Here is a 72,089-nt window from a genome sequence, read left to right as displayed (position 1 = left end):
CTTTGCCGAATAAATATTCTTTAAAGGAATTCCTTCACTGAGTTGTCAGCCCCCACGTGCCTGACACGCAGTTTACACAGAATACCAGCAAGTAGAACTTACGTAGCACGCGTCCAGCAAGTAAGACGCATGCAAAACTCGCCCAAATCCTTGCCCACCATCAGAGATTGTCCGGTATGCTGGAAAATCCCCACACGCAACAAGCCCGCGTAGCTTGCCTGGAAAGGTGTGACAGGGCCTGAACATGGCTGCGGGTAAAAATGATTTGCGTGCACGCCTCCGGGCGACTACGGGCGAGATACGTGCTAGGTACTGTCATGTGCAGGCTATCTGCGGGGATATACGAGCAGCAAAAATTGCTCTCCGCAAATCACACGCATGGCTTGCCCGGAAGGTGTGACAGGGCCTTCATGTGACGTTCGATGCTCTAGATACCTTTAGGGAATCAGAGCTGTGGGTTGCACTTTTTTTTTCTCCCACACGGTAGACATATCGTTATGTTGATGTAATAAAGTTCATTCGGGTGAACTGCAACATAGCTCCACTTCATGACGCCATATTCTTTTGTGTGATTGTATGATACTGCACGACATCGAAACAAGAAATCACTCATGATTTCCTTCCGTGCCTGTCAGACGACATCACGAGGTTTGTACACATTTAAGCCCATGAACCTAACAGGAAATCTGATACCAGTTAATTCCAGTTTGAACTTGGCTTCTATTGGCTTCTAAATCGATCATGAATGTTCATAAGGGGCGGGTATATGAATGCAAATATTATCTACAATATTTTTGTAGCGCATATTTTAATTAGGAATTAGACACAATGATAGTCCCAAAGTTTATTTTGTAATATTTTGTAATAATTATGTTTGAACTGTCACACATTTAACAAATAATAACAACATGTTCAATTTGTAATGAAGTATAAATGATGTAATCGAAATAAAAACATTTTTTTTTGAAATAAAATAAGAGAGAATCTACAATGTTGAAACTAGTACATATAGATTAAAGAAATCAAAATAATTAAAAAACTAAAATCAAAGTAATTGATTCAATTTCATATTTCAATATGACATTGTGTCTGTAGATTATAAAGACGTCAAAACGGCGCAAAGTGGGCCAGAAAGATAACAAAGTGCGCTAAAGGTCTGGTTGGGCAATTTGGATTTTTAAAAATGGCATGCCCTATCGAAAGACAATACTTTGAAGAATATTTCACTAATATATTTAACCAAGGTTTGTACTTTAAAGGGTATATTTCATACCTCAAGTTGGAAAATACAACATAACATTATTAAGAGATTCAGAACAAATTGTGACCACTGTAATAAATAGGTTATTTCAACATGTAGTTTTTAAGGTATCGATCTATTACTCCCATATATTCCTCAGTGTTTATTTACTGTATGAATGCTGGAAAATGCAAAGAAACACAATATTTGTGAATATTACATGTTAAATATCCTGGAAAATAAGCAAATGTTTGTATTTTAATATATCCAAATGAAACGTTTAGATTTCCGCAATTCCAAACTTATTACTGCCACCTTCCTTGATGTCTCAGCTTTAAGCTGATACCAGATTTGGCTGCCACCTTTTATCACTTTTTGTGACAGAGCCGATTTGTTTGTTTTTCTTTGCAACGCAATACATTTATTTTGGACCACGCAGCCGTTTCTGTGTCATTATACGGCGCCGCATGGGGGCGCGCATGACTTTCTTTTAAACACTAAAGACCCATAAACACGATTAACACTGAATAAAAAGTAAACAAGATTATAAATTATGGGGCTAGTTTTGGCTGCTGATAGACCCCTCTTCCAAAGATGAAAGTGTATCGTACAAAGCCAAGGAGGTATTTGTTTTGACATGTATACCTCCTAAACAACAAGATAACTTAACTAGAATTGTTACCTCTGCGATACATTGTATGGACAACTAATACCCCCATTTATCGATCCAGGCTCCTGGTAAGAAATGAAATTTGAGCAATTTCAAACTTTTAGCTGTCCTTGATTTGATTGATTTTCTTCTTTCCGTGGCCCTGACCCGCGAAACAAATGAATGTTATTTCCGTTCGTGATTGGGGGTTGGCGAAAAGCCAAGCTAATGGAGAAAGTGGAAAAAAATTGGAGTCGCAGAGTTTTTAAAATGATATTAAGAGGTTCAAAGTGCGACTGCTATCACAACGTTTACGAAAAGTTACTCGCATGTTTTGTACATGTGGTCGGAAATCGAGTCATTGTTTACTGGTGCGCTGTTTTTTTCACTTAAGGGCTTTTTACACTTGTAAATTTTTGCTTAGCCCCGGACCAACGGTGGGGCTAAGGGGGGGGGGGGGGGGGGGCCTTAGCCCCACCGTTGGTACGGGACTATCCTTAGCCCACTTTCTGTTTACACTCGTTTTTGCCAAAGTGGGCTAGCCCCACCGATAGTACGGTACTATCTGGCCCTGCAAAATAGCAGGGGTTAGCACCGCAATTGCGGTGCCAAGCAAGTGAGTGTAAACAGAACGAAAAAATAATCCTGGGCTAAGCGACGGAGACGAAGTCCGACCCTCACTGACCAATCAGAAACGAGGTAACCAAGTGCTGCCGGTGCGTGCGTGTACGTGTACAGTACACAGCGTAATTATGAATATTCATGTGGTTTGGAAAGTCCGGGGCTAAGAAATACGAGTGTAAAAAGGTCAGTTTTCTCCTTAGCCCCGGACAAGAGATAGTACGGGACTAATTGGCGAGTGTAAAAAGCTGAAAAAATTGGTACGGGACTAACGATAGTCCTGGGTCAGAGAAAGTCCGGGGTTAAGAAACACAAGTGTAAAAAGCCCTTTAGCACTCAATTCAAGTTTGTTTCACGTATCTGTTAGTGTATTACATGCTCATATTTTAAATATGTTTTCCACATGCACCTGCATTACTTTTCACTACATTTTGTATTGAATTTGATGTGAGTATAGTTCCTTGCCAAACATATTGACAATGATGTGCCTTGTTACATGGTAGCCTACATGCACCGTGATAGGTGTTGGGTGTCGTATACTTACTGTAATATAAAATGCATGTACAGACTTGATTTTACTTTTTATTTTGTTTTCAATTTCCAATAACATCACTGAATTGTATATGTAAGAGTGTTCAGGTTTTGTTGATGAGAAGTGAAATTTGGGTGAAATGCTGATGGACTGAAATTGATTGGACAGGAGTGACAGATTCATTAAAGAAAAATAAGATTTAGAATCGGATCCACCATTAGATGTTCAAATTGGAGGTACCAGGTACGCAAGATATGGAGGAGAAGAATGTAATTTTGGTTTTGCATTGTCCTGGTGTTATTTTGTTTTTTTATTTTGTCTTTTTGTGCGCTTAGAAACACCAGTATAAAGCGTCTCATAAATGCAATTATTATTATTTTTATTATTGTTATCATCATTGTTATTGTTATCATCATTATTATTACTATTATCGTTGTTATTGTTATTATTATTATTATCATCATTTTCGTTGTGGTGCTTTTTTTCTAATTTCTGGTCCCAACTGTGCTTTTGATATGCATATCAATGTTCATGTTGAGATCGATGTGATTTCGTGACATACAGTCAAGATAGAAAGAACAGAGAGGGACAGAGAAACTTTGTCATTAGGTAAATGAAATTTACGGTTTAACAGCAATACGTATATTTCACAGCTCAAAAATGAATATGGGGGACTTGTTGCACTTACGGATTTTAGAATGGGTATTTTGATGATTATGCTTAAAAACAAATGCCATGGAGCCAAGATCTTTTTTCTTTTTAATGAAAAGGGCAAGTACAAATTAGGTTGCCAGTTAAACAACCTATAATTGACACTCACATTGTAATTGTCGATGTACATTGTACTAACATTATTTCTTTATTCATGTCGGGTTTTTTTTTTTTTTTGAGGGAAGGAAGTATATTTGAGTCAGGTCGAATACACCAGCCAGTCACAGCGTGCTCCCATCAATCCAAAATCAATATCAAAATCCAGCTGGTGGAAGATACAGTAAGTGAACTCCAGGATGAAGAGTCAAGGAAGCTTTTTTTTTTTTTCCTCGGACATGCTGGGACCCCTAGGGTTGACGTCACGATGTCTACAAGGCAATTTCGCCGGAAACTGCACAAATAAAAGATCCCGGAACGACGAGCCGTGATGCCATCCGTGATGCCATCCGTCAGAGTAAAAAGGCGTCTTAACCCTTTGTGTGCTTTGAGATCAGCCTGACATAGAAAATCCCCATAGCGTTCTACACAGTGCCTAAAGTCCCTGGGACAGAAAAGGGTTAGGGAGAGCAGGATGTCCCTCTGCATTCTGTAATACCTCAATGGGTATGGTGACTTTGAACAGCAGTGCGATATCCATATTGCTTTAATAAAATTGCACGGCTCAATAGATCGTGCAATGGTTTGTTTTTACTGCATGTCACCTGACGATCAAAGAACCAATGGGATTACCTATTCCGTTTTGCAGCTCATGCCCATAAAATGACAATTTGCGAATTCCAGCCAAACAAACGCACCCAAAAGAAAGAAGAGCACAGTGCGAGAAGCAGGACAGGTCTCTGCAATCGAAGAAAATCCTTGTGCAGTTAAGGCTGAATATAGGGGGACCGATCAACATTGGGAAGAGAGGATGTCGGACGTAAACCCAGATAGTGCTAGTAAGTATCTTTTCAGGAATTTTTGTCTGTGTAACTAAATTTCACTTCGGGCAATTCGCGAAATATCGCGATCAGTCACTTACAGTGTAATCAGTAACTAGTCGTAAGTGTATGCAACCAACAACACCCATAACAACACAGCACGCAGTTCAGTAGGACAGGTATGAGAGCGGTCAGTTGAAATAATATCTTTTGGGAATTGCAGCAAGTTTATATCTAGTGTGTCGAGGCTTTAGAGTCCCAAACAACAACGAAATGTCTACAATTAGTCGATTTCCATACAATGCCGGAGGTGCAACACTATGCTAATATCAATAATATTTTCGTTACCCCAGTAGAATTATATAACAGCATATTATTATTTTATCTTACGAGACATTGAGCTCCTAGTCTTATAAAACTGCTCTGCCGAACCTGTTGTGTGCTCACTTCACTTCAAACCCTGCTGGAGTGTTTGCAAGAGGGATATTATGTAGAGTTGACACGTGTCGTACGTACATTGGTGTTAATTTGTTAAGTTCGTTCGCTTGTATCTACTCTGCTTCTCGAATCAAATCAAAATAAGTTATATTGGTTTGGCAACTTTAAACCAAACATAACCCCCAAAATACAAAGTCTTTGGCTTGGAAAACCATAGGAGAAGAAAAATTTATGGATGTTTTTTATGTTCTTGATGCTGGAAATTCTCATTGTCATGATAATTTGTCAATAAGATTGATAAAGGACGCAGCACCATGATATTGTTTCCCCATTGCCTTATAACTTCAATTTGACATTAGAATTTGGCCAATTCCCAGATGCACTAGATAACAGTAAAAGTGACGCCTTTGTATCAGAAAGGGTAAAAGAAAGAAACCTGTTTACTGGTTCAGACTTGTCTTTTTCTTTTATACATGTGCCTTCCATGACAGAAATCAAGGAAGTACAATGTACGTGCTATTTGCTGAGCAAATATATGGTCAAACATGAAAAAACAACAACAACACCGGCTTAATTTGTTTAAAAAGGATTCTATCCTGTCGCACAAGTATGAAATAGAAAGGTTTGTGCAGATTTCGGACGGGGTAGATAAGATTCAGTCGCTTTTTAGATACCATGAAAACATTGTACGGAGGGAGAGATAAAATGTAGTACGTATATGCTGCACTTTACTTGTCATTAGTTTTGGTTAAAGAAGTACAAAACAAACAAAAAGAAAGGCCAAATTAGAGACAGGTGCAGAACCTCGCGGTGTATAGTCTTGTAATCTGGAGTAAAATGAAGCAAACCAAAATAAAATGAATAAAGCTAAGAATTTTTTGATTCGGGCCTCCTACATGTCCTATCTCTGCTCTGCAGACACTCCCTTGGACTTCGTGATTGAGTTCTTGGAACAACTGAAATGTGAAGCTGACGCCTTGGAGTCTCTGCCCGAATCTATGCGGACACTTCTCGATAGGTCTTGTAAGCTTGCCAGCGAACTCCGACGGTACCCTGTTGAAATGAGCACCAGTATCAGCAAAGCTGCACAGGTTCATGTCGAAGAATAAATTCTGGTTTTCTTAGTAGATTTATTCATTCATTTGTTTAGTTTTCTTTACCCAGGGTAGCCCTATCAGTGGTTCATACACTGTTATCTAAAGGGGCCCTGCAACAGAATGACAAAATACAACAGTAGTTCAACATACACAAAAAACAAATCAAGGACATCCTGTTTACATTGTAACATCAACGCAATATCAATACTATACATATTAATGCAAAATTAATCTTTGGTGATACATGTAATAATACACAAGTTCACATTATTTGAAAAAAATAATACCTTCACATTGCACAAGAATATGAAAATAACCGAATTCTACCCCAAGTGAGATATGTACACTATGTTCTTACGAACCTTTGAAGGGAGGTGGCGCTAGGGACTTCAGCATGGAGCTGATTTCAAAGACATGATGCATAGGATGAAAACGATTGTTTTCCTGCTTGAGTTTTAACTTAGTGAATTATCAGACCATTATTACTTGCGTTTCGTGTAGTATATTGGTGTCAGTGCATTACCTTCATTTCATTTATTGTGGATACTGGCACAGTATAGATTGCGAGTGATTGTCTGGTAGCGTAGAAGGAAGTCATGATTCTGAGCAGTTCGATTTTTTCCTTGTTCTTTCTAGTTCTTTTACACTGTCAATTTATCTATATTCATCATATTCCTTGGTGTCAGCATTCCAGCAAGATATTCTGCACAAAAGCGTATAATATGCTGGATAATGGTATAGTTAAGTAGACTTAAAAATTGATATTCTGTGCCTTTAATATATCCATTACCTTCAAGCGAAGTAGAAAACATACCAAGTGTATATGAAATACCATTGTATCTACCAAGTTGATCTTCACTCTGAGTCTGCTTACATCCTTTCATGTGCACTTTCAGCTTTTAACAGAGAAAACCAGTACGATGAACTATGAAGCACTTTTCAGAGAAGGAAGGACTGGCGACGTCAAGTTTTTCAAAGGACTGGCTTCGGACATATTGGAAGGTAAGGAAGACCTAGCAAAGTTTACGCACGAAATTTCGTAAATTGGAGATTAAGTTTGTTACGTCATTTATGTGTCCGTCAGATGCTTGATTTACGTCGTTTTCTGGCGTCGCTTATTATTCCACTTTAGAAATTGCTTACTGCATCCGTCACGAAGTGTTTACGTTGAATCAGCTTGCCTTACGATTAAATAGGGAAAGTTCTGATCGCGAACATTCTGGAAATGGTCATCTTTTTTTTTTTGGCCGATCCAAAGCAAAAACAAAAACAAAAACAAAAACAAAAAAAAAACACCAACAATCCATTATTTGCTGCGTCGTTTAACGCTTTTGCTGCAATGCTTCAGATTTCAAGCAATCCCTTGTTTCACAATGCCGTTCTCTCAAACATTTAAAAGCTGAATCCCCACCTCAACCAACTCTATACCATCCCTTCAACCGACACAGTTTCTCCGAGCGCTAAATACATATGTAATATGTAAAACAGAAACACACATGCGCGCGCACCCACAAGTACACACACACACACACAGACATACATGCATATATATATTATATTCATGCATGATTTTTATGTGTCTACTTTTTATGCATGTATATACTCACCGTATTCCCTAGAAACAGTCGCTACTACCGAAACGTTTATGGGTTATTTCAGGTCGCACTCTGAAGATGTTCATTCGGATGTGCGGCGCAAAGAGAGTTCTGGATGTTGGATGCTTCACGGGCTTTTCCGCTCTCAACATGGCGGAGGCTTTACCAACAGACGGTTCTTTGGTTACCATTGAAAAAGAAGAGTTCTTCGCTCAATTCGCTCGAAACTTCTTTGACACCACCGATGTGAAGGGCAACATAGAGATTCGAAATGGTTAGTATATGAATTCCATTATCTTGGCTTTGAGTTACGATTTGTTTAAAAAAAGACAAAAGTGTACGATTTGAAACTTATAAGCCAAGCTCAAAAAAGAAAATTTTTTAGCGTTTCGTTGCCAAGAAAAAAAAAGAGAGAAATATCTTAACCATTTTCTTCAAAACTATTTTTACAACTTGATTGCAAATGCTATTATGGTGTCAAAGAGTACCTCAGTATCCACATGATATTTTTTTTTTTTTTCAGAAGCAGCACACAGTTGACTACAACATCATTGTGTCACTGAAAATCTCAGAATCCACATAAATTGTAATTTCTTTTATCTTATTTTTTTTGAGTAACACCACATATACATACACAAACACAAAAATAAGTCACATAGTTAAGATGTAGGCCTTAATAATCTAAAGTTTGTTATACAAACAAGTCTGTTATGAATCTGAATCCTTGTTTTGGGTGAAAATAACCGTGCATCGGAATAACATATGAGATTTTTTTCTCTCTCTGTTTTACTACTTCGAGTAGGAAATTTTTGTCTTGGTGAGTTGAGGTAATTTCTTTCAATTGTCTGTAAACGTTCAGTGGACATCACCTTATAAAGCGCAAAAGAAGAAGGAAAAAGTAGTTTGTCTAGACTTTGTATTCGGTTTAGTTTTAATCTGAAATGAATTGACGGCATATTTCTTCTTCCATTATCTATATATTGATTTTTAGAATCGTTGGATATATGACAGATCCGAGATGTTTAACAGATGCAGAGATTATAGAAGATTCTTAGAGAGTCAGACTTAAACGAATGATGAATTAATTTGTGTTTTACGGATTTATTCATGATTTTCTGATGCTCACTGCAATTTCGAGGTAGGAACAATATCTTTCCTTATGCCTCTGAAAGCCTCCATGACCATGTAATGGAGAACACTTGGAAATTTCTTTCCAGTTTTACTCTCCATTGGATAACTATTATAATCAATATTATAGAGGATTTATATTTTCGTATTGAGTGTTGATTTTCAAATTACGGTTAAAACTCCACCTTTTTTCCGGATTAATGCATGATGAATTTGATACATTTTAAAGTACATTGGCTTTAAGGAAACATTTTCTAAACAGTTCTATGAAAAAAAAAAAACACTACCACCACTACCATCACCACCAAAAACAAGACGGAATACAACAAATGACGCGAGACATTCTGGTCAAAATTTATCAAGATTAGTTTAGTCAGCACTACAGGAAAATGTAGTCTTTATCCTTGGTTCTTTTCGCTATCATCTGGTGAAGCATAATCAATTATTAGCACAGTTTTGCTGCATCGTTATAACATTGATGGAATGTGAATGTTAAGTTTTGGTGGACCGGAAAAAAAAAATATATATTTACATTTGCTAAAATTAGGTATCATAAGACGGGCAGGAAAGTGTGTTTTTTAGCAGTTTATCTCGAACATTTTTGGTAGAATAGTGTGATTAGGTGTGTCTTTAGAATCCTTTTTTCATTTCTGAAAAACTCTTCATTTTCAACTCTAATAACTTTTGAAAGGATAGTGCTACTACTTTGAAAGTTGGCATTAATTATGGATAGAATGTGTTAATGAGGCATGTTTAATTTCAGTTTAATCTGATTATCCCTTCATTGTTGTTACTCTGGTGGTTTACTTCCTGTTTCTTGTCCCATTCATCACACAGCCAGCACGGTTTGGTAAAGATTAAGCGCTTGAATAGACACTGTACTTCAGAGCCTCTTTACTTAGTTCACACTTTTCCTGAGTTTGTGATTTCTTTCCAATATTTAGATAGATTAGGAGAGTCCATTTGATTTCAGTTATACATCATTTTAAAGCTTAAAGTCTGCTCTTTCAGAATATGGTCTTAACAGAAATTCATGTGTGGCGACTTTTTGTTTGTTTTGAGGTGCAGTGTCACACACACACACACACACACACACACACACACATATATATATATATATATATATATATATATATATATATATGTATATATGTATATATAAAGCTTGGAAGCTTGGTAAACCTATACATGAATTTTCATCGGCCCTGGACCACCGTTGATGTTGAGTTCTGTCATAAAGAGCATAAATTTAAGCCATACCAAAATATAATCAACTCTACCTATCAAAAAATACAGGTGCTGCAATCGAGGAATTGCAAGCTGCTGGTGAAAGAAGGGAACAGTACGATTTCATTTTCGTTGATGCAGACAAGTTGGAGTACAAGGACTATTTGAAGGTATGTAGGCATGCAGAAATGAAGAGAACTGCAATGTCAATTTGAATGTCTAATGATTATAGAAAGAGAAACTATGTGCTCCCAATTTCGCATGGTCTCCATGTACTGTAAATGTGGTTATCCATCTCAGCCATTTGGCCGATCAAATGTCAAACGTTTTTATTCTTAAAACAAATAAATAAATAAACAAACAAACACAAAGTACTATTATCGCTGGATGGGTGGGGGGGGGGGGGGGGTGCCAGCCGCTTTGAATACTCGTTCACAATAACCAAATAAATACACACACCTCATAAAAGTAGCCAATTACTTTGCTTTTAGATCAGTGAAGATCGTAGCTTTAACAAAATGGTAGGCCTTTCTCTTTGTATATTAGGTTCAACTGTTTTATGAAAAAGCGCAAAACACAGACGTAATAATATATCACTCTTAAAAGATGACTGATCATCGAAAGCCGTGGAAATATAATTCAATTGAACACATCTACACAAAGAGCCCTCTTCATTTGTGATATCCTTCCCTGCTATAATAAGTCTGTGAAGACGCGTTACTAAACGAACGGAACGATATGAAAGACACTGTAATGAACGTGATGATTATTGCTGTTTCAAATTAGAAGGCACGTTTAATGTAGAGAAGACCTTTTGAGTAATCTTGTGAGACACCGCCCAATGCTCTAAGAACTAGATCCAGTTGACCACTGAGAATAAAACAAGCAAAACCCTTTTTTGGGGGTAATATTTAGCAGGCATATTGTTTCTGAACGATTCCAATTTTTTTTTTAAACTACGAATTCTTTCCACATGCAAGCTTCTCATTATTACATCCCGCTTCTTGTCCCACAGCTGTCACACGATGAGATTAGAGCATCTTCGTCCCTGTGTTCAACGAGCACGTGAGATTTGTACTGCCAAAAGAAGAGGGGAATAGGTTGCTTTGGAGTTGCGTGCAGACAACGCCCAACTGGGCCCTGTTTCATAAAGCTGTTCGTAAAGTTACGCACGACTGTACGAACGACTGGAACATGAAAGGGCTTTTTTGCTTAGTCCCGTACCAACGGTGGGGCTAAGTTTACACTTGTTTTTTGCGGTGCTAATTGCGGTGCTAACCCCGCAATTGCGGTGCCAAGCAAACGAGTGTAAACAGAACGAAAAAATAATCCGGGGTTAAGCGACGGAGACGAAGTCCGACCTCCCACTGACCAATTAGAAACGAGGTAATCAAGTGCTGCCAGTGCGCGCGTATACTTGTACAGCGCACAGCGTAGTCATGAATATTCATGTGGTTTGGAAAGTGCGGGGCTAAGAAATACGAGTGTAAAAAGGTCAGTTTTCTCTTTAGCCCAGGACAAGAGCTTGGTACGGGATTTATTGGGGAGTGTAAAAAGCTGAAGAAAAAAAATTGGTACTGGACTAACGATAGTCCTGGGTCAGAGAAAGTACGGGATTAAGAAACACAAGTGTAAAAAGGGCTATCGTGCCAGTACGTGTGCCCATTTTTCCTATTTCGTTTTAACAAAGTACGACTGTATTGGGGCAACAATACATTTTAAAAACGTATGTTAACATGTAAGAATAGTTATTATCCTCTGCAAATTTCAACCTCGCCTATTGAAATCAAGAATGATTAGGAAACCCACTTGACTTGTCATAATCAAGTCTTTTGTGAAGTCGTGCTTAACTTTACGTAGGCCCACAGCTTTACGAAGAAGGGGCCTAGGATCTTTTAAAAGGATTGCGAGTAGTAACTCAGGAGATATTTGTGTTTTTTTTTTCTCTGTAGTTCCTAATGCACTATGGTGCATCGGGGAAAAATGTACCAACGGAAAACACTCAGTTTGATGCTTTATCCTGTAAAGTAACGAAGGGAACTAAACAGAATCATAAATATCTAATATGATATTACCCGCTCGCTTATCTCTTTCTAAAAATTCAGGTCATTCTTGACTACAAACTTTTGACTTCGAAAGGAACCCTTTTGTTTGACAATACCCTTTTCAAGGGTGGGGCATTCATAGAAGATTTTCCGCACAAAATCATCCGTCAAAAAGGACCAGCCATTCACGCCTTCAACCTCATGGTGAAGAACGAGCCGAGGATTGAACAGGTGAGGCATTCATGGCAGCTCTTCAAAACGATTTACAATTCTACAAACAACATTGGCAGGAATGTTATTTCATCATTATAGGGGGAGATTTGTAGTCTTTATATTGGTCATCTTCTTTCCCTTATTCATATAACCGATGTTTCTTGGAATACTTTATCCTAGTGAGTTTTACCCACGTATATTGATAGACCTCTTTTAAAATATGAAAGAGCATATGAAATTTGGAGAAATTCACAGTTTATTTGATGAAAAATGGTTTTGCAATGGCTGAGATATCCAAAAAAAGTGATTCTAATTAAAGGTGGTCCTGATGTTTTATTACAATCGCTTTATCTTACTGTGTTGTTTGATATCTCAGCCATATCAGACCCGATTTTCATCAAGGATTTTTTAAATTCCTCTTAATAGAAATGCATGTTCTTTAAAATTTCATGAAATGATTTCTGAGTAACATCCAAAACGTGAGCTCATCCTCACCATCTCTTTAATAGGGACAATTTCTGTCTGCGACGTAGATTGTATATTCATTCAAAGTGGTGATTTCAATAATTTGTATGCGTATTAATGTTTTAATTTTCTGTTTCCTGTTCCAGGTTATTCTACCTGTAAGGGATGGTTTAACGATCATTCGATGGGCCGGTGAATAAAACTGTTGGTTAAGAGTCCGTATCAAATGTTCTTCTGATGAAATTGTGTAACTTTCAATAGATATTAGATGAAAAGAAAATCTGCACTTGTCGTTACATTTTCTCAATCTTCCAATACCGTCTGGAAATCTGGCAAACGTCATTAAATTCAAACTACGAACCAGTGAAAAGCTGGTCTGTTAAAAATGCTAACAACGAAAAAAAAAGATAATATTCAGGTTCAAGACAGGTATAATAAGACTGTATCATGAAAATGAATGTCTTAATGCGTTTGCATGAAAACAAAATAATATATTCCAAACGTTTCAGAAGGTAATCAACAATTATGAAAATGGTGAGATTTTAATACTTGTTTGAATGTATCGATATCTGCAATATATCTGATATTTAGTAGGACATGGTTCCATTAGGATATAGTGTTATTTGCCCAATAGCCCTATCCCGAAATGTCTTGGAGACTGCACTATTTCAGGAAGGAAATTCTTTAACTTTGAAAGTGTATTACATCCGGGCCGAAATGGATTGATGAGTCCACTGAGGCATGCATGTATCAGATGACATTTGAGCACAGAAGCTGATGTTTTATTAAATGCAAGGAGTTATGAAGCGATGACGTTTTGCCTTTTTTTCACACACACATAAAACAGACAAGAAAAAATCTTGAACATTCGATAAGAGTATGCAAGTGAGTGAATTGATGACGTCATGGCATTCGAACTCACAACAGAATATGTACACAAAGTTCTAAAATTTCCAGACTGCTATCATTTATCGTAAAAATTTCCCTTTCTCAAATCTTAATTTATCTTAACATTCATAAGTTTGAAATTTTCAACCAAGGGTTATATTGTATTTCATCGGTATACATTTTATATCTTTATGTGTTTACTATTATTTATCTTTGAGAGAGTGTGTGTCCCTATATTATTATCCCTTATTCATTCTGTGTTATATCTTACTGGGGAAAAGAATAACAATAGATAGTAATGATAATGATAATGATAATAATGCGTATTTTTAGAACGCTTTTTTTCACTGGATACAAAGAGCTATGAAATGTCATCCCTGGTCGCCATCGGAGAAAAAATAATATGAATGAATATGTAATGAAAATATAAATGAAATGAATTCAATTCAGTTATTACATAGTATTCTTTCATGCAGTAAACACTAACTTCCGTCATTTTCTTCTTCTTTTGCTTTTGTGCACGATAAATTTAGAGAGTTATAAAGTGGTAGTTATCAATATCTTAAGATTAATACGCGTATACCTATAGGGGGCAAAACTTTATTTTTATGATAAATGCAATGAACCTTTATATTTCACAGAATACTGCCGATATGTATGAACTGATTTCCAGAAAATGTTAATTCTTTAGAAAATATAATTTTTGAAGTATGAACTATTGTAATTTTGCAGAATTTAAATTTGGCATTAAAAATTAAATATGTTTCGGCCTAACATTTTTACGTAAACTATTACCAAACCAATCAATTGAGTTATCATCCTATATAAAAATACAATTCTTCTTATGATGATACCACACACGTGGTGACTAAGGGTAAGAACCAAAAGTTATTCGCCAAAAAAGTCAATCTTAATTAAACATGGCGGCAAGCAGCATATTGTCAAGGTAGTTCATCTATAAACTTGTTCAGGAAGGTCCTCTGAACACGTTGATACCGAATGACCTTTGCAACAGCCCATGTCTGGTAAACTTGTCTTGGCCCCTGGGTAGTTGTCATATTGTTCTGGAACTATTGCAAAAATTAGCAACTGCACAATTACATTAAGTTCCTTTATGATCTGAAAAGGACTTTGTTAGTTTGTTTGCTCTTTCATTATTGAACTTATGAAATTGTATACGCTTTCATTGCACACTTTTTAACTTTTTAAGTGTTCCGGAATTCCCAACTTGTAGGAGTTACATCTATTTTGATGAGCATGTGTATTGAACAAAAGTCATTAATAGGAGAAGACATGGCATTTGTATACAGCATGATTAGGATGAAATAGGAGCAAAGGGCTGAAACAATATCGACTGTGGTTATGTGTAGCTATGTTAAAGTGCCAAGCGCCGGTTATTTAGGCCTATAATCTACTATATACCTACTTTGCGTCATTTGTACTAATGACGCATAGAGTATGGAACGTACAAATTTCTGAGCAAAAGCGTTTAAATCTGTCAGATTGAGAGAAAATTCACCAAAGGCAGATTGTACGAGTTGGTGTTATTATGGTCTGAGTAGACTTCGTTACCGTTGCTCGCTTATTGGCATCTTTTTGGGATAAAATGTCAATCTTCACATTTTTCATGAATTTTGAGTTGAGGGGTTTGCTTGAATGACCTGTATGTAAAAATTACTCAAGAAGTGAAGACGTAAGAAATAGAAACTGGTCTAACAAAATCATAAGTAGAATAGTTCGATTTCTAATTGTTACGGCAATTTAACGTAGTTCGGAGAAAGTAGCACAATTTCATATATATAGAATGAAGAGACTCATTACACGAACTAATTTCGTTTTGAAACATTATCGTAGCCCAAACTGTCTACTTTGATCTAAATCTGTAAAAGTTTCTTTTAAACTTGTGAATCGTGCCATAATAAGGAATGAAATGAAAATACACAATTGAATGTTTTGTTTCTTTTGAACAAAATAGCTTTGTAATCAGATTGACAAAATTGGCAGGATTGTAACAAATCATTTAGAATACATTGCGTCATTGGTAGTAATGACGCAAAGATAAGAAACCGTAGGACACGCAATTACAGATCAAGAAGAAAAAAATTCATTCGTTTTATTACTTTCAAATACTGTTTTACTTGTGTCAAACTGCTAGTAAATAGACTATCAATCATCTTAAATTGATCATTTGACATTCACTTGAATTCATTACGTTCTCTTTCTTGATAACCAATTATTTAGGTACACCTTGCACGAAAATGTAACGGTTTTCCACGTTGGGAACGGGTTTAAACACGTTTTCAGTGCAAGGTACGATTCATCCAGTAACGGATTTCTTAGCGAGTAACAAATCGACAGAACAAATACAAGGAATTTTCTCTCCTTGTAGAACACCTCGATTATACTTGCCCGATGTTTCTTTACTTTGCGTCGTTACTGCCGAATACCCAATTTACTGGGAATTCATGAAACTTTCATGATGGGCTAATTTGATTTCATCACCGTTTTATTGCCGAGACTAATTGCACAGACTAATTTCGTTTGAAAACATGATCGTGAACCAAAATTGGCCACTTTGATCTTAATTTGTAAAGTCATGCTATATAATCACTATTTTCTTGTACTCACGCAGTTTCTTTAAAATTGTGAATTGCGTAGAAGATAGAAATAAGAAACGAAAAACAAAATTCACAATTTAATGATTTTTTTTTTCCTTTCAACAATGAAGAAAGAGCTTTGTACCTGATTCACAAAATTCGCGGTATGTTTTCACACATTGTTACATAGGCCTACATCTATATTGTGCTTTCATTTTCAGTTCTAGTATTCGCTAAACTATTAAACACAACCAACGCCGACAAGCACATCATTTTTCTTTTTGGACAGAGGTAATAAGAAAGTTAACCAATCTTGAAGTTTTAAATGAGTCCGTGACTGTAAATTTAGCAACCACACACTTGAATTAGAATAGGCGATTACAATTATGAGTAGCCACGTGCCAAGTGCCAACGCCGTCACTTTTGTATTGCGCTTTCGTTTTCATGTTTCGTATTTGTTTAATGTTGAACGTTATCATTTGTCATAATGATGTTGATTATCAATAGCAGTTCCTTTCCAATGATAGTTGTAAGTATGACAAAATATGTAAAACTCGTTCTCCTGGATCATAATTAGAATTCCAGTTAACTTAACTGCAATATTTGTTTCATACATGATGTCATTATAAACGAAGACAGGCCCTAAACGTACATGTGAGTAGCAAAATCATGTCTTTGATATTTGACATCAGCTAAAACTCCACAACGAACATTCCAGTATATCAAAAAGAAGAAACAGATATTTCCTGTAGGTTATGGAGGTATTTTTTTTTATTCCATGCTATTTTCAGTCCCTTCGACGTACATAACAAACGTTCCTACATACCATTTCAACAATTTTCTGGAATATGAAACACGGTACTCGAAGACTTTCGCTGAGTCCAGAAGAGTGATGAGCCATATTTCTTCCGACTATATTTCTTAAAGCTGAAATGATTTCAATACTTGTCGTCAATTCCATGATATTGACAGATTAAAATTACTATTGAATGAGAAAAGCAAATAAGCAAACGTTAGTTTTTGTAATGCGTTTAAAGCCTCCTCGCACTGATTAAAGTGTATGCCTATGGTGACAATGTATATGTCTGTTTTTTTATTTTTTTTTTTGCGTTCCTTCTTTAACTCCTCATAGATTCCGTTGTCCTATACCCCTTAATCTTTTGATTTTGTTTAATAAACAAACCATTTTCAAACAAACCAACACCGGCAAGCGCATCACCTTCTTTTGCGCAGGCAAAATTAACAATTATGAAACTTTTACAATCTTAAGTTTCAAATGATTCCACGACTGCAATTATAACTAAACACTCAAATTAGAATAGCCGATTACAATTACGGGATGACAATACCGAAATATTGTTACATGGCGTCTCCACCTATTGACCCAGAGGTCCTGTCCTTGAAAAACCCACATTTTTTAGGTACCCATTTGTACACTTGGGTCAAAATGAATATGCGAAAAAAAATCTTTGCCATCAATCACTACCCTACCTGGCGTGATTCGAATCGCATTCTGTTTCCAAATCCTTGGTCTTTATTCCAATGGGAATTGTGGCCTAGTTATCAAAAGGCAAAATCCAGTCCAAATATAAGTTGCTTGATAAGAAAGGGTAAAATGTTTTGAGTTTAACGGTATAATTTTGGTCGAAATCGAATGAAAAATAAGGAAGTTATGACATTTTGGAGTTTCGCTCTTTTGCGGGGAAACAGTTCTTGAACATTCATTATGAATAATTATGCAAATGGCAAAGTGAGCATGTCATGCCCTCACAATTTACCATTATTGTTTCTTGAAATTTCCGGTTTTTCATCCAAACGCAATATGCCAGAGGCTCAAATCCTCGTATATCTCATTGATCACTATTCTGAAGTTATTCAACCGGGAATAACATCATGTTTTAGACTTAAATGACAGAAACATTGAATTTTCGTCATTCTTTTTGTACACGATCAATGGAAATGAGGGTATGACATGGTTAGCTCACTCATTTGCATATTCATATCCACTGTACAAGAACTGTTTTGCAGAAATTAGCAAAACCTCAAGATGTCATAACTTCCTTATTTTTCATTCGATTTCAGTAAAATTTTTACTATTGAACTCGTAAGATTTTACTTTTGTCAGACTTACTTATTTTTGGACTGGATTTCCTCTTTAAAAGTTACCCTACAAAAGAAAGCAATAACATGATAATCTAAGAAACGTAGACTGCTTTACTTGTTGCTATTTTCGCCACCGGTGACCTGAACTCTATGACCCGAGGAGCTTATGAAATCAGTCCATAAAAGTGTATTATCGAACGAATATATCGAACGAACATATCGAACGAAGTTGATGAAATTTCACTTTGTCACCCTTTGAAACAACAACAACAAACAAACAAACAAACAAACTATTAAACAGACAGCCAAATACAAACCGTTTTCTAGAGGACTAATGCATGATGGGGTGGATCTACCAGTATTGCCCATTAGAGTCTGACAGGATTATGCAAAGTTTTATTGGGATATCATAGTCTGGACAGGAAGGGAAACGGGCTAAGTTATGTATCTCTGTAAGATCTCCATATGATTTGTTATTTCCTTCACATTTGCGTCCGGTGTAGAAATATTACCTTTTTAGTGTCTTTTATTGAAGGACAGTCTGTCAAAGATAATCTCAGTTAATACCACATAAGACCGTAAGGTATATATTTCTTTGATATTTTGTTACCACGAAATAATTACCATTATTATTCTCAAAATCAATGTGATATTAAACAGCATAATCGTGATCTTCTTTGATTATCGTTATAAAATTCATAGATATTACGTTTAGTGGTGTCATTCCGCATTTTGAATCCTGGCAAATTTCTTTGTATACAGCTTCATATGTTTTAGGCTGTAAAATTAGGACACAAGCAGCTAATAATTATGTGACCTCGTGATCATTGTTAGTCCCGCAGTATAATATCATAGTTTTACCATTGCTTTTATTTGTTCGCAATTCAAGTATACAAATGCAACCCAATATCTGTACTTTGAGCTCTCACGCCTCTGTAGTTATTGCCCTAGCAAACATAATCGCAAGAAATGACTCTTGTAAGAGAGTTCAATGAAATCCCCTTCACGTCTGTAGACCCTCAGGTAGATTTGTACGTACAACTGCAAAGCGCCTCTCATCACGTTTGTTTCACATCATTGGCACGTGAAGAATGGTCAGCCGTCTTCCATGTTTTGCTTTATTGAAATGTAGGCCCTAATTATCTTTATCTGGCAGAAGGATTTAAGTAGCACAGGTAGGTCACGTGGTGAGTAACATACATTCTAACTCGTTTAACACGTGAGCAACGTCGTACGCAGTGTCGCTGCATACAGCCAACTCAGTCGTGACAAAATCTTTTAGGTCAAGATGTTGTTGTACCGATAGCTTTGCAAGAACTATAAACGAATGGATTTAATCAATTGTGAATTATTCAACAAGCAACGGACAGAAATCCAATACAGGTCAGTAGAAAGTTACTTTTGCAGTTGTTGGTAGCGACAATATCAACACAGTAGCAGCAAAGTTGCAAGCATAAGGCAGTATATCACACTAGCTGTACAATGCAAAATACAACCGGGCCTCGTTGTTTGTTCACTTTTTTTTTTATCATGGGCAGAGAAAGGCAGGGAACAGAATTATAGTCAAGTATCTAATAAAGATAGAGTATATGAGAGATTAAAAGAAGAGGCATGAAGCAGTGACAGTATATGAGAGTTGAAAAGAAGTGAAGTGAATTCAAACTGAGACAGACAGACAGACTGACAGAGAAAACTAGAATTAAAAAAATTAAATGATAAAGACATGTTATGAATGTATGAAGCAGTGAGAGGGTATGAGAGGTGAAGAAAGTAAATATATAACAGAGAAAAACAGACTGACAGAAAGAACTAGAATAGAAAAGGAGAGAGTAATTTGAAATTAGAAAACATTCGAGCTCACATTATAAGAGAAATGATTGTCCAATCCTCCGATATTATTAACTGTTAAAACACAGTATGTCAAACGATATAAAAAGAAACCCTGTGTGTTTCGTGATAATTTTCAATAATGCATTACACGAAGCCATTTTGTTTCATTATCACATTGCAGAAAGCTATACGTAATTTTAGGAGGGGGATGCTGCTAGAAGTGATACTAAATGGCAGCTCATAAATACTTCATACTTCCTAAAAACCGCAAGCCTCTACACCAAAATGCGTTGAAACCATAGTAGGCCTACGTATTCGAAGCACCGATTAAAACCATTTGAGAATATATTTTTTTTTGTTCATTCATTTAACTTTTTTTTTGGTCACTTGAATATTTGTCAATGCTGAATCATAATCTTTTCTTACTAAAGGCATGGTATAGTACTGGTTGAGGTAAAAATTCAGCAACAACAACAACAACAACAACAACAACAACAACACACAATTCTAAGAGGAATTCAAAGTTAAATATTTTCAACTTAATCGGTTTCGAAATGGCATACATATGAAAAAGATACAACAAAGCGATCCTAATAAATGGTGGGTCCCACTTTTTGATATGATTGCTTTGATTTGGATATCTCAGCAATTTCAAACCCAATGTTGATCAAATAAACTTTGATTTCGTCTTAGAATTATAAGCTCTCTTATATTTCATGAGAGGTTTTGCATTATGTAAAAAAAAATCATCAAAAAGGTTGGAAATCTGGGGGCATTTCATAAAGCGTTTTGTTAGGTATTTTTTTCTGACAAACTGTTATAAGTTACTGAAATCCTTGCATCTGATTGGCTGACAGCAAATTTGTCCGACAAGTTTGTCGGACATAATGCTTCATGAAATGCCCATCTCATTCGAAACTGTGCCATCCCTTTAAACTATATTTACTAAACTGTGAAGACCAAACATGATGAATATTATCATAATGTCGCCTAGCGCCCAATTGGTAAATCATGCAATACGTCTGTCTACAACAATGAAAATGGATATATGAAATGTGACTGCAAGTAGGCCTACTTGTATGCTGCTATGCATATTCATTTCATTTATTTGGCTTCAAATCTCAAACGTTCATCGCATCAGTTATAACAGCGAGTGGATTATACAGAACTAAAAACAAATAGATATCATGTCTCGAATCTTTAACTTTATGTTTTCGTTTCTTTCAGAGTTCAAAAAGTTCAATTTCAGAGTTCAAATTTTAAGAGTGTCGTCAAGAATGTCGTCATCAACTAAACAAGGACGCTTGATTCGAGACCCAGGCACTGGCCAATGGGTTCGGAAGAGGTGGAACAAAGACTCTAGGCAAACGAGGACTGCCTTTCTCCAGGGAAACCGGAAGAGGGCGTAGTTCGAGCGATCAGTGACGCCGAATCGAGGGAATTGGTTTTGAATGGCAGAAGCGAACTGGCCAAATGGCGGAAATATGTCGATCGTATCGAAAGATCTCGACTCTCCGCGGAAAAGCATTTATTGTCCGTTCAGAAGGATATCGAATCCTCAACAGGAACGTCGACGTTTTCTGCCGAATTGGAAATCGGTCTTCATCTTGAGGAGCACGAAGAAGTTGAAGGATCGACGAACATTGGGGCAGTCAATCACAGGGCAGTGGAAAAGAGCACTGCTGATGGAGAAGCAAAGGTTGACATTATCGATGAAAAACGAAGAAACCTAATTAGACGGCTTGATGAACTCCGAAAGACATATAGAGAAAAATTTGATGAGCTTAAAAACTATGCTATCAAGAAGATGAGCAAACTAGAAGGGATTTTGATGAGAATCGGGGATCGAGAGGATGACAGCGGTTTCTTAATACCCGGTGTTCATAAATTATTATCTGTACTAAAGGATGCAGTGGGCAAGATACCTAATGAGGATGTATTGCATCGCATCTTTTCGACCGTAGAGGGCGTCAGGTTCGTTAAGGGTGTCGGTGACGAATCCTACGGCGGTCGAATTGTCTGGCCAGATGGTGAGTGGGTACTCGCTGATAAAATAGAGCTCCCTTTGGAGTGGGGTGCCCCAGATATTGTCGGCTGCGTCAGTGAAGAAGAAGTGATAGTATTGGACAGAATGTCGTACCTGGCGAATGTACGCAGTAAATCCTTCACTGCGGTTTTACAGAGCTTCGCACCTGGCGCTATCGCTTCATGCGCTGTGCTCGATGATGACGTGATAGTTTGTGGCATGCACTTGCTTCAACTTAGCGTAGGCAGCGAATTGAACGGAGCTATCATCTTGGTTGATAGACAGTGGCACCTATCAAAGGAGATTGACCTTCCTGAGACGGTTTCATACCGGTATCCGCGGGTGGATGTTTTAGTTCACGAGTACAACATCCTTGCCTCTCTGGTAAATACCCCAAACATTTTTGTAATAGATCCTTCTGATGGAAAGGTTCTCAACAAGCTCACTTTCGAAGGGAATGTGAGAATGCGCGACGTGCTTCCGTCAGGGGAGATCGTTGTCCAGCGCCACCAACCTAATAACACGCTCATGTTGATCAACCTGCAGGGCGCCACCAGGGATATCTCACATTGTGAACCTATAGCCAACGTCTCCGCAGATCCTTTGATGGGCGATCTCTACGTCTCGTGTTATAAGTACGAGAGCCTGTACTGTCGCAGATGCCTGATACACTACGTGCCGATGAATGGACGTGAAACAAAGAAAATCGTATCCATGCGTGTCATGTCTGAAGTAGCCTGTCAGAGGCAAGTCCATCAGAGTCGCGTAGTCCTTACGGTTACGGGCAAGTTCATTCTCTGTGTTGGAAACGACATACGAGTGTATCGCAAGACACTGCCCAGTTTTTAGTTTGCCAATTACCCATCAGCCCCGGCGATACGGTGCAATTAACTCACTGATTAGAGGCCAAAGCTTTTGAATTCGTAACGGTAATCGAAGCACTGTGCACCTCCTTCACCTTCTCGTATCTCCCTTATTTTACCACCAAATCCCTTGTAACTTCACACATAATTATATCTAATATGAATATATCATCCTTCATATGATTTTCGGGTGAAAATGCCGATGTATCTTTCTAGATATGTGTGCTTTTCTGTTTGAGTCGACCCTGGGAAAGGGTTACGATTTTTCCGGACATAAGTCTGCGCCTGCATGAATATGCATTTGATTAACATACTGCTGGCCTGTATACACAAGACTCACTACCTGCGAAGTTTCGTGTTTGCGCAATTAGTAGTTCGGTGAAAATAAGAGCAAAAAGACAACCCAATTTAAGAGAAAATTCTGGACATGCACAACTAGATCATCATCCTGCGCATGCGTTCTCTACTGGTCAGTGCACGCTTAGCCAATCAACGGTGTCAGGTTCGGCGCAATGAGACAGGGTTCGGTTTTCGGTTCACAGGGTGGTGAGCACAGAACTCTACACAACTCTACTCTGTGTAGAGTTCTGTGGTGGTGAGTGGGCAAGAGAGGAACCTTGCAATGTGCTTCAACTGTTTCATGCAGCACGAAAACCGATACATCGGACTGCGTACTAGTACTGCTTACGCTATGAATCTTACGTGGATCACAAGTGACAGTGATCTCGATTTTTTTCCGGACAAATCCGTGCACCAAATGATACAGAAACGATACTTAGTATTTGGAACAAAGTATGGATATGCTACCATATGTCATATACCGAAGTTTCGTTTTTGGGCAATGAAGGAAAATGTGAAAAAATAACACCTGCTTTGAGACCAAATTTTCTGTTTTAGAAGCTAAGTTTCGACGTTATTTTGACAGATTTATTCTCAATAAAACCGAAAATAACTAACATTGCGAGTTCGAGAATAGTTTCTTCTTCAATTTGCTGTGTAGATTTAATCACTTGATGGCTTCTGAGGTGAGATATTGCGATTGTCCTGCAACAAATTCCCCAGCGGTTTTGCGTACACAAGCTGTCTACTTTATGCGAATGAGGCTTCGAGGTCATATGCTTATGGCGAGTAAATTGCACCGTATCGCCGCGCCTGCCATGTTCAGCGTTTGGAATCTATCCTCGCAGAGCCACTGAGAATGTATATATATATTGGCTTGTTTTCATTTCAATCTGTACAAGACGATGCTCTTTCATCAAAGCACACGAAATTGATAAGCAATTTAACAGTAAAACTACGATGATAGGATTGCGAAAAATTAGATTTTAGATAATAAGTGTGTCAGTTGTCAACAAGTTTACTCTCAAGGGTTACCTCTGGTGTCTTTCACAGAAGATGTGATTGTCGAGGCCATGTTGAATCCACAAATGTCATTTTTGTTGAACAGTTACAATGAACCAGAACAGAAATGCGGTAAAATGCAACAAATATTTCTTCAGTCTGATGTAATATTGCCTGCAGAAGAAAGGTTGCTTCTGTACCACTCTCATGCTATCCCAGGCACATAATGATAGCAAAGTTAGAAAGGGGAAATGTGTATAATTTGTGGCCATAACATGTCATGTGAGTACATGCTAATTAGAGCTAGGTGTGGACAAAAACGTATACTACGAGGAACTCTTTGAATTCTATTACATAAAAAGCAGAACAGATGTCTTTTTTTTTCTTACGTGCAGACAGTAGACGGGGACAAGAATGATAATAGACTTACTTAGTAATATGTCAAAACCAAACTCTCTTCCTTCATAACATTATACCGCAAGATCTATGTTCCACATCTAAGATCCATGATCCATCCAGATTAACGGAGACATAATAATATCATGATTACGAAATAATTGCCTATTAAAACAAGTTGTCGCTTCTATCTCTATGATCAGTTGCTACATTATTACAATTTCCTTGTTTCACTCTAGTTTTTTAAACCGCAAACAATCACTCATTTGTCTCTATAACTAAAAAGAACACGAACACTTATTTGGTATTCTTTTGCCCTCGGTGTTGCAAAGCGCGTTACGACAACACGAAACGATATGACGAGTTCCCTCCCTCACCGTCATTCACACACACACACACACACACACACACACACACACACATATATTGTTTATATATGTATATATATATATATATATATATATATATATATATATATATATATATAATATAGATATATATGGCCGAAATCGAGTCTGAGGCAGTTTTTTGGCCTGTCATGGCCTTCATCAGGATCTACCAAAAGATCTGAATGTATCCTACACAAAATCGATTATATGCAATTATATATTGTTACATCATTGCTCAATTTTAACGCTGTATAATTTCCCCTAAGGTTATAAGTTGAAAAGACAAACGCAAAGCAAAATGAGCGATGAAAATTATTTTGATTATGGCATTATAGTAATGATAATGGTTACAAACATGTGATATTGATTGCCCAGTAAATGCCCAGAATAATATATTCAATGTGCACACGTCTCTCCCAGATTGCCCTATCGTTTTTAATACTCCAGCATTGCTAGGTGTATTCACTTCTACTCTTGGATAAAGAGCTAGAGTAAAGGCAAACTTCTCTTTCACTTTAACCAAAAAATTACGTTCTTAAAATCCTCGGCCTTTTATATATATTCACAACACCACGGTAGTCCACAAACAAACAAAAACTTAAGAAAAACAGATCTTTCGCTCTCACTCTCTTTTTCTCTCTCTGTCAAAAACAACATCCTCTCCCATTCGTTTGTACAAAATAAAAAGTAAAGCATAACAGAACACAACTATATCAAAGGAATTTAAGTCCATGATGTTTTACCTGCATCTTCTCAAGACCTTCAAAGTAATGATGCATGTAAAGTTGATTAACGACTATACAAATGTTGCTGAACTGAAATGTTGTCTTTATTTTTTTTGCTTTATTAAAGAACTTGCAGTACAATTTTCTGTTTCAGTGTGATTATATTACATATTTCCGTGATTTCACTATCCACTTTTACAGATAACCAATAATTGTTTTAATATTTCATATATTTTGAAACTTTGAGTCACTTATTTTATGTACGGTATCATTTACGTACTTTTGGTGCATGATCATCCACTGTCGCCAAAGTCAGACATTTGAGATTAGATTCGCTGCAAAAATTTAATGAATAAAGTAAATGTGTTAATTTTCATAACATCTTCAAAGATATTTCTAATTTCGTAACGAGGGCAAAATAGTGAAAAGATATATATTTCTTTTTCTGCTCGATGATGACCTTACGAAGTACAGAAAAATACACAATGGCTTTTCTCTTTCTTTTTGCTATAAAACTATTTACTGTTTATAATTCAGCTATATATATATATTAATTGTGTTTGATTACAATTTATTCATGTGGACTCCTATGGGAACCAGCTTGAATTGCCAGAACGTTCCTCTTCACCTCATGATTAGGAAATCCGGTCAACTAGATTTCTGATGAGCAAGAGATATAAAATCTTACAATTTTAAGCTCTTTCCCAGTACTGTGCCGTGCAGTGTAACGTACATAAGGAAGGATGGGGGGTTGGGGGCGCTGCGGTTCAATGAATTGGGGCGTAAAACAAAGCTACCGTTCTGGAAAAAAAGTAGGACTGAGCACACCGTATAAACGGTGCAGTCACAGGCATCCTTCGATTTGTCCATTCATGTCCATTGTGTAGCTGAGCTTTCCTTGATCTAGGAAGGGAAGATTTTTGTGTGGTTTATACCATTCCAAAAAGAGTCTAATTGAGAAGGCCGGGTGTTAATAGTAGACGAAGAAGAAAAACATCGCTACCAGCAGTGTCATCATGGTCAAAGTAGACGACATTCTTATGGAGATTGGGGAGTTTGGTCCCTTCCAATGGCGCGTATTTGCCATCGTGTGCTTCGTGGTGTTCACCAACCCCTGGGTCTCGATAATTGCCGTGTTTCTGAACGCCTCGATGGATCACTGGTGCACGGTTCGTAACAAGACAACCAAGCCATTAATAGTAGGGCGTTTGATACTTATGTATGTTAAGTACGGGTGTAATCATATACATATGATATTAAGGTATGCATATATATATATATATATATATATATACACAATATATATATATATATATATATATATATATATATATATATACATACTATACGGATTCTAAGGACTACGTATGTATTCGTCGAAAATTTGATCTGAATAAAAAGCAATGTTGGACTGTGCAAAATGCATCACTACACAACTTCGTTATGTTTTCGGTACTGGTACGAACACGCGGACTACAAGTATCTTATAGTTTATATAAATATATGAAATTAGCATAAATGCAACACATTTTTAAATTGTTAATTTCACGTCTTCTGCAAGATTTCTGACAATATTTCACAGCTTCGAAAAATTTAGGGCAATGGTTGATGATTGTTGGACGATTATGCATTGGATCTCTTCCATACATCTTTTATGTCAGGAACCAACACGTGGTCTAAGATTCTAGTCAACAGGAATATATAATCATAATAATTTGTAGGAGTAATAAACTCTGATTAAACCAAAGTAAAATATCTCCTTCGAATTGAACCCTTGTATAGTCGTACAGAAGAGCAGCAAGTATTCAGGTGAAAATGGTTGATGTTGGTAAACCATCTACTCAAAGGTTGACTTCAATAATAATCTATGTAATCCCCAATAAAGAATGTGTGAAGTACTTAAAATATACCGCATCTTCCATTCTTACTTGTGTAAGTTGAAAAAAAAAGCTTCGTTCATTCTGCTTGTATTTTTTCTTTACCTGTGTATCAAAGTTGACTTGAACCTTGTGTGAAATTGAACTCTATCAAAAATAAGCAACCGTGTTTATAGTCCTGGCATATATGCGTACATCTCTTTAGTAATGATTTTTTTACCCATGAGCTCCCGTTATAACGAAGTCATCGGAACCGGCATTTTCTCTTGTTATATCGAAATTTCGTTATAACCGGAGCAATAATAATAATAGTAACTAGAGAAGCATTCTGAGAGCGCGGACCTCCGCCAAGCATGCAGCTCATTTCCACCGCTGATCTTTTTCTTCCATAGAGATATCAGTGATTTCCACCCATACGTATAGCATTGTGTGCTGAAAGTCGCCCGATTTCCCAATGTAGAAGCCTTTGTTACGTCATAAACCCTCAACTACATGGCGCGCCTCGCCCTAGCAAAAACTAGAGCACGCACTTTAGTGCGCGCATGCAAACCTCAAATACGCGCATCCTGAACTCCCAAGTTCATTGACCCTACCTGCCAAAATATCAAAAATCCTTCATAGATTCCCCCAAAATTCTCGGATCACTACCAAAAGTTAATCATTTGTTACCTGTGTCATTCTCAACCTTTCCTGCAAGTTTCATCACAATCCGTTAACTACATTTGAGTTATTTTGCACACGGACAAACTAACGAACTAACTAACAAACAAACCAACGGTAACGAAAACATAACCTCCTCCCTTTGTGGAGGTAATAATAATAATAGTGGGGCAGATATGTGAAAAAGATGCTCACATCCGGCGGAAAGTATGAAATTTTGCATATAGGGGTATTTTGAGGCGCTGATTTCAAAAATTGCCGGATCCAAGAGGTCTGACAACGGGGTCGGCCGCCATTTTGAATTCCAATATGGCCGCCGTCAAAGATCCTTATCTTCACTTTTGAATGACATTACCCATTGGAACTTGATATATTAAAGCATGGTGATATGATGACTTCAATAACAGACTTATTTGATTTGTCTGACAAGCTGCACGGCAGCCAATTTGAATTTTTATACATATTTGCCATGTTGGAGTGTTGAAAATCTCTATCTCGGGTTTGTAAATTAGGCTACCTGATTGAGCGCGCGTTTGTAACTGATAGAGTGCGCGCTGCTGTATTTACATTGTGACGTCAGTGAAAGGTGCATTATGCTTCCTTTTTGCTGCACTTTTTGACATGCCCGTGAATGTTAGTCATGATGTTTGTCTTCGTAGTCACATTGGAATTCAAAATAGCAGGCATTGCGTTTGTCAGACACATCACATCAGTTAATATTTTAACTCAGTATGATGAAAATACTTGTTTACCCCTAATTTCAGGGTCACTCACCACTGAGAAATCGAGATAGGGATTTTGAATATTTCGTCGAGGCGGCCATATTGGAATTCAAAATGGCGGCCATTCGATGTTTGTCAGACACTCCAAATCAAACTGTCATCAAATTCAATGTGTCAAAACGCTCATGTGTACCAAATTTTGGTGTCACAAGTCATTCAGAACTGAAGATAGGGATCTTTGAATTTGTATTGTGATGGCGGCCATATTGGAATTCAAAATGGCGGCCAACCCCGTGATCAGATCTCTTGGATCCGGCAATATTTGTAATCAGCGCCCAAAAAGACCCCTATATACAAAATTTCATACTTTCCGCCGGATGTGAGCATTTCGACCAATTTTTGTTACATATCTGCCCTACTAAAATGATGATGATGATAATAATAATAATAATAATAATAATAATAATAATGAAAATGATACTATTAAAAACGCACAAACAATCGATATTATGTTGCGGCTTGATTTTTTTATTTCGTTGTAAAATTGGTTTTGTTTTTTAACCATGTTCGTTATAAAAGGACTGCACTGAATAGCAAGTAGGGAATTGCAACACTACAACAATAACAACAGCAGCGCCCAAGTGGAGAAGTGGTGTAAACATTAAAAAAAAAGGCAAAAACAAAATCACGAAACTTTGTTTGACTGCGCGTTATCCCCTGACTGATGCGTATTTCCTGACAAAACGCATCTAGGTTATAATACTATTGCTGAATGAGTGGGTATCTCTCGATGGTAATAGTATTTAAAGACAGCAGGGCTTTATGAAGACAAACTACCAACTCTCCTGATAAGGAGCTTGACTCCAGACAAACTATGTATTATGTTCATTACTCTCTTGCTATTGAAATATTACACAGAATCGAAAGGGACAGTACTCCATTAAATTGACATCAGCTGACTTATCTAGTTGAATTTAATTGAATTCATTGAAATTTAAATTTGATATTTGAAATAGCTAAAATTATGTGAAATGATTGAGATGTCACTCTGAATTCTATAGAATATGGAGTGACAATTCAGTTAACTCACTGATAAAGTGTGCCCTTACATTGTAATATATGCTGCATATTATACGGCACTTTTTCCTCTTTGCAATCCATTATTTTGATCATTATTATGTTCTTGTAAACCGGATATTCGGATATCGATAAAATTGAGTCATGAGCCTGTCACTAGATATTTCTTCACAAAAATCAAGCAATGCTATAACACTACATTTCACTTCAATGTTCACGTGATGAAAATAAAAACTCTGCTATAACTTCAATGTGTAACCTTTGTGGCGGTAGTTGCTGGAAATTCATACATAAACCACAACGCTATATTCATTACATAGACCACAGCGCTATATTCATTGCATAGACCACAACGCTATATTCTTTACGTAGACCATAACGCTATCTTGAATGAATGTACATCAAACGCCCCACATTTGCTTGATTACCTCTCTCCAAGTTTTTGCTATTCATTGCCGGAAATTGTAGATTATTCTCATCCATGTTATTATCAGAGTGCTTGGGAGTTATCTCTGACAGTAGGCCTACTGAACAAAGTTTGAACTGCAACTTTGCGTCATTTCTTCTTGTGATTCCTAAACTCTGTTTTTGGATCCATCTGACATCCTTGTGATGCTCAAACTCCATTACATGAGCAAGACCCATCTACAGCAGCATGATTCCTGAGCAGCAACACCTTATACAATATTGTCCTATTGTGATTGAGCACAGCCTCTGGAAGGACTATGTCTTCTATTCTGGTGTTGCCTGTTGTTGTCCTTGCCATCCTCTGCAACATTGGCCATGCAGGCAGACAAATAAGTGAGGCTATTAAGACCTGGGTCTACTGAGCAATTAATGTTCCAATGTCAAAGTGAAGTTCATAGGGAAGGCAGCACTCTACAATGCAGACTCCACTTTTATCATTGTACAGTGTGGCGCGATGTGCAGCAAAACCCAGGGCCTCCTCTACACAGGGGCGTCAGCTTTTTTTCACGGGGGGGGGGGGGGGGGGGGGTGCGTTTTGACACTAGATGTAACCTGCGATTTTTTAATCTTTTATTTGATTTATTGTTTCCTGTAACATCATGTACATTTATTATGATACACTGTACATATTATTCAGATATACACACATTGTAAGTGGCAGGTATTCATGAGCATTGTTTAACATAGTGGAAAATACACTGTAAAGGACTATAATTATAGCATAGGGGGGTACATTAGTGACGGTGTGAGATCCTTGGCGAGGGAGCTAAGCGACAGAGCGGGGGAGGGTGTGGGAGGGGGATACCCCCTCCCACGGGTAGGGACTTCTTGTAAAAAACACAGTACAAAGGTCGCGTTTGTAGAGTATCTAAAAGCCAATTTCTCGGAATCAAACACAGTGGAAAATTCACTGTAAAGGTGTATGATTATATGGGGGTACATCATGTGACGGTGTTAGATCCTCGGCGAGGGAGCGATTAAGCGACCGGGCGGGGGAGGATTTGGGAGGGGGGTATACCCCATCTCACGGTACGGACTTTTTCTGTAAAAGCAGAGTACAAAAGTCGCGTTTGTAGAGCATCTAAAAGCAAATTTCTTGGATTCAAACATAGTGGAAAGTTCACTGTAAAGGACTGTGACTATAACATATGGGGTTATATTATGTGACGGTGTGAGATCTTCGGCGAGGGAGCGAAGCCACCGAGCGGGGGAGGTTGTGGGAGGGGGATATCCCCTCCAACGGTAGCGACTTTTTGTAAAGGCACAATACAAAAGTCGCGTTTGTATAGTAGCATCTAAAAGCAAATATCTGGGATTTAAGGAAAGTGGAAAATTCACTGTAAAGGACTATGATTATAATATACGGGGGGGGGGCATGATGTGACGATCTGAGATTCTTGGCGAGGGAGCGAAGCGACTTTTTGTAAAAACAGAGCATAAAAGACGCGTTTATAGGGATTTAAACATCGTAAAAAAATCACTGTGAGGACTGTGAATATAACATAGGGGGGGGGGTACATTGTTGACGGTGTGAGATCTTAGGCGAGGGTGTGTGAGGGGGACACCCCCTCCCGTCCTTAGTAAAATTTATTGTTATTATTTCTTATTATTTCTTACAAGGGACAGGGGGGGGGGGGGGCAAAAACTCGTTTTTCCCCCTGATGCACACTTCTACAAAATACACCGAAACTAAATTGTCAGTCCCCAAATGTGTCGAGTCTGTGGGTAGGAACCGAGCGGGGAAAACATAAATCAAAGAGGATGAGGGAACTTTCGAATACATTTGGATTCAAGTGAAAGATATCAAACATGCTTTTTGATGAAATATTCTTAAATTTGTCAATCCCCTAAGTTTGCTAAGTGTATGGTTGGAGACCTAGCGGGGGAGAGTGTGGGAAGGGTGCGTTCGCACCCAACGTACCCCTCACCCCCTTGTGACGCCCATGCTCTACAGCATGATGGTACTTCCCCCCTGATAGCAGAGACTGGTAAAAATCATGTCAAATTTACGTGTTTTTTTGTAACAACACATGTCATAATAATGTTATATATTAACGTCTTATAGTCGACAGTTTGTACCGGCACAAGAAGTAAAATAAGACGTCATATTCTGACGTCCTTCTGACGTCTTATTGGTTTGAAAATGACGCCATTATGACATCTTTACGACCAGAATTTTTGCGTTCACACCTGTAAAAATCACGTCATATTCACGCTTTTTTTTTGGTCGAGTTGCCGTCATATTCACGTCATATATTTACGTCTTCTTGACGACACACGTCGCAAAACTGATGTGAAATTCACGTCATAAATACATCGCTAATATGACGTGATGAACACTTCACAAAACTGACGTAAAATTGATGTCATCATTACGTCACTAAAATGACGTGATAAATACGTCACAAAACTGACGTAAAATTGATGTCATCATTACGTCACTAAAATGACGTGATAAATACGTCACAAAGCTGACGTAAATTTAACGTCAATTAATGGCGTCAGTATGACGTGCGACCAGTTTTACCAGTTGCGACCAAACGTCTAATTGACGTCAGTCTGCTATCAGGGCAATTCTAACCATGATGCCACTGCAGTTTCATTCCGAACTACCCAGAATACAGCAAGGAAGAGAATTTAGTATAATAGGTCTGAACTCTTTGCCATCAATCATCTTCACCGACGTGTCAGTCCTTCAAGTTCAAGTTTATTTTATTTTATTTCATTTTTCCACTTTCTCAGTGATGGGATTACAAAATGATTGACAGTAAAAAAGAGTACACAATATCTACAACCATATCTTATGTTTGGAAAAGAAAGAAAGAAAAAGGCAAACATATCAAACACAAAGGTATATGTGACCCTGCACCTCAAAACAAACAAAAAGTCGCCTTACATGCATTTTTAGTTAAGACCATATTCTGAAAGAGCAGACTTTAAGCTTTAAAATGATGTATAACTCAAATCAAATGGACTCTCGTAACCTATTTAAGTACTGGAAAGAAAGCACAAACTCAGGAAAAGTGTGAACTGAGAAAAGAGGCTCTGAAGTACAGTGTGTATTCAAGCGCTTAACCTTTACCAAACCGTGCTGGCTGTGCCATGAATGGGACAAAAAAACAGGAAGTAAACCACCAGAGTAACAACAATGAAGGGATTATTAGATTAAATGGAAATTAAGCATGCCTCATTAACACATTCTATCCATAATTAATGCCAACTTTCAAAGCAGTAGCACTATCCTTTCAAAAGTTATTAGAGCTGAAAGTGAAGAGTGTGGACAAAGTTTGTCAGAAATGAAAACGGGATTCTAAAGACACACCTAATCACACAATTCTACCAAAAATGTTCGAGATAAACTGCTAAAAAACACACTTTCCTGCCCGTTTTATGATACCAAATTTTAGCATAATGTAAAAGAAGACCCGCTCTTCCAAAAAATATGAAAAAGTCAAGTTCGGCTAGGTTGACCCGTTTCACTTATTTTCAGTCCTCACGCAAAATCAGTGTGTGCGACTTTATGTTCGTTTTGAGGTGCACGGTCACATATGGTCATTATCATCTGAGGATATCACAAATCAATGTCAGAAATATGATGGGGCCTAAATAAAAGCAATGGTGCTTGTAAAAACTGTAGATTCCAGAATTCATAGGAGTGAAATTATACGGAGAACGGACATGTTAATCTTGACCAACATAAATTGTACCAGCGCAAAATCAATATTAAGAAGGAACTATTGAACCACATGAATATCGCTTAAACGAGGCTGTACATATTTCGCCATGTTTACAAAAGAGTGCTACAACGGTACCGTTAAATAACTTGGAGCTGCGGACAAAGACAAAAGACTGGGAGTATTTTAAAAAAAAAGTTGCTAAAAGCCGGATAGTGTGTATCCACTAAGTAATAGCCGTTTTAATTTGCGTTTGAAGGTGAATAGGGATAAGGAAGAAGTAATATCTTGCGGGAGGTCATTCCAGTATCTGGGTCCAGTAAACATAATTGTTTTCTTTGCAAAAATAGTGCGAGTACGGGGAAGGTGATAGGCGTCACTCTGACGAGTGGGGTAACAATGAATAGAGCGATTTCTTTTGATCATGTGGATAAAAAACAGATGGTAGTTCATTAGTTGTTAGTTTATACATGAAAATTTCGAGATTATAATAAAATAGGTTGGAAATTTTCAGATTTCTGTTTTGATGAAAACAGCAACAACAACAGTTGGTATGAGCAAAATATCCGGCGTGGTTTATGATTCTTATTGCACGCTTTTGAATACGAAGAAGGGCATCTAATGATAAATTAATTGCATTTCCCCACGCCAAAATTCCATAGTTAAAGGGATGGTACAGTATTGGTGGAGATGAGAATTGGGATTTTAACTTTTTGCGAGATACCAAGAAAACACTAAATGATATAGTAGAGAGCATACCATTTTAAGAGGAATTCAAAGTTTAATTGATGAAAATCGGGTTTGGAATGACTGAAACATCCAAAAACAAAGTAAAACAAAGCGATCGCAATAAAGGGTGGGTCCCACACTTTATTAGAATCGCTCTTTTTTGGATATCTCAGCCATTTCAAAATCAATTTTCATCAAATAAACGTTGAATTCCTCATAGAATTACATGCTCTTTCATATTTCATAAGAGATTTCTCATTATTTCACCAAAAAATCTTAGAAACCTGAAATTAGGTCTCAACCAAAACTGTACGATCCCTTTAAAGTGTGGAGATATTAAAGAAGAATACATACTCTGCAAAATATATACAGGGAACAAATGTTTAAGCTTATTTAAAAGTCTAATATTTCTCGACAAAATTTTACTTCAGTGTGGTCGACTATCAGTGAACTGAAGATATCTTCCAAACCGCCGACAAAGAGGGGAAGAACTTCCATTGTACCTGGAAAACAGCCCAAAACCTTATTGTGATATTCGATCAGAATATGGTTATGGATGAATTTTTTCTGAGAAATGTCAATCGACATCCTTCGCTTTATATAAATTTGGAATAGTTCGTCAGTCTTTGGATGCAAAGACCACTAAAAAGCTTGTTCAGGCTTTTGTTATATGTCATCTAGACTACCATAACAGTTTGTTGTATAAAATCTCAGACTCACAGCTAACACTCTTAAACTCTCACTGTTAAAAGTGACGGATGACTGGTTACACGCCATTGATAGAGGCAAGTTCACTGGGGCGGTTTTCATTGACATGAAAAAGGCGTTTGACACCGTGGAGCATTGCACAATGATAAAGAAGCTGCACTCTATTGGAGTTTCCGATGAAAGCCTTCGCTGGTTTGATAATTACTTGTCTGGTCGACAAATACGTACATATTTTTGTAATGCAATGTCGGATCCCCTAGAAGTGTGTTACGGAGTACCACAAGGTTCCATTTTGGGGCCTCTCCTCTTTACAATCTATATCGATGACATTGTCAAACAGATTGAAATATGCAGTATTCATCTTTATGCAGATGACACTATTTTATACTTTTCTCATTCTGATATTAATCAAATTGAACAGGCTATCAACATTGATTTGAATGGCATCAATAGATGGATGTGTTTAAATAAGTTGAGTTTGAATGTTGATAAAACTGAATGTTTGTTGATAGGATCACCCGCAATGTTAAAACGATGTAATATGATAAATGTATAGGTAAATGGTAAGCGTATTCAGTCTAAACAAACAGTGAAATATCTCGGAGTTATAATCGATCAAGAATTAAAATGGAATATTCATATAGAAACGTTGTGTTTAAAGATAAGTAATTTGATAAGGTTTTTGGGTCGTCTCCGTTTCAATTTAAATGAACAAAGTGTGAGGATAATTTACAACTCTATAATTAAACCGTTGTTTGATTATGCAGATGTACTTTATGATTCTGCCCATAAGAAGTATACTGATCGATTGCAGAAATTACAGAATAGAGCGGGGAGAATGATCCTGAGAGTCAGTCCGTATTATGCATGTTTCAAATCACGTTATTCATCAGACATTAAGTTGGGAGTCCTTAAAAACACGCCGTTTAAAGCATACTTTGTTAATGGTATTTAAAACTCTTAATAATTTTAGCGCTCCTTATTTATTGGATCGGTTTGATTTTGTATCTCATCAATATTCTTTACGATCTTCTGGAAGATTAACGCTGTTAAAGCCCAGAACAGAATACTGTAGACGCATGTTCGCGTACCGTGGGGCATCCATGTACAATACTGTTCCCTTGTATATATTATCTTCATCATCATGTAATTCCTTTAAGAAAGCAATGAATAACTATGTTTTACACTGGATGTTATGCTAATGACCACGGATCTCTGTATTATGCTACTTCTGAATGATTATGTTATATGGGGAGGGCTGTGGGTGGGGGAGGGTGTATTGGTAGTCGGTATGGGGGGGGGGTACCATTTTTGTTTGTAATGTTGTTTTATTTGATTTTGTACTGATGTATCAATTTCTTGTTCGTATCATATTAGTATATGTACAATGTAAGTAAGTGTATGTATGAGTAGTTCTATTGTAAGGAGTTTCGACTATTATACTTTTTCATGTGAAGTTGGACCCCTCGGAAGACCAGCACGGCCATGAAGGCCGAGCTGAGCAGGGCAATCCATCCGTTTTCTTTCTGTTATATATCCCAGTTGTATTGTATCATTGTTATTTTTATGATTTTACGGTGAATAAATAAACAAACAATCAAACAAACAACTTCTACGCAATTCATAATGCAGTTGCAAGATTGATCACCCGCACGAAGAAGAATTCTCACATAATCCCCATTTTGAAGCAGCTACATTGGCTCCCTGTCCAGTTACGTATAGTTTGCAAGATACTGTTACTGACTTATCAGTGTTTGCATTCAATGGCACCAGAAAACCTCAATAAGTTCTTGGTAAGGTACGCTCCCTCTCGTAATCTAAGATCGGCTCAGAAAAATCTACTCCAGTACCCTGTTATCACAACAAAGTTTTATGGTGAGCGATCTTTTGCTTATGCTGCTCCCACTTCGTGGAACGTTGTTCCATGTTTTTCAAAAGAAGCTGCCACAGTGCTAAAGTTTAAAACTGTTCTCAAGACATTTCTGTTTAAAAAGTATTTTGAATGAGTTTGGTTTTGCATCTATGGCACATACATTATACAGTTTATTTCCTCTTTCTATTTTCATTCCTCTCCCTTAAAGCGCATAGAGACACTACGGTATACGCTATATAGGCACTGTGCTTTTGCATAACATTTAGCAATTTACATTGTCAGTCCCTGAGAAAAATGCAGATAAATAACCGAATGAAATAACGACGAACCCTGCAAATTAATCAGGTTTTCATTGTTGATAATCGACGGTATTGTGTAATTTAGTTAGCCATCAAATACCTATTTGTGATACTGACTATGACTTACGTAATGTCTTCCGACAACACTGTCTGCTTCTTCCTTTATAGAATTATGTCTCTTTCCTCTATGGCAGGCATGTACACTGGAAGTGGAATGCAAATGGATAAATCTCTTTAAATGACAGGATTAGCAAGATTATCACAACCGAAGTATAAAGGTAGACTGTTAGTACACTGAATGTTCCTTTTTTCCGTTGTAATTGACCGCTCACATTCCTGAGACCTGTTACTATGAACTAATGCTTTGTGGAATGTGCATACATACTTTGTGACCCGCTACAACAAAATGATCCTAAAGTCGGGCGAGGTCGATTATTTGAAAATTGCATGACACAATTCCCTAATCTTTCTGCTTTAAATTGATATATAACACATCTTATAAAAATAATCGGATGCGGAGATATCGATGTTTAAAAGAGAGCATGTCAAGACGTCTGGGAAATCACAGTTTCGAGAAAAGCGCCCTAAAAGTTCTCCTTGCGACGCAATCACGATCACGGGACACGCAGTCAGTATTCACCTCCGGACAATAGAAGGTAAGCCCTAGCAACCTCCGAAATGCTCATTCAAACACAGCGTCGGCGGTCTCCTCACCGACCAATCAGTGACCAGGATGCCAGGAGAAGCGGCTGGGCCGGCTGGGCATAGCGCACCCCGCCAGCACGCACCAGTCGACTGGGCAGTGTGCGAGCTTCACGCTTCGGTTAGCAGCAAGCGGCAAGCGGCAAACTGACCAATGAGATCACGCTGGTCGTTGTTAGGGGCGGAGCCTTTGTGTGGCGCTCAATCCAAATGTTCGAATCAGTTTCTGCTTCGTTGAAACGCCAAAAAACATGGCCCAGAAAAACGCTATTTTTTGGTCTTTCCTTTCATCATTTTGCTTCAAAATTTCGACAGATGATAGAAGACATGTCAGACTCTAATGATATGTCAAATTCAGAAAATAGTAAGTTTTGACCAATTTTGATGCTCTGACTTCAAACTCGATTTTCACGGCTTCAACCGTGCGCGACTTTAGGACCATTAATTGTTGTAGCTGGTCACCTTTCATTATAACGTAGGTAGAAAGGTAGAAGGTAGAAACCTGTCAGGGTTCTCTGGAACATGAAAACAATTCCACCGTAACAAAAATGAATTTTTAGTACATCATTACCATATTTAACTTTAATCAATGACGCAAAATATCAATTTTTATCAAATTTTGAGGTTATTGACCTCTGGAGGTCATCAGAGGTCAAAGATAGAAACCTGCCAGGGTTCTATGGAACATGAAGACAATTCCACTGTAACAAAAATGAGTTTTTAGTACATCATTACCATATTATTTAACATTAATCAATGACGCAAAATATCAATTTCTATCACATTTTGAGGTCATTGACCTCTGGAGGTCATCAGAGGTCGAAGGTAGAAACCTGTCAGGGTTCTCTTGAACATGAAGACAATTCCACTGTAACCAAAATGAATTTTTAGTACATCATTACCATATTCAACATTAATCAATGACGCACAATATCAATTTTCATCAAACTTTGAGGTTATTGACCTCTGGAGGTCATCAGAGGTTAAAGATAGAAACCTGTCAGGGTTCTAAGGAACATGAAGACAATTCCACTGTAACAAAAATGAGTTTTTAGTACATCATTGCCATATCATTAAACATTAATCAATGACGCAAAATATCAACTTTTATCAAATTTTGAGGTCATTGACCTCTTGAGGTCATCAGAGGTCAAGGGTAGAAACCTGTCAGGGTTCTCTGGAACATGAAGACAATTCCACTGTAACAAAAATGAATTTTTAGTACATCATTACCATATCTAACATTAATCAATGACGCAAAATATAAATTTTTATCAAATTTTGAGGTTATTGACCTCTGGAGGTCATCAGAGGTCAAAGGTGGAAACCTGTCAGGGTTCTCTGGAACATGAAGACACTTCCACTGTAACAAAAATGAGTTTTTAGTACATCATTACCATATTTAACATTAATCAATGACGCAAAATATCAATTTTTATCAAATTTTGAGGTCATTGACCTTTGGAGGTCATCAGAGGTCAATTCAGACTTACCTCCCGATCTTAAAATGAATCTTATAACATGTACTAACACTGGTGAAAGTTTCATGCTTTAGTCAAATTTTGCACAATTTTTCGGCTTATCTGCTCTACTACTATTGGAATCGCAGTTTTGTATGTTGGTAACTTAGTTGACTTTCAATATTATAATCTGACAATTGTCCGCTGTCTAATCCTTACTCATGCAAATCAAACAAAATATTCCTCGGAGGCAGAACTTATATCTCACCCTTCGTTGCGAATCGTTTACCCCAATTGTAGCTTTCTTCCGGAGTCGCTCAGATGGCAGATAGCCGCACGAGACTTCAACAAGGCCGAAAAGACACTCTCAAAAATTGCGGAAACAAACAAAAAACATCTCAATCGCCCCGTGTTCAGTCAAGAATTCATCAAAGAGCGGGTAAGAAGGAAAGAGAAAGAGAAGGTTTGAGAGAGAAAGAGAGAGAGAGAGAGAGAGAGAGAGAAAGAAAGATGGGAACGGCAGAACATGCACGGATATAACAGAATTATTACATCACATCAAACGGTTATTTAGCGTGGGGAAGGAAGAAAATTGAGGCATAAAATGGGACAGGCGGGTAGAGGAAGAGAAAGAAGGATAGTGGGAAGAGAGGGAGAGAGAAGGAACGAGTGAAAGAAAAAACCAGCAGGAGGTACACAGAAAGCGACCGATTACCAGAATTATGGAGAGAATTGCAACAAAATAGAACTGAACTGATAAGGAGAAATCCATTTGTGATCCTCATTGAAAATGAAGTGCTAGGTGTCTATTCAAGACACATCTCAAATAAATTCACAGAATATATTACTTTCCAAAGAAACCCCCCCCCAAAAAAAAAACAAAAAAACAAAAAACAAAAACAAAAACAAAAAAACAAAAACCAAAACAAAACCAAGATTGATGAATTCAGGTTATTCAAAATGATCCATGCCAGGGCATTACATCTGTATACCTCATTATTATATTAATTTTTTTTTTTTATAGATTTGCGGATTCGATAATCGATTATGCATCAGTTCTGTTGGATCTTGGTTGTTATCTTCAAAATGCTAGTAAAATGTGAACCATGTTTCACTCATAGCTAAAAAAGTACCGTCCTGCCAATGCTATAGAAAATAGATGTTCATACCCACAGGTTTTCATTTTTGTCTGTTGATAAAGGTCGGCTCTGCTGTGAAAGTGAAACATCTGACAGTCGCATATAGTTCGGTATCAACTTGAGGCTAAAGCTCGTGACCGAAATAGATGGCAATCTGCTAAAGCACAGAATCTGATGTCATCACGTTTTCCTGAAGTATAATAATCTATCATAATTAAATACCATTATGTATTAATTCTATTATCAGTACTGATAAGTATTGTGTTAACAATTACTTGTAAGAACAGTAATGATTTTCTTTCAAAAGATACTTCAACCTGAAGTAATGACAATTATCGTGCTTTCAACAAAGCACTTGCTTTCATCTTTTTCAAAGCGCAATTAGAACGTATTTCAATGATATTCATTGTCGAATTCATTGGGGGTTTATTTTAAGCTTTGCCATCTATTATAATCGAAGAAGACGGCATTTTCTTAAACTTATTTATTTCTGAGACAGATGTCGGCGCCAAAAGAGAGACGTAGAAACGGTTTGGACATTTTCCGAACGCCAAAGATGCGACTCAGATCTATTAATCTTATATTCATCTGGTAGGTATACACTTGTACTTTGTCATAGATTATGAGATTTTTAGTAATAACTTACAGAATTATATACCTTTTTTTGGTAATTTTCGTAATCGGTTGAAATCTCTCCATGAGTGATTCATTTGACAATTTATATCATTTTGTACCTGTGATTACTAGCCCTGACTACTGATCAAAGACAATCTCTTTTCTGTTTCAGTTTCAGTTTCATTTTTGTACCATTTAATTTCAATATGCAAAAAAAAAAAAAAAATATTACAGGTAACCATGTTATGGAACGTTACAAGCCAGCGAATAAGACACTTGGGATACCTTGTAATTATTCAATAAAGCAACCACAAATAAGTACATGAGATAACGATGAAAAAAAAAAAACAACCCAAAACATAATAATTATGTACGGTGTGCACACCCATACACACCTGGAACACAAAACAACAACAGCATTTCTTCCATATTAAAAAAAAAACAAAAAAAAAGTTTTATGCTGCATAGTATCTGGAAACACTCCACCTCCATGCAAACAGCCGTTTCACATAAAACCTTCAATGTGCACCGACTATCTGAATAGCGGTCCTAAGCTGATTGATGTTTTTACCGTAAATATCAAAATGAATGAATGAAGAAATGGATGGATGAATGAATGAATGAATAAATGAATAAATATTGAAGCACAAAGAATACAAACTTTTTTTTTCGCTGCAGGATGGTCAATTCTATGGTTTATCATGGACTCTCCCTCAACTCATCCAACCTTGGTGTCAACATTTACTTAGCCTTCGCTGTCGCCGGCGCTGTGGAAATTCCGGCCTACCTCTTGGCCGTGCCGGTCATCAACACCGCGGGTAGGCGGCCCGGTCTCGCTGGCTGTATGCTGCTTGGTGGATTAGCGTGCCTTTGTACCTCCTTTATTCGTAAGTGTAACCAAAATAGGATGTAAAGTTATATAAACCGGAACCCTTTGCTATTAAATTCCGTTTTATGTTGAAAGTTCAAGAAAGCAGTACAAAATAAACCAAGAGATTAGGGAAACGTTTCCAGAAAAATAAAAAGTCACAAAATAGGTGTTCTTTTGGAAGAAAAGCTTCTGTATGGACTCATTTTATGATGTATAGATATAAACGACATTAGATAATAGTTAAGAAAGGACAATTTCAAATCTGAACAGCAAATTTATGATTATGTCTTTGCCAAACGCGGGAGATTTAGTTTATAGATGTCCAGGTCAGCAGGATAAAGTTTTGTTGTATGTTCTTTGATCACACAGCACCTGGCGTTGCCCTGTCAGTCGTCGCCATGGTCGGAAAATTTGGCATAACGGCTTCCTACGGCATTATATATCTTTACACCGCCGAGCTGTACCCAACAGAAATCAGGTATTCGTAACAAGATGATAGTCAATAGAACCCAATGAACCAAACCAAGTAAAGTCAGGGGGAACAAATCAGTTATAGAGTAATGTTTCACGTGGATAGTTAATTTTGTCGTTCTCAATCAAGACGGATACGATTAATGAAGGAGTGTCTTAAAATCTGATAACACTGTTACTGATTATTGAACATAATTAGGTTTGATATAAAAAAGATTAACTTTGGACCATATAGATACGTGTGTTTAGCCAACCATTACCGAACATCAAGAAGGAACAGGCGACTAAATAGTAGCAATGCGCGACTTAATCAATGTTCAAGCAGAACTTACAGAAGTATTATTCATTGGTGCTGATGAAAGGTAATATTCCTTAAAAGAAATCAATGGGCCTATGTATATCGATCTGCTTTTGTAGAAAAAAAAACCCGGAAAAAATAGAAGCTGAAATAGATCCAAAAAAAAATGAACAATAGAACAAACTATAGGAAAGTAGGATAAACAATGATACAGAATATGTGACCCTGCACTTCAAAACAAACAAAAAGTCGCCTGACATGAATTTTTAGTAAAGACCATATTCTGAAAGAGCAGACTTTAAGCTTTAAAATGATGTATAACTCAATTCAAATGGACTCTCCTAACCTATCTAGATATTGGAAAGAAAGCACAAACTCAGGAAAAGTGTGAACTGAGAAAAGAGGTTCTGAAGTACAGTGTCTATTCAAGCGCTTAATCTTTACCAAACCGTGCTGGCTGTGCGATGAATGGCACAAAAAACAGGAAGTAAACCACCAGAGTAGCAACAATGAAGGGATTATCAGATTAAATTGAAATTAGGCATGCCCCATTAACACAGTCTGTCCATAATTAATGCATACTTTCAAAGCAGTAGGCACTATCCTTTGAAAAGTTATTAGAGTTGAAAGTGAAGAGTGTGGACAAGGTTTTTCAGAAATGAAAAAGGGATTCTTAAGACACACCTAATCACACTATTCTACCAAAATTGTTCGAGATAAACTGCTAAAAAAAAACGACTTTATGTTCGTTTTGAGGTGCACAGTCACATATAAAGTTTATCTCGGGGGGGGGGGAAACATGGGCTTACTAATAATTTTAAAAGGGCTAATGGTCTTTGAAAAAAAAATCTTATTATCATATTCAGTATAACGACTCGTGCGCTTGATTGACATAGTAAATGGTATGTCACATGGTTTAGGTTCCTTAATGATAATCATCATTATGTAACGCAAGTAACAACAATGAATGGGATAATTGAATTGCCAATCATGATGGCTAGAGCTAATTTCTTTATTGATGCATTGAACGTTCACCACCAGTAAAAAAAAAAGAAGTGAACATGAAGAGCTTGCTTCCAAAAGGCGCTAAATCCGTCATTTTTCAATGGATATACGGCAGTTTGTTTGAAAGCTCTTTGAATAAAAATGGACATTCAATTCCCCTTTTGCGAACTTCTACATAGGAGTGTGGGAGTTGGGACCTGCTCGATGTTCGCGCGTGTCGCCGGAATTCTGGCGCCACTCATTCTCGCGCTCCGGAAGATTTGGACGCCACTGCCTCTTGTGCTCTACGGGAGCGTGTCGGTCTTAGCGGGACTCCTGTGTCTTATGCTCCCTGAAACGCGGGGACAGAAGCTTCCTGAAACCATGAGTGACGGAGAGAACTTCGGGAAGTAAGTTGTCTGAATCTCTGCCACCGACTTTCTCTGTAATGAATTCTGCTGGATGTTCCATCCAGCATTCAGCATACACACAAATGCACCGTTTCAGCAATAGGACATGGACTTGTAAGAGAGTAGATGATGAGTTTGATTAACGCTTTTGGAAAACATGCTTGGACATGCAGAATGATCTAATGTACCAAAATGTCAAGTTCGACCCAAATGTAGAAAAAAAAACTAAAAAGATAAGTAAAGAGCTAAAAATGCTGTGGTAATAATAAAGCCTGAACCGCATGAAGAAGTTTGTAAAAAAGCAAAACAAAAAACTAAACAAAAAAACAAAAACAAACTCGAGACCAGGGGCCCCGTTTCATAAAACTTGTCATCAGCGACAACTACCACATTTCTATGACAAATTTGCTCTCAGCCAATCAGATGTAAGGATTTCGGTAGCTTGTCACATCTATGACAACTTGTCACTGATAACAAGTTTAATGAAACGGGCCCCAGACGTTATCACTATCAACAACATGCACATCCGGTTGATTTGACTCACTCGAGATGGACCAGCGTAACTGTTGATGTTGTTTTTTCATTCATTTTCGTATTAAAGATTTCTGGATACAAAAAAAAAGGTGATGGAAGAGAAAATAATATACATTACAAATAAATGCATGATAGCACATCATTAGAAACGATGGTCAGTGTTTCTTCTTTGACATGAGGATATGAAAGATCAGCTATGTAATATGGAAAGTTTGCGACGCGGTGTGGTGCAGCTGGGGTATGTGTTTTGTGGGGTTTAAATTGCAACCAACTCGGAAAAACCAATATGTTCCATACAAGGGGAGCACCTTGAGGTATTCCAAATGTTTGTTTATGCATATTTCCTATGTTATTTGCAGAAAGAGATTTTATACCAAGAGAGTCCATTCACATCAACTAAACGCTCTTTTCATGTGCGCGTGTTTTCCTTCCGCTCATTACAGCTGTACGAAGTTATAGAACGTGAAAGCTTTATACAGAGTTAGAGATCAGTTGTTTGAAAGAAATTATATACTTTTTTGAGCAGGTAGTACGTCCACTTCGTTTTATCATAGTAATAAAGACCGATGTTATTAACTAACTTCCCTTGTTCGTATATCTCTAAAACAGGACATCACCGGAATACCTTATGGTACCAGTAGCAAATGATGGGTAAGAGTGATGGATGCCGCAATGATGACGTTCACAAGACATAAACCTCTGATGGATTTCGAAAGGTAATCACCCCTAACCCTTTCCATGCAAACTTAATCTCTTGCCCATAGTTTTGTGTGTGAAATTTGTGCACATTTTACTCATTGGCAGAGAAAAGGTTAAAGGGTGTGTACAGTTCAGGTTGAGGTGAGGATTTACCTTTTAACTTTTTGCAAGATATTCAGAAACCACTCTATGAGATGTCAAAGAGCATGCAATTCCATGGGGTATCAAAAGTTTATTTGATGAAAATCGGTTTTGAAAAAAATGGCTGAGATATCCAAAAACAAGGTGAAACAAAGAGATCGTAATAAAGTTGTGGCTTGTCGCCTTTTATTATTATCACTTTTTTGGGATATCTCAGCCATTTGAAAACCAATTTTCATCAAATAAACGTTGAACCCTTCTTGAAATTACATGCTCTTTTATATTTCTGAAGAGGTTTCTCATTATCTCACTTAGGAATGTGCAAAACATGAATCCCCACCTCAACCGGTACTGTACAGTCCCTTTAAAACACCATGACCACGGTCAGACATCGTCATGTCATGAGATGAAACCCTCTCTTCAGCGCCTATATAAAGCTAATAGAAAGCTAAGCTTTTCCATTAATAAACTTATATATCATGTATATATATCGGAATACTACTCAGGCAAAGTTTTAAGATAATTGTATTTCCCCCTCGCATTATAAAGGATACGTTATGAAATAAACTAGAAGGATCTATTTCAAAATGCAATGATCGTAATAACAACTCTTTGAAATAACAATTGGATGTAGGAAACATACGGAAACTGGAAGTCTCGATAATAACATGAAATAATCCTAATTTAAAACTTTTTCAATGTCAATTAGATGCAAGAATCATTTTATAGGAAGACCTCTTCTAGAGTTGTTTTGTTAATTGTGTTTCTTTTTTTTTCAGAATCTTTTGTCCAATATCAGTTGCTTACAGACTATACCTCACCGTTACCAAGATGATGCTTATCCTGTGAGCTACATGCGACGTGACAACATCAACCATTGATGGCTGCCCTTTCCCAACAGAGGTTAAAAGCTGTTTGTCATTATCATCCTTTAAGCGTAAACTCAGACAGCATGTATTGAATAGCTACAACACACAAGTGCACTAGCATTCCTTTTTATTATGCTCATGGCTGCTCTGTTATACTACTCGGTTGTTGCCATGTAAACAGACTCATGCATATAAATTTTAGTTGCATGCTCTCTCAAATTCCTGCCCATCGGTGTTTTTCCTTCCACTTCTAGTAAGACCTTGGTCGTGTCGCATAGTTTCCCCTCCCTTCTTTCTTTCCTTTCTTTTATGCGTCATTGCAGCTGGCTGGTATATCACATATAGGAATTGCAATTGATTCATGTTCTCCATTTTTCAAATCTTTCCCCGTGTCTATGGAAGCCGGAATGTTTAAACCCTAAAATGATATATAGTACTTAAGTATTTACGTCATTATCACTTCCATGTCTAAATTGCTATTAGAGCAACTGCTATAGTATGCAGTATGTGGTTACTTGTTCTCATTTTATCACACACATAAATACATGTGAGCAGAATCTTCTGTGCCTCGAGTATTAATAGCCATTCTCTTTTGTTTATCCTTACTTTTAGTCTTAATTGTACGCGTGCTCCTCATCCTGTTCCCCTCACTAGGCTTAAATTGTTGGGACCTACACTCAACAAGCTTTGCTTTTTAGTAGGTTCCATCGTATTTCTCTTCGCATCCTTTACTTTGATTGAAAATGACACATCGATCGTTATGTATTACTTTTGTATTCCTATTTCTTCATGTATATATCCAAGCTGGACATTCTGTATCATATTTTGTTTCTACCATGTATTTTCCATCGAGAAATACGAAAATAAATTGAAATGAAAATGAAAGCTTTAGCAGTTGTCAAAGAGACAATAACTATTATCGTATAATGTATAGACAATGTAGCGTAAAATCTCATTAATGTGGCAACATGATTGCCTTTCGCCCTCCCAATATTTGTTGCAAATTTGAGGAGTGGTAGCGAATATATTCTGAAAGTCATACATGCTGTACACCTCCTGATAGCCATGTTGGATATTATTTACGTTCATTACCTGTTCCAAATTTGCTGAGCGGTAGAGAAAATAAGGTCAAAATAATGCTCACCATCTGTGGTATATTTATGTATATACACACACACACACACACACACACACACACACATATATATATATATATATATATATATATATATATATATATGATATATATATATATATATATATGTATACAGTTTTTTAAATGCTTTTCTCCACCTCAAACGTCGCTTTGAACATGGCTGCAAAATACCTTTGTTATGTGCCCCTCTTTTCTGTTCAGAGCCTTGCTTTTTAGTAACCTCTAGGAGTCCTTCCTTTAAGAGTCTGAATAAACCACGAATTCGTGCAAGCCTGAATCCCCTCTCACAGGACATATTATATGTTTTGTGTGCAAACATTAGAATATTAAAGACGTTTTGTAGTATGTGAAGTTTTAACACTGTTTGGAAACACACTTGGTTGTTTGAGTGGGTGCACGTCACGAGACCGACACCCACGAGTCGTACAGCCCACAAGTCAGACAGCTCACAAGTCATACAGCCCACGAGTCATACAACTCACAAGTCATGCAGCCCATGAGTTCGACACTAAGCCAACAAGGCCCACGAGACCGACACATTACGCTCCGTGTTTATCTGTCGAACTCATGGGCTGTTTTTACGTAGTGTCGAACTCATGGGCTTTATTTGCCTAGTGTCGGACTCGTGAGCTGTATGATTCATGGATCTGTCTTCAATGTCGAACTCGTGGGCTGTATGACTCGACGTGAGTGTCGGTCTAGTGGGATGATCCCGTTTGCGTGTGTTCGTTGACATGTTATAAGCATAAGTTTGAATGTTGCGACAAGGATTGTCGCCCCCGTCTCGGGGCGACAATCCTTGACTCCAACTCCGTCAAGGATTGTCACTCCGAGACGGGGGCGCGTCAAGGATTGTAGCCCCGAGACGGGGGCGACAATCCTTGTCGCAACTCCTTGTCGCAATCCTTGACTCCAACTTCGTCAAGGTTGTCGCCCCGTCAAAGATTGTCGTCTGGCGACAATCTGTGACGCTTGTGCAGTTCACAATTCTTGACCTCGATGGCGACAATCGATGATTGCAAAAAAAAAAAAAAAATAAATATTGCGACAAAGATTGTCGCCCCGGCTCGGGGTGGCTGCTCCGGTGTTATGCTTTGGTGGGATGGGTATGACTGGTAAGATATGCGTATGTGTGTGTGTGTGTGTGTGTGTGTGTGTGTGTTTGTTGAGAGCTGCATGGTATGTGCTGTGTATATTTTCTGGTGCGTACAATAAGTGACTTGTGTATGAGTTTCCGTATAGCTGTGTGTGTTTGTGTCTGTGTGTTTGGAGTATAATAATACAATATGTAGAGACTGTGCATGTGTGGTGGTTGTATAGTGGTAGTGGTTTGTTTGTCTGTGTGTATACGTGTGCCTGTATGCGTACGTGTGTCTGTTTGTGTTTGTGTTTTGATGTTTGTGCGAACAAACGTTTTTGAGCAGCAGGCACTACTATGGCAATGGAAATGCCTTCAACGTGTATGAGCACGTATTTTTAGAGTTCACAGCAGCGTTGATTTCAAAATAGTATGGGTGTGTCAATTTCAGCGGTGAGGCGGGCTAGGAGAGAGAGACCGAGAGAAAAGGCATACGAGAGAGGTACCCTCCCTAAATGATATCTGTCTTTGTTCATTTTTTCACTGTATAGTCATATTCTTCCATCAGTCTTAACTATAACTTCCATATGACTATTCTTTGTCATATGCACACCGCCAAAACATACGTATTGTAAACAAACACCAACAAACACTCAAATCCTCATAATGCAAATAAACCACCTCAACAGTTTTTTTTCTTAATATTAATTGATTTCATTGAAATCATTCATAAATCGACACATTCTGGAAGTAACATGAACAAAAACCTTACAAATGGCAATTCGAATCACAAACAAATTCATTTGTCAATTTATGCTACAAATAATCTCACTTCAACATAGATAACTCGATTATAGACTGTCATACCATTTATAGCTATCCTTCGTCAAATCAAATCCCCAACCCACCAACGGGGGTTAACCGAAACCTAAATCATCCCACACCTACATTCACCAACCCACATACATACACACACACGGGTGCTGTTCGTTATTCCGAAGGTTCGTTATTCCGAGGGCTCGTTTTTCCAAAGGTTCATTTATCCGAAACACACAATTCCCTACTCCTAGAGGTTCGTTAATCCGAAAATGAAAAAGGGTTCGTTAATCAGAACATTTGTGGCGTTATTCCGAAGGTTCGTTGATCCGAAAATGAAATTCGGAATAACGAACCTTCGGAATAACGAACCTTCGGACTAAAGAGCCTTCAGAATAACGAACCTTCGCAATAACGAAATGTACCCCCCCCCCCCCGACACACAAACCCGAACCGATACAACCTTCCTTTCTGATGAAACGACTTCCCAATGTTGATACATAAGACATAATAGACCGTATGCAAAAAAGCAGCATCCGCCCGCACGCAAGCACCACTCCGAATTCATATACAAATCCGTCAAACAAACTCATCAAAGTCAAAGCTGCTGATAAAATCAATATAACGTTTATGCCAGCAACAGCTTACTTGGTATCCCTCCCCACGCGCAGCCAAAACACATACGCTAACATAATAAACACACTCTAACACACACATACACACACACACACACACACACACACGCACAAACGGACACTAATTATCATGTGCGCGCGCACATACACACTTCCTTGAAACCTCACCATGACTTTTTACATGGCATGTTTGCATAGATGTAGTTATGTAAAAGTGTTGGTATTTCAATGACTATGTCAAGAACGATATTACCCAGCAAAATGTGCTTCGAGGGCGGGCGACAATCCTTGCCGCCAACCCTCTTCACAGATTGTCGCCAGACGACAATCTTTGACGGGGCGACAATCCTTGACGCCAACTCCGTCAAGGATTGTCGCCCCCGAGCCGGGGGCGACAATCCTTGTCGCAACATTTGTATGGTATTATTAGCATGTACATGATCTGGCGTTATTCAACTAACACAGACAGACATAAAATCGACCGAGTTGGGCCAAATTATTATCTCCGCCAAGGGTAGAGGTTATGCTTTCGTTACCGTTGGTTTGTTAGTTAGTTAGTTAGTTAGTTTGGCCGTGTGCAAAATAACTCAAAAAGTAGTTAACGGATTTAGATGAAACCTGCAGGAAAGGTTGAGAATGACACAAGTAACAAACGATTAACTTTTGGTAGTGATCCAAGAATTTCGGTGGAATTTATAAAGGATTTTGGATATTTTGGCAGGTAGGGTCAATGAACTTGGGAGTTCAGGCTGCGTGCATTTGAGGTTTGCCTGCGCGCACTAAAGTGCGTGCTCTAGTTTCTGCTGGGGTGAGGCGCGCCGTGCAGCTGAGGGTTTATGACGTAACAAAGGCTTCTATATTGGGAAATCAGGCAACTTTCAGCACACAATGCTATAAACTACGTATGGGTGGAAATCACTGATATCTCTGTGGAAGAACAAGATCAGTGGTGAAAATGATTTGCATGCTTGGCGGAGGTCTGCGCTCTCAGAGTGCTTCTCTAGTCTTCTATGAGTATTATTTTTTGTGGAAGGGTCTTGTCTGGAGGACATGACTACTGCATCATATTGCGTATATTTATAGGGATCAAGAGCTTGGTTATGCTTTCAAACTAGGGTCTTACACTCTTACAACATCCGAGTCAGAACTGACCTGGAACTGGGTCCGTTCGGGTCATACACCGTTCCGGGTCAGAAATGACAAGGAATGGGGTCACATATTATGACCCATTCAGAGTCATGAATTGGGTCAGGGCGACCCCATTCGGGGTCTTCATAACCAAATTCCAAGTCATTTTTTTGACCCGGAACGGTGTAAGACCCCAACGGTCCAAGTCCGGGTCAGTTCTGACTCGGATGTTTTAAGAGTGTATGAAGACACGCGTAATTTCGGCAAATGCATAATCAGCATACAATCAACCCTAAAGAGAGAAAAAGAGAATCCCTGAGACCTGATTGAATATTTTACACTAGTTTTCGTCATTCACTATTCTATCGTAAATCCTCAGGTAAAGAATGTCAATTAAAAAATAAGTCGAAGCACAGAAAAAAGAAGAAAAAAAATCTTTAAAAAAGATATAACACCGACAAAAACAATAAAACCATATTGTAGTACACAGCGTGTCGGCTTTTGATGAAATTTCATACCGAACAGACAATCGATCCGGAACTTGCCTTGTTTCAAATCAATGCGTTCGTGTGTGCGTGTGTTTGTGTTCGTTTGTTTGTATGTATGTGTGCTAAGTGTCTCATATGAATTTGAATGAAACAGATGCATACTCAAAAATGATCCTTCCACTGGGTATTGTACTTCTTCGTCCCTCAACCACAGTCGACAAAAGATAAGACCTTCCCCACCCCTAAAAGTTTCTGTTTTTATTGCAGTGACGTTCTTAAGAGTTTCTTTCACTTTCACAATATCATAAAAGATGACTTATCTGTCTTTTTGATTACACATATTACCCAATTGTATATCACAGTCGCCGCTGATGTGTGTCCTGAGCATTATGCACTACGTTAGTGACCTTTCTTGAAATAATTGCGGTGTGTTTTATAATTAAAATCAAAAGTTATGAGATAAATTTTCGCTCTCCAAAATGTACATAATATAATATAATTTAAAAGTAATTTGACGGTAGTACATCGTGTATTTGAGTTCATAGTTATCCAGTTTCTTAAACATTAATTATGTCTACATTGTCGGGGATATTGCGTTGCCTGTATCGTGATGAATATGCTGACACACACGTCTACTATCATAAATACACACACACACACACACACACACACACCCACACACAAACACACACACACACACACACACATACACGTACAAGCATTTGAAAGGCATAGGACGCAAACAGACGCACAGACATTGGTTAACGCAAGCTATCGCTTCTTCTATAAATTTGAAATCTCGCATCAGTACAACATCTGGATTATGTACTCTGATTTTTGGTGCCCTTGAATCCCGCCACGGGGTTGATTTATGTTCGCTAAGCAGAGTACGGAAAATTTCGGAGAGGATAAATATCAACCATCGGACAGTCAATTTCTCACCAATTTAAAATGTATACAGTTGATGGGAAGCGTCGTTTTTCGGGAATGGTTTTAGCACTGCTGATTTTTTGTTTCCTCTTCCCTCATACCCAAGCTTCTCCGAACTGTAAGTCTTTTTTTTTTGTGTGTGTAATGGTTCAGTGTTTATTCTGGTGCCAGTGGTCGTGGTAAAGTTAATGGCGGTGTCGATAAGTCGTGGCGGCGGCGCGGCGGTGGTAAATGTGATGCTGACGGTAGTGTTTGTGTGCACAATAAGTGTTGATTGGTGGTTATGTTGGTATGATGTGTATGAAAATGTCATGATGTAATATGATATGATAGGGTGTAATGATGTTAGTGTTGTTTTTGTAGCACACTCTAAGAATCTTTGAGAACATCGTATGTTAATCAGCTCAAAGAAAAGAGATGAATATCATTCAAACGCCACATCTACTTTATTTTCTTCAATCCACGAACGTTTGTTTACATTCGTACTGTCAGAGATCTTGCGAATAACAAAATTTTATCGCATCAATAATTTGGATTATGAAAACAACACAACACAACTTTTGTTTTATTAACTCCCATATGAAAATGATACATACACAGAGTGTCTCATGGTATTCCGTGACACTTTAAAATGACTTTTAACATAAGTGATCGTAACATAACATTGTTTTTTTTAATGTATTAAGTCATTTTGGATTCACTTATAGACATTTTAATGATTTAAAATACTTAAAGCTGACTGCGTTCTTCTTCTTCTCATTCTTCTTCTTCTTCTTCTTCTTCTTGTTTTTCTTAACAGCTGTGGGTATTACAATATACTACAATGTATTACAATATACATGCTACATATTATATATATATATTAGATACATACTTACACAATCCTTATATGTGAAACTTATGTTTAAAATAATTGCGTTATTGGAAATGAGGGGCCCACGTAAAAAAAAAAGAAAACAAACAACCAAAACAAAACAAAAAAACAAAACAAAACACCAAACAAAAGAAAAAAAACTTGAAGAGATGTGAGCAACTACAATAAAATCGAACTCGTAATACAGAAAAAAAATGAAAGAACAAAAGCCCAAGAATGGGCACAAGACGCTCACGGTAAACGCAGTCGTAGGACAAACAACATGAGACAATGGGAAGGGGAGGTTAGAGGGACAACGAAGGGAAGGAAAAGGATAAAGGAGGAAAGGAGGGACTACTAATAAGAGGTAGCAGGGGTCGTCAGCGCATGCAGGGCTATTGCCAGACACTATAAATTGGCATGAGCAAAGCCATTAACGTAAAACAGTTGAGCAAATGAGATTTGTTATCTAAATGTAATTCAAAAACCAACAAAAACCGTCTGAATTTTCTTGTGACTACAGTAAGACTTGGTGCATCTTTTGAGTCACCACTTAGTTGGTCCAAAAGCTCTCTCCTGTAAATAGAAATACCCTGGCCGAGGATGGGGCGGAATAAAGGTAGAAAAAAACTCTTTCTCTTTCTTGATACATATATGAAAACTGACACTTATACAAGATACATCATCAGGTACTTTAGGGAACTCATTTTTACTAAAATTAAACATAGATTGTCCTAATTATTATGAGTATAAATTTTTTATCTTTAAAATTTTACTATTCAAAAGAACAATTCGTCAGTGTGGCTACACGGTTGTATAGAGATAGATAATTCTCAAAACTTTTACTTTGTTGCAAATATCTTTTTTTTTCAATCATAGTACTGATGGGTATTTCCCCAAGCCGGTATACCATAGTTCAGATATGGAAATATAATACTGTAATATAAATCATGTAAAGTATGGGTGGGGAAGAAATGCTTTAACTTATTGATAATACCAATATTCCGGGGTGTATAATTTTACAACAATCAATAAAATGAAATTTCTAATACATCTAACTGTGAACATAAACACCAGGAAATTTAACGGATGGAACCATTTCTGTGGAGTGCCATCAAGAGTATGAACATTGCCTAACAGCGTTTTAAGTGAATCAATACTAAAACGCATAAACTTAGTCTTCTACAAATTGAGAGATGATTTATTTGCCCGTATCTATTAGGCCTATTTAAAATGTTATGCGACTCTTCATCGACCGTTTGTAAAAGAATTTCGGGGTATCTACGGGTATAAAAAGATTTAAAATAGAATAAAAGAGAGCGCTAAAGAAGATCTATGAAAATTACTGATATAGATAATTAGTAATTTTAAAGGGGCCTAATGAACTACCTTGTGTGGTACACAATAATGAATACCTCACATCGCAGATTCATTTTTATCGACATAGACAAACTGTTACCTTGTGGTAAAGTAACTCCTGAACCACTCCAAGGCCTTTCCACGAATATTGCAACATAATAGAGTAAGATTTTATTGTACCAAAGGTACTTTAGAAGTCCAAGAATATACTAATCATATTATTATGTGAAAACAATTGTCTATTGAGGGGCATGGTTACCTGTTCTATAAATGCAGGTAAAGCATGGGTAGTTTTATATTTACGGTCGAATTCCAAACTGAACTTATTGCTCGGAAATATATTACTTATAAATATTTCTAGAAAAAAAAGTTAGCAGTGAAATAAGCGTACAATTACATATATTATATTCATCTTCCTCTTTTGTATATTGGTACAACTTTCTCAGCCTTCATAATAGACGGCACCACAATCATATAAACAAAGGGATCTATAATACAATCAATCATATTTTTTTTTCTATAAATGATTTCCAATACGGTCATAACCCGTGCTTTCCTTCTTTTTTTTTTACAACTGGAAACGATTTCTAAATCTTTTTTCTTATATGTTGGAGTTAAAAAAGATAATATAGTGTTCGCGTTAAGTACACCTAAAAATTCATGAAATTGCTTATCAGAGGAAGATACATTCCGAGCAAGATTAACTCCTAAAGAAGAAAATAATCATTATAATCGAGAGGGGTCTTCAGTCACAATATTATTCCGTCTAGTTTTTGAAATATTGTTAAAAGATTGTAGAAGTGTTGAGAACACTGTTTAACACATCACATATTTTTTTAAAAATCATTTTTAAACAAAAATTGACTCGTAAAATTATTTCTCTTCTCTATTCTTAAGCTTTTTAAGCGTATTCCTAGGATGAAATATACATGTATTTGAACATAATTTCTTCACCACGATTGGGTTTATATTTTTTTATGTATAAAACTTTTTTTTTCATGTTGATTGATTGAAAACTTGAATTTGCAAATCCATGGTTATCTTGGAACCTTTTTATAATTAACCTTTCTGTTTGCATAGGGATATACATATCCAACATTGACTCAAAATAGTAGCCACAATGTTCAAAGGATACTTTAATCGGTAAACTTTTTTTGTTGATGTTGAAAAAATGGAAGTTGAAAATTGTCACAGCCTGGGATACATATGAATGAATTATTCGTTTGTATTAGGTATCATTAAAGTCATTAAAGATTAATTTACAATTTAAGAATTAAAAATATAAAACAGGTAAATTACAGATGTTGAAATTTACAGAATAGAAACCATTAAGACTGTCTTACTGTTTTTTCTATAGGACTCCTTATGGGGTTTAGACCTTGGGACTGCGTCAATAGGTTAGTTTTTATGGGCACTAATAAGAAACCAGTTGAAACCTGGAAAAGCAATAAAAGTCGATCGGATCAATAGAAATTCCTGTTGGCTTCTATGCAGCATGGTGGTTTCCCTGAAACCGAAAGAAACCACTAAACCAATAGGATGAATAAGACCTATCGCACATCCTGTTGGTTTGAATTTAGTAAGTCCATTATTTTTATTTGATTTTTGACAGTGTTTATAGGTAAACAATAATAAATACATGTAACAGTGTATTGTTTCCAATGCGACACCAATAAGAACCAACAAAACCCCAAGCCCATGGAATCAACAGCTTCTTGTTGGATTTCAATAGCTATTAAAATTATACAGTATACACTACTTTGTATACACTACTTTGTATGTATGCCAATTTGAATGCGTTCGCAGGATTTGGCTCTGCGAAAAATGCCAATAGATTTTTTTTTTTTTTTGACGCACAATAATTCTCCGCACTTTGGGGTCGTTAGCGCTAGAAACAATGCCAGATTGAAGGAAGTGGTCCTTCGATATAAGCTCATTTCTTGCACTCTCCCGTGTGTTGAAAACGGTTCTATGGCATTTTCTCCGGAGACAATTATTGCTCCCATTATGGAATGTCTGTACGCTAAGCTAAACATAATTTCTACCCACAAACATAACCCTAACACTAATCCTAATTCTCACATCAAACTAAACCTAAAACCTTGTCACAACCCTAATGCTAACCGTGAGTCCTTGTAGAAAATAAGACAGGGGCAATTGTCTCTGGAGCAAATGTCGTGTCATCCGTCTATGTATGCATATAGTATACACTTTTCACGCCGCACAGATACTGATCCCAGTGAATAGAGAAAGGGTATACGCAATACTGCTCCAATGAGTTGAGTTTAATTATATAAAAGGCGAAATTAAAGGTAAAACATAGAGGAAGGGGGAGGGGCTCACGAGGGACAGTGGGATGAGAGGGAGTTTTTTTAAAACCAATGTTAGAAGAGCGAGATGATGAGCAAGTTTGGTGACTTTATTTTTTCGAGTTGAAGAATGGTTAAAAAGTGTATACTCTGAGAGATTAAGTTGTTGACTCTGTGAATATATTGTTCATGGACAAGCTGCGAAAAGAAAGAGGTGAGGAAATCTTGGAGAGGTTGAGTGAGAAATAGATGGTGGGTGGCAAGCAATGTCCGTCCCGTATTACTACGTACATGGCAACACAAGGAGTGACCGCGGCGGTGAAATTACGTCGTTAGCGAGGAATTTACAACATTATCGTACAACAGTGGACAGTAGAGATTACAAAAAAAAAAAACAAAAAAAAAAAACCCAAACAAACAAACAAACGCGATTTTGGAATCTAACCACAAGAGGATACGGTCAAAGTTTAGAAATATATTATGGTGAGGATGGAAAGAAATCTAAGTATAGTGTTGACCAGGGAGAAATGAAATCACTGCTCGTAGTGCTGCTATACAAAAATGTAAAAACTAATTTCGTCAATTTCTCCTACAGTCTGTAGGTATGGTGCTTGCTGAGATTCATAATGGAGTTCGTGCACTTTTGTATAAATATTGCACCTCACATATACCCGTACCTTAAACACGAACATAATTTCGTCAGTTTGTGGTAGTGTTTATTGCTGAGCTTTCAGCAGTTACGACTCTTTGACTTTGACTGACAATAACGTATATGCACCAACTCAGGTTATCGGTAAATGACATTGATTTTTTGCAAAACTCACTTTTTATGTTCCGCTTACATAATGGTCAGTTGCCATCTTCTCTTTACTCACTATTTCAATTAAACAAGGAAATACATTCTTATCCAACAAGACAATCTGATAAGTTTCACTTGTATAATCCCAAAACAGTGATGGCTCTGAAATCTGTCAGACACACCGGACCCGATGTTTGGAAATCTCTTCCTTCTGAAATTCGAAGCTTAAAGTCCATGTATTCTTTTAGGAAGGCTGTAAAAACAAAGTTGTTATCTGAATATCAGTAATTCCATAGTCATTGTTAATGTATTATACACGAAATTCTTTCGTAGAGATATCGACGCAATTAATCTATTATGTAATAATGATTATGTAACCGACCATGACCTGTATCAACTGTCCAACTGTACCTCGGTGAGGAAATATTTTGTCATGTCTTGCTAATCAGTGATACAGGTGACTTTACTTTGTATAAACCTTTAGCGAAAGCAGACAAACCTCTCCTTTCATTTTCTCCTTTCAACTACCCTATCTCTATGCAAGTCATCCCTCCCTCGGGCTCCTTCCGATGTATGTTATGCTACGGGGGCTGCAAGCAAATCAAGCTACGCTTATGCTTTAGCCCCTCTGTATTATTCATTGTTGTATGTTTTGTTGTACTTTTGCTGTACATTGTACACAGGCAATGAACAAGAAAATACTTATATATATTATTATATTTATGTTTGTACATGAATGTGTATTTGTACATTGATGATACAGAAACCAATAAATCAGATCAAATCAAATCAAATAACGTAACATGAAACGATGGCGGTCAGCATGTCTATTCTTCTACTCACTCTCATGTGTCATTTTGTTTTGCTTTATTTCCATTTGTATTAACAGGTACATTCTGTATTGCTAGAAATGAGGTTCTTACACTAACTTACACGCATGAAGCAGCAAAAGATGAATCCTGGTACCGAAAGGATTGGGAATTCTGTACGGCAGTCGACATGAAAATTCGAATCAGACTTCACGCAAAACCCTTTCTAAATTTGGAGGCACGTCTACAAATAGGAGAGGGTATTCAACCTGCTGGCCAATATCCGGTTTATACCCTGCGTGTGCAGGATCTACCTCGGACTGTTACGTCACAGACCAACGCCCTCTGGTTGGTGTATGAAGATACCAGCTCCTTCAAGTATTCAGGCGAACTTATCATTGAAACAAAGGCGATCACGCCAGGTACACAAACTCGGCAGCCGTAACATAGATGCAGGTTGAGCATTTTCCCTAGGGTTAAAAATGCAAACAGTTTTATGGCGTCCTAGCTTATAGTGGGGACATTGGAGTAACTTTGACAACTCGAACAATCATGATTTCCAATATGTCGATTTTAATGATTTTAAGAGATGATTTCCATCCGTTGAAAGAAGAGTTCAAATGTGACCCGCTATACAACAAAAGGATCCGAAAGGCCAGGGAGGTCTATTTTTTGAAATGACATGACATTATTTCTTTACTCTTCCGCTTTAATTTCATAACACGACTCACATAAGTAATCAGCTGGAGAGACATTGATGATTTAATGAGATCATGTCGAGTGGTCAAGGAGGTCAGCGTTTTGAGAAAACCATCTTCATCTTTTCTGTCGGTCGCAATGATCGTGATCAAGGGATGTTCATTCAAGCTTTAAAAGTAGCGCCAATGGTCTACGCACGACCAATCAATAACCAGGATGCCACGCACCGACCAATAAGATCACTCCGTCATTGCTTGAGGCAGAGTCTATCTCCGGCGCTAAATCCAAATCTTTTGACATGTTTCTGTTCCGTTAAATGACATAATTCATGGCCTATAAAAACGCTAATTTCCTTTAATCATTTAGCTTCGAAATTTGGGCTGATGATAGAAGAAACACTAGCGTACAACATTATGCCAAAAACACAAATTCCATGGTTTTGACCGATTTTGATGATCTGACTTCAAACTCGATTTTCTCTGCTCAGCCGCCAGCGACTTTCGGATGCTCTTGTCATGGCGGGTCACAAAATAATGTCAGCTCATGAAAGGAAATAATTATAAATGTGCGTTTTACTAAGAACAATGAGAAATATTTATGCATAGATTGGTTTATATAGCAATTTGTTTCTTTGCATAATGAAATTGGACACACTGAGGTTGTTGGACTTACTGTCGTGAGATAATGAAGCTATTTTTCAAAGCTCATCCTCATAAATTGTATTATCAATGTATTAAAGCTCTCGGGTTTATTAAAGATTTTACCTCCTCACGTGGTTGTAAAGGATATTGAAGTAAGCGTCAAAATAGCATCGCTTTTCAATGGCGAAGAGTGTTGTCTTGAACAAGAGTATAGTGATGGCATTTTCTTCTTCTTTCATGCAGAGGGACAAACAGCAGGCCCTACGACGGATTATGCTGGTAGGATTTCCTCAGAGACTACAGCCGGCCATCGTTATGGGGATGAAAACTTTAACAATGGTTCTACAAGTTATACTGATACACATACTCTCAGTTCGACTGAACCCGTGTATACTACACGTAAGAATTTTTTGAATTTCTGATAAACCTCATTATGAACAGTGATCACAATTTAAATAACGGTGATCCGTGTGGAAATAGTAATTATTGATAACAATGATCTTAATGTCTTTTTTTCTATTTCCTTTCCATATCTCAAGTGATGCTTTGAGTATCGAGTATATCTTCTTCATTCTTTCATAGTCATTAATGTAATAACACAAGGTGATATGAACACTAAGTGTATCGTGTTGTCATTCTTTTTTCTTTTTTTTAAAGAATATCATGATGTACTCATGAATTGAATATAATGCTGTGCTTTGGCCGGAAAGAGACTACATTTAAAACTCTTTGACAAAATATGTGATCCTTTACCATCTGAGACGCTGCAAGAATAAGGTGATTTAGCCTAAAAATAAGAAAGTTGATATAGTTTTTTTTAATACTTTCAATACTTTCTGTCTGTGAAGCCTAAGGACATTTTAAAAGGAATTATATTTCTTGAATAAGTTACGACTCAAATTATCTTTTATTGTAGTATACTATTGCAGACCAAATCTCAGACATGATTCGCCGCACCTATGATCCTCAACGCTGATATATATATATTTTTTTGTATTTCTGGATTTTATTGATCAGATCGAAAAACATCGTGCTTTTTCACAGGTCATATGACAAAAACATTTTTGACATCACAAAACAAAAGTTTGATAGCATACAATGATAGTAAAACTACCAGGCGTCTGATCCTTTTTTGGACTATAGTCTCTAACACACGTTAACACCAATAATTCTAGAATCGTATACACAGACAACGAGGGAAAAAAAGAAAAAGAAAAAAAATAGCCTTCAATGGAAACACTAAATAATACCAAAGACCAGACAAAACAAACCAAAGGCGCAAGAACACACACTACAATCTTAAAACAAAAACAAAAACAAAAAAACAAGAAAAACCAAATCAAAGGTACTATTCACCTGGCTCATTTATGCACTCTCCTTTCTACGATAACATAATTATACACCCAGCCCTGGGCTGAAGATGCGTAGTCTCCTGTCCCTTCTCCCGGCATTGGGGGGGGGGGGGTATTCGACGCTGCAATCTTTGAGGTGATGATGCAGGACAGAATAATTGTTTCATAAACATAAACTACAGTGCATGCCATGACAAGAGAGAGAGAGAGAGAGAGGGAGAGATAGGGGGGGGGGGAGGGAGGGAGGGAATTAGAAAAAGGAGTATAAACCGCGGTGAGGAAGAAAGGACCATCAGAGCAAGGGAAAGGAAGAAGAAAGTGGGAAGGGCATTTGACTTTCTATAAAGATATAATTTGTTCTATTTTCCTCCACTTTGCCCCATGCAAATCAAATTTATTTTTGCTTTTAGCTATTTCTTCTTCAATCAAACTATATTTTTTTTTTACATATTGCACAAAATGTTGCCTTTGAGGACATAAAGTTTGATACTTACAACTTAAAATAAATTGTTTACCTAATAATATTATAAAATTGTATGAAAAAACAAAATCGTTCCTCGTATGTATAACACCATATAGCACCTTTTGACATGAAAACAATTGCAAGGAATCAATTTTACTTTTTTCCTCTTTAAACAATGATTCCCAGAATACTGACACCTTCCGACAATCAAAAAACAAATGTTCTATTGTCTCCGGTTCACTTTTACAAAAGGAACATCTTGAGTCATCTTTTCTCCCTATTCGAACAAGCCACGACTTAACGGGGATCAAATTATTCAGTATCTTATATTGCGTTATTCTTAATTTTGTATCAATTGTCAAACTGGCAGGTAATTTGAAAAGAGATTGAACATCTTCAAATCCAATGTCATACATAACGTCAAAACGATCAAATACACTAGATTTTCCAGGGTTATTCAAATGCAGATATATATTATATAAATGCTTTGTTGTTACGTTATGTAATTCCAACCATCTACCCTGAGCCCAGATTAAAGGAATAATACTCAGGGGTTTAATAAAGGGGTGATAGTTTTGACGAAGAAAAAAAAGCTTCCATTCACTTGGCATCTTCTTGAAACAATCAAGAAGAGTGAAATACTGAGTAAACTGTAAACCTTTACCCTTACAATCCTTCCAACGTAGAGGTCGGCCGTACTCATCTAACATATCAGTTACCTTCAAAAAACCTTTCTCTACTATATGTTTATTAAACATAGACTTCCCGTGAAACAAAATGTATTTATTATTCCAGATTATTTGATTGGGTATGCTTGATTCTCTGTTCTTAAGGAGGGACCACGTTTCTAATACCTCTAAAAACCACCGTGAAACATTGATCTTTAACTTTGAAACATCAAAGTTGCAGAAGAACAAAAATTCTCCTCCTACAGATGCTAACAAATTCAGACAAATGGATTTCCATCCTTTTGAACATGACCCAAATAACCTCTGCACCCATTTTATTTTTTGAGCTTGCATCATTGACTTTAAACAGCACATTTTCAAACCTCCCTCCTCATAATCTTTTTCTAAAACATCGCGCCTTATTCTATCTGGGCCTCTCCAAATAAATTCATAAATAACTTTATTCACGTCATGTATAAAAGAATCTGGCACTGAAACTGTACTTGCGATATATAGCAACTGAGATAAAGCATAAGTCTTATCAATCTGAATTTTCCCGTAGAGGGATAAATCTCTAAATCTCCACCTATACAGTTGTGATTTAATATTCATCACAATTCTTTGTAATTGTGCCTTCCGGTCGTGAAAAGAATACGAAATATCTATTCCTAAAACAGTGAGAACAGATACAAATTCTACATTCCTAAATTGTTGCACGTCCGTCTTAGGTGCAGTAGTAAACACCGATGGACCGATTCGCATCACTTTTGTCTTATCATAATCAATTGATAAAGACGAACAGATAGCAAAATCATCTAAATCTTTGCAAGATTAGGAAAACATTGATCATTTGTTAAAAAAAACTGTGATATCATCAGCATACATAGAAAATTTTATTTCCTCCTGTACACTTAACTTTATTCCCATAATTTCTGGGCTAGACCTAATATGAAGTGCAAGTGTCTCTATGGCTAAAATGAACATATAAGGTGACAAAGGATCACCTTGGCGGACGCCCCTCCCAATCCTAAAATACCCAGTTGACCTATTGTTATTCAAAACACAACTTTCTATATCATTATAAAACACACGCACAAATCTACAAAATCGTTCTCCAAATTTAAAGAATTTTAACACTTCAAATAAATATTGATGATTGAGGGAATCAAAAGCTTTTTAAAAATAAAGGCTAACAATAAAACCACGAATATTTTTCAATCTAGAATAAAAGAGTGTCTCTGAAACGGTGCGAAACGCTTCACCTATATACCTATCTTTGATGAAGGCTACCTGGTCTGAATGAATGATATCAGGTACAACCTTCTTTAACCTCATCGCTAACACCTTCGAACATATCTTGTAATCAACGTTTAATAAAGTAATCGGACGGTAATTCTCAATAAATAATTTATCTTTACCTTTCTTAGCTATCAACGTTATCATTCCTTGTCGTTGCGACGAACATAATTTACCAGACATAAAACTGTAATTCATAATTCCTACGAAAAAAGCCCCAAGTTTATCCCAAAATTTGATATAAAATTCTACCGTCAGACCATCATTTCCGGGGGATTTATTTTTAGCCATCATTTTCAGAGCCGCAGTAAATTCTCTCAAAGTCAGATCTGCATCACATATATCTCGTTCTGCTGATATTCCCCCCCCCCTCTCAAAACTGTTTTTCACGGTGATATCTCACATTTCAGCGTATACAATAGCAACAAGGCAAATCACAGCAGACAAGATGAAAAATAAGAAGACATAAAAAAGTTGCTGTTCGATGAGATATACTTTACTTTTGTGGTAAAAAGTAACAGATAATGAAAATGATAGTAATAATGAAATCAACATGAGAATGATTGTAAAGGTGAAAGTTATTATGAATGTAATTTCTATCGTTATCGCTTCGGTTCTAATTCAATGCCCCCCCTTAAAAAAAATCAAAACAATCATAAAAAATACTATTTGTTTAACATCAGAATTTTATACAACATCCTATAATAAACAGACAGAGAGGTTCAGATTCCGTTATGCGAGACTTGCAGGGACGGAACAGCTATAATTATTACGCAAACGAAGGCTTAAACGTACATCGTGGCAGCTGACCCGATCACCCTGCCTATCATCTTTGGAATAATCGATCGATATCTTGCCTTCAGGTCCACAACCGAATACCAACCCTGATACACGCTCTGCGTCGTCGTCATCAACTTTGGGTTTTCCATTCAAATCCTCGGAGTTTCCCTCAACTTACATGGCTTCTCCAGATACAACATCAACACCGGCAGCATCCGCCGACCTGGGAAGCAACCACTGTAAGACAAAGTTACTTGTATTTGATAGTTTGTTCTTCCTTTGCAATCTGCATGCCATGTTATTTAGATGATCTATAGTGAAGATATATGATAATTCTCCTTCTTTCCTCCGTCTTTGCACAAAACTTCTTTTCGCCGGTTTCCGCCATTCTCTACCTGTAACAGACTAGTTTGTTTCTCCTCTGCATTTATTCGATATACTTGACTCCTGCTACTTCAATATTGCTTTCGAAAAATGCATGAAATAATACACACACACACACACACACACACACACATACACATACACACATATATGTGACCGTGCACCTCAAAACGAACATAAAGTCGCACACACTGATTTTGCGTGAGGACTGAAAATAAGTGAAATGGGTCAACCTAGCCGAACTTGACTTTTTCATAGTTTCTGAAAGAGCTGGTCTTCTTTTACATTATGCTAAAATTTGGTATCATAAAACGGGCAGGAAAGTGTGTTTTTTGAGTAGTTTATCTCGAACATTTTTGGTAGAACAGTGTGATTAGGTGTGTCTTTAGAATCCCTTTTTCATTTCTGAAAAACTTTGTCCACACTCTTCACTTTCAACTCTAATAACTTTTGAAAGGATAGTGCTACTGCTTTGAAAATTGGCATTAATTATGGACAGAATGTGTTAATGAGGCATGTTTAATAATCCCTTCATTGTTGTTACTCTGGTGGTTTACTTCCTGTTTTTTTGTCCCATTCATCGCACAGCCAGCACGGTTTGGTAAAGATTAAGCGCTTGAATAGACACTGTACTTCACATCCTCTTTTTTCAGTCAACGCTTTTCCTGAGTTTGTGCTTTCTTTCCAATATTTAGATAGGTTAGGGGAGTCCATTTGATTTGAATTATACATCATTTTAAAGCTTAAAGTCTGCTCTTTCAGAATATGGTCTTAACTAAAAATTCATGTCCGGCGACTTTTTGTTTGTTTTGAGGTGCAGAGTCACACACACACACACATATATATATATATATATATATATATGTATATATATATATATATATATATGTACACACACACACACACACACACACACACACAATAAGATGCAAACGATGTTTACGAAACACTCCTGTTGATCTGAGTATGAAGAGCAAGATTTTAATGCAGAAATTTATAGAGAATCTAGAAATATGACAAGTTTGATATCTACGGAAAGCTAAGAAGCTAGTTAACAAAACTTGATATCTTTTAGACGATGTAACTTTACTCCCAAACTGTTTTTGAGATTGAAAAAACACCCAATTTCCATTACCACGTAGCTCCGTTTCGGTACAAGAAACATCGGATTTGAGCGACGTCACCAAATGTGTATGAGCTGATTTGCCGTACGGCTATATGAGACCCGCTATGGCAAAACCCGAAACTTCTCGGCAAATTTGATTTCGCGCTACAGCCCGAAAAAGGTCAAAAATGACCCCAGGGACTAAATTGACATTTTGGTATCACGTTGTGAGGGAAATTTTCTAGTTTCTGATTGATATCAACATTTCGAAATACAACCTACAAAATGTGGAATTTTGAAGAGAAAAAGTGGGATGTCAATCTCAACAGTTGGCCAAAATCTTACGTCTAAAGACCACACCACCTTCGCTTACGGCGAAAATGACTGTTCTTATCGGCGATCGTGTCTTAGATATTCTGCGTTGAACCCTGACACATTCGGTACAGAAAGCTCCATACCTCTGCTTATTCCAAATATGGTCATGGCATGATTTCATGCTACTCACTTTCACTCATAAATTCGTCTGAAACATGCGTAAGTTTATGCAAATCGTCTCCCAGACGCGTAAACAGCCTTGTTACCAAGAAGACACTTGATCGAAAGACGTGCAACCTACGTGTTATACTATGGGGATCGCTGCAGCAGCGGTGCATGCTTGCATGCAACACGTGTATCGTGACTGCTGCTCAGCACGGAAATGTTGCAGTTTCCCGCTTTGTTAGACTGGTTTTTTTTTTAGCAAGTTGAGGTAGAAATTAGAATTTAAACCAACACACAAGAGAAAAAGAAGATCACATTTATCTAACACACCTTCATCATGCCATTTCGAAGAAAAATCAAGCTGAAATCACGGCATCAAGGAATACCTCTTCACTGCCGATTCTGCTGGTACTGTTGTGCGTACACCTGATCACGGCGATCGCGAATCATGAGCTGATTACGGTAGGTTTTGTGCTTTTCAGACGTCGTATTTCCGTGAATTTATGGGTGTAAAAATGATTTCCAATCAATTACAGCTCTTTGACTTAGTTATCATTATTCATTAGTATGTAAGATTGCCTCAGCTTTACGCAATTCCCCCAAACTTATCGATTTGTTGTGTCAATAATAACAGCAAATTGTGGCTGTACGAAGGAACAGCAGCTGATCACGGCGATCGTGAATCTTGAGCTGATTACGGTAGGTTTTGTGCTTGTCAAATGTCATATTTCCGTAAATTTATGGGTGTAAAAATGATTTCCAGTCAAGTACAGCTCTTTGACTTAGTTATCATCCTTCATGAGTATGTAAGATTACCTCAGCTATACGCAATTCCCCCACAATGATCGATTTGTTGTGTCAATAATAACAACAAATTGTGGCTGTACGAAGGAACAGCTGATAACGGCGATCGTGAATCTTGAGCTGACGATAGGTTTTGTGCTTTTAAAACGTTGTTTTTCCGTAAATTTATGGGTGTAAAAAATGATTCCAATGAACACAAACAAACAATTTCACGACGTGAATATATAGTTTTGGCGGACGATTTATTCTAGATTGACAACAAATTACACACCAACTTAGTGAAAAGTGCACACAGTTTGCCTATAGATACGTAAATCCCACTGGGTTGCATACACATTTGGTGACGTCGCAGATTTGGCACTTTTCGTAGCCGTATCGAACTTTTTCCAGTGCTCAAATTTGGCAAAAATAAAGATTCTTATTTTCAAAGCAGAGACAACTTTATTGCATGATTTATGTCAGAAATTAATCAAAATAACATTAAATGATGGAAAACAGTCAATTTATATGATATTATTTCCTATAGATTTCTTCTTTGAATAAAGAGACATACTAAATGGTTTGCTCTGTAAATTCAAAAATAGGCCCTGGGCCTAGTAGACCTGGTGACCACAATGTATTCACCTCAATGACTGGACTCTTGAAAAGACAAGCAAGGCGTTCGTATCAGAATTGTACATTAACATATGAAGTAAACAAGTTCCTTATGAGTTTATAGTTTTGAATCTGTTGACTAATCCCTTTACTGTAAAAGTACCCCGAGATCCAAGAGTCATATAATGGCCCACGTGCACGACATTGCAAAAGAGCCCATGATTCATCGAGCCCACGAGTCATATCGCCCATGAGCTCTACAATACGTAAAATAAAGGCCCACCAACTCGACACTATAGGCAAATAAGGCACGCGAGTTCGACACGGGGCAAAATCGGCCCATGACACCGACACTGAGTACATGAATATCGTATGTAAGCCTCGTATATTGTCGGTCTCGTGGGATCTACTTTTATTTGTATTTATTTGTTGTTGTTGTGTGTTTTTTTTTTTTGGCCAGTGTCGGACTTATGGGCCTTGTTTGACTTATACAGACCATATGGATCTTATATGCTATGTAGCTAAATAAAGCTGGTGGATCATCCCGTGCATGGGCTTTACGAAAGTGACCGGGTAAACCTATAATCTAAATCTGACCGACCTTGATGTAAACTTTGAGTAGCAAAACCCGAGAACTGCCTAATGGTATACATGCAGCGTAATCGCATTCACACACTTTCATACAGAAAGCAACCGCAATTGTCTGCTAATCTCATCAACTGCGGCAAACCTTTATCACGGAGTGCTGGAGTACTATTATTTCCCTATTTCTCTCTTTTTTTCTTAACACGTAGAACTCATACAAAGGGACAGAGGAAAATAGAAAAAAAAATCCTCTCTTTTTCCTAGCAATTAATAACACAATAGAATTGAATTGTATAAAATACAGCTGAGATGTCTAAATCTGTAGTGATAAGAATTTTAGTAGCTTCATAACAAAATGCGTGTTTTTCCGGGAATTTGGTTAATTTTTCTTTGTGAACATTGCACTGATCTCATGTGATTTCTTGCAGGTTATTATATTGACAGATATTTTACGACCATCGTTGCCCTTGTCGCTGCCCTGATTGTGTTATTTGTCATCTCACAAATGATTTTCCTGCGGTTCTGTATTCTTAAATGGCCAAAAGAGTCTACCTTTGCGGGGGTGAGTAAAAAAGATCTCCTTTTGAGTTCCAGTAATAATGAATATTATTTTTTTTTTCACTGGCGTGTGTGTGTTGGGGGGGGGGGGGGGAGGGAGGAGGGGAGGCCTGCGGAACGTGAGTTATGAGTTTCTGGAGTGTTTGTTGTTTTCTGCCTCTTTGTATAAATAACGAGTATTAAATCGCTTCTATTGCTGCACTCAGTGAAATCAAAATTATTGATTGTTTTGGACAAAAGTTGAGCAAGGCATATTATTACAAAAAAAAAAAAAAGAGAGCAAGATCTTTCATTTTCAAACTGTAATGGATAATAGGCGGGCAGTTACAGTAATTATAATCAGAATTTTGAGTACGCCGAATCACAGTCACGCATTATCTTTTACCTGCAGTTCGTAGTAATAGATTTATTCATTTTCCCCCTCTCTCTCTTTAAATGAACCATATTAAAAGTCCTTTTAAAATGTTTTTTTTTTTTATATCTTTTAACGTCAGGTCAATTGAATATGACAAGAGATGGGATAGGCATGATGGATTCGTGACTTTGATCTAATGTAAGATATTCCACTATGACTGTATTATTACCTAGCTAAAACAACTGTGACCAAATTATCTCTATACATGTACCTACCGTGTGGATTGCAATTTTTGTGTTGACGCCGTTACGTTTTTGTTGTTTTTGAAAAAAAAGACACCAACATATCACCTTTTCTTAATGCATGGTTAACGCATTTTGCTGAGCGCATTTCGAATTTGATCTGCAAACTTAGAACAAATTGTTCTGAATCGAGCTTAAACAAACGTCTTACTCGAGGAGAAGCTATAGGGAAAGGGGACTTGTTATTTAAACAAATATCTTTAACTTTGGAATTCGTGATGACAATTTTCGTCGATGCAAACTTGAAGATGTAACTCTAAAAGAATTGTGAAATTGAAAATTTGTTACTTGATTAGCCTATAGATCGTAAATAATTGACCATTAATCATGGTCAATAAGCAGTTTGCATATATTCTCCTTGTCGTAAATATTGATTCTAATGTCTTTTATGCTGAGTGTCGTATACAAAAGTCCTATCAACCATGATAATGCTTGATTGGAGGAGTTCAAGTTACCAACAAATCGAGAGTGAATAATGCATGTTATCTTTTTTAAGAAACTATAATATACATAGTTTTTGTCTATAGACCCCCCCCCCAAAAAAAAAAATACATGCGACATCAATATGCCCATCGATTTTAAATGTTGATTTTGTACCTGCCACACCCTTGTTGTCAATATTGTATGTATCATAAAAATTCATGTATTCATTTATTTACCTACAGTCAGGCAGGTTTCTAGGGCATGCAGCACCCCCACGATGGTTGCATTTTGGCTGTACCGCCCGAGCGAGCACTGATGGTAACTGCCCAAATAGCCAAACTACAGATGACGAACCTGTGTCATGCGGCCACAATGTTTCCCCAGGTACACCAATGAGAGCTTTAGGGCCAAAATCCGCGAGTATCGGCGAAGGTCATTGTATCACGTCCAAATCTCGAATCTCCAGATCAGTTGTTGTCCATGAGTGCGCCAATAACGTTGAGGAATCTGCGTATGAAATTCCCGACAACCACTGCAATGAAACTTCTTTTTCAGCACCATACGGGTCCATCAAGAATCCCAACCTGATGGAGATGGACGGATATGAACTAGCCGGCGCTCTTGTCCAAAACAAGCAAAGAGTTGAGAAACGACGCTTTCAGCGTTGATGAAGATAATATCATCAGAGACATTGGTTCTAAGGGACTAAGAGAAGGTGAAGAGCAATTTTCTCCTCCCTTATATCAAGTTTTTAAAACTCCAGGAACAATGCAAGATGAATTGTATGAAATGTGCACATTTGACCATGACGTAGACGTAGATTGTTCAGGGTATCTTGTATTGACCTGAATACAAAAGTTCTGCTTATACAAGCTTACAAGAGGTTCGAGAGTCATTGAACTTCCTGGGTAATGCTCTGCTAAT

At 37.3% G+C, this 72,089-nt stretch overlaps 1 protein-coding gene across 1 annotated transcript; it reads left to right on the top strand.

The window, feature by feature from the left end:
* The first annotated feature begins 27,052 nt into the window (after positions 1-27,052).
* Positions 27,053-71,833, top strand: LOC139737435 (organic cation transporter protein-like). Its single transcript, XM_071648111.1, has 9 exons — positions 27,053-27,205; positions 32,693-32,828; positions 36,916-36,955; positions 40,586-40,724; positions 41,924-42,015; positions 42,718-42,926; positions 43,280-43,388; positions 44,864-45,073; positions 71,632-71,833. The coding sequence occupies exons 1-9, from the start codon at positions 27,053-27,055 to the stop codon at positions 71,831-71,833; spliced, it is 1,290 nt and encodes a 429-aa protein (XP_071504212.1).
* Positions 71,834-72,089: the final 256 nt, after the last annotated feature.

This window comes from Diadema antillarum, unplaced genomic scaffold (assembly GCF_040938485.1).
Source record: "Diadema antillarum isolate AM-2024a unplaced genomic scaffold, OU_Dant_1.0 seq00000693_RagTag, whole genome shotgun sequence".
In the NCBI taxonomy this organism is placed as follows: Eukaryota; Metazoa; Echinodermata; class Echinoidea; order Diadematoida; family Diadematidae; genus Diadema; species Diadema antillarum.
Note: the sequence above shows the minus strand (reverse complement) of the source record. Positions and strands in the feature narration are given on the sequence as shown.

What these genes read in the sequence shown, in the direction of transcription:
- LOC139737435 (XM_071648111.1), top strand. Translation starts at nt 27,053, where the DNA reads ATGGTCAAAGTAGACGACATTCTTATGGAGATTGGGGAGTTTGGTCCC. An exon ending in ATTAATCTTATATTCATCTG is followed by an intron (nt 42,016 to 42,717) that starts GTAGGTATACAC and finishes TTTTCGCTGCAG; the next exon opens with GATGGTCAATTCTATGGTTT. An exon ending in CTGTACCCAACAGAAATCAG is followed by an intron (nt 43,389 to 44,863) that starts GTATTCGTAACA and finishes ACTTCTACATAG; the next exon opens with GAGTGTGGGAGTTGGGACCT.